General features: G+C 36.8%; 5 protein-coding genes and 1 long non-coding RNA gene across 6 annotated transcripts in view; 3 read left to right on the top strand and 3 right to left on the bottom strand.

The window, feature by feature from the left end:
• LOC141656399 (vesicle-fusing ATPase) overlaps positions 1-1,985 on the top strand; it is a 12,212-nt gene extending 10,227 nt beyond the window's left edge. Inside the window, exons 19-21 of the mRNA XM_074463269.1 lie at positions 611-733; positions 1,382-1,447; positions 1,559-1,985. Of these exons, the coding sequence (XP_074319370.1) occupies positions 611-733; positions 1,382-1,447; positions 1,559-1,702 (333 nt within the window). The 3' untranslated portion in view covers positions 1,703-1,985. The remainder of the gene's footprint in view (positions 1-610; positions 734-1,381; positions 1,448-1,558) is intronic.
• Positions 1,986-21,000: 19,015 nt separating this feature from the next.
• Positions 21,001-24,444, top strand: LOC141656396 (deoxyhypusine synthase-like). The gene is made up of 2 exons (XM_074463267.1): positions 21,001-21,135; positions 23,117-24,444. The coding sequence occupies exon 2, from the start codon at positions 23,137-23,139 to the stop codon at positions 24,223-24,225; it is 1,089 nt and encodes a 362-aa protein (XP_074319368.1). The 5' UTR covers positions 21,001-21,135; positions 23,117-23,136; the 3' UTR covers positions 24,226-24,444.
• On the top strand, positions 21,087-32,268 carry LOC141656395 (deoxyhypusine synthase-like). The gene is made up of 2 exons (XM_074463266.1): positions 21,087-21,135; positions 31,074-32,268. Exon 2 carries the CDS (start codon positions 31,094-31,096, stop codon positions 32,243-32,245), a length of 1,152 nt encoding a protein of 383 aa, XP_074319367.1. The 5' UTR covers positions 21,087-21,135; positions 31,074-31,093; the 3' UTR covers positions 32,246-32,268.
• On the bottom strand, positions 27,309-30,055 carry LOC141656398 (uncharacterized). The gene is made up of 3 exons (XR_012548483.1): positions 29,964-30,055; positions 28,817-28,932; positions 27,309-27,589 (listed from the first exon to the last, which is right to left on the bottom strand). It is a non-coding gene; the product is annotated as an uncharacterized LOC141656398 (long non-coding RNA).
• A 222-nt stretch (positions 32,269-32,490) lies between the features above and the next one.
• On the bottom strand, positions 32,491-34,737 carry LOC141656397 (uncharacterized). Its single transcript, XM_074463268.1, has 2 exons — positions 34,473-34,737; positions 32,491-33,678 (listed from the first exon to the last, which is right to left on the bottom strand). The coding sequence occupies exon 2, from the start codon at positions 33,476-33,478 to the stop codon at positions 33,044-33,046; it is 435 nt and encodes a 144-aa protein (XP_074319369.1). The 5' UTR covers positions 33,479-33,678; positions 34,473-34,737; the 3' UTR covers positions 32,491-33,043.
• A 1,214-nt stretch (positions 34,738-35,951) lies between these two features.
• On the bottom strand, positions 35,952-43,137 carry LOC141656394 (putative hexosyltransferase MUCI70). The gene is made up of 10 exons (XM_074463265.1): positions 42,915-43,137; positions 41,616-42,022; positions 40,625-40,882; positions 39,618-39,831; positions 39,377-39,486; positions 39,065-39,264; positions 37,900-38,003; positions 37,345-37,532; positions 37,015-37,214; positions 35,952-36,549 (listed from the first exon to the last, which is right to left on the bottom strand). Exons 2-10 carry the CDS (start codon positions 41,878-41,880, stop codon positions 36,325-36,327), a joined length of 1,764 nt encoding a protein of 587 aa, XP_074319366.1. The 5' UTR covers positions 41,881-42,022; positions 42,915-43,137; the 3' UTR covers positions 35,952-36,324.
• Between the last annotated feature and the right edge of the window lie 28,952 nt (positions 43,138-72,089).

Genomic DNA, 72,089 nt, shown 5'->3' with positions numbered 1-72,089 from the left:
AGAGAAATCATTGTTTTTTGAAATTGTAGTCGGGAATTATGTTCGGTCAAAGACTTTTGACGAAATAAACTTTGACTGACTAGAACTCCCGGGTACAAGTTCCGAAAACGATGATTTTTTTTTTCAAACCGAAGATCTTGCAAAGACTTACAATATGAATATTTTTTTTTTACCGTTTTCCGAAGTTGTGGCTGAGAGTTATTGCAAGTGAAAGTTTTTTCTCAAAAAAGAGGGTACAAGTGAGAAAATGAAAAAGTTGAGGGCTACATATGAGAATATCCCTATTGTTTTTTAAAAGGTAGTTGCTCAAAACAAGATTTTTATGTGATGGTTGGTTCATAAAAAGGCTCATGTGTATCTCTGCCCAAGAAAATTTATCACTAATAGTTAAGTCTTTCTTCGAAGGAAGTAGATGGCAGTTCTCTCAATATCCGTATTACCCAATATGAAGTAGATTCTCATACATTATGAAATGGAGAATAGATAGTTTGCGCTTTCTTTTACGTTCAAATTGCTGAAGTATTTCCACAAGACATTATTAAAGGTTTAATATATGTAGAGGAAGAGGTACAGAGCACAAATCTCAAGTACCTGTCTATATTTGTTTCAGGGAAAGAAACTTCTTGTGCTTGGGACAACTAGTGAAGTAGGTTTCTTGGATTCAATTGGCATTCGAGACTCCTTCTCAGTCACATATCGTGTCCCTACTCTAAAAACTGAAGATGCGCGAACGGTAAATCTTTTACTTATTTGTAGTCGAGCAAAAGATATAAGTTTGGAGTGTGTAGTTTTCTACTTTTCTTGCTGTTTTCCTTCGTACTTTGTACTCTCACCTGACTTCTCCTCCTAGATGCAACTTTTGTGCATGTCCAACTTCCCGACTTCTGAAAGTATTTGGGACATTTAATAATAATGCCTTCATTTCTGTGCATATTTTAGACCAAAATGCAGAACACAGTCCATGGGGATATCTTGCCCCGTTGGAAACTTAAACTTGGTACTGGTATACACTTACAATTAGTCTCATTGTAGACGGGTATATCCGTCTAAAGATGTAGACGGGTCAAATATATCACCACTTTCATAATAAGACAACCTCCACCATTCCACTTGTTTGTTTTATTATGAAAGTGGTGACATATTTGACCCATCTACAACGATTTTGTGAGACACTTCATAGATAAAAATTTCCAAAGTGCAAGATTGGGAAAAATATCCACAAAAAAGTATTAAAAATAGTTTCTTGTGTCCGGGGACCCCGAATCGTTCAAGTTAGCTCCACAATGGGTGAAGCAGCCTGTACAACGTGGTTTGATGTTCGACTTGGCAAACCTTTTAATTATCTGACCTTTAATATGTATTCTCTTTTCTTTTTCTTCAGGTGTTGAAACAACTCAATGTATTCTCAGACGATGATATAGATTCAGCTGCAGAAGCCCTTGACGATGTAAGTTTCCGCTCCAAATCTTATTTAATATTTTTTTCTCATAAGAAAAGCTTTGGATGGTGATACGGAGCTAGAACGGTCGGATCTCTAATTGGATTTTCTTTGTGGCAGATGCCGATCAAGAAACTGTACATGTTAATTGAAATGTCTGCTCAAGGCGAGCAAGGTGGCAAAGCTGAGGACATTTACTCAGGCAAAGAGAAAATCGACATCTCTCATTTCTATGAATGTCTTCAAGACATTGTCCGATACTAATGTCCGAGCAATGACACTTTGTATTTGAATTTTGATTGTCATGATCATTAAACAGAGGTTTATTGCTATGCTTTTGCTTATTTATATGAGGTTGGTTGGTTTAAGATTCGGCTTGTTAACTTTATTCCTCGAGGATTATTTACCGGGTCCGAGTGTTTTTGAAGGCCGGTAGTCCTATGATGGTTTTATATAGCCTTAGTTGATAATTGATATGTATTCGTGAATATCGTGACCCTGTAAATTTTAAATTCGTGTTTATATATTTTGCGAACTTATTTGTGTATATTGTTATCATTTTAGTATTTAGTTTTACCAAATGGGATTAAAAGCGATTATCCCATCTCAAATATAAAGAACGCATGAACTCTTACCATTGAGGACGAATAAGGAGTTCCATAGGTTATGATGTCGCTCTGAAAAAAGTTGGTATGAAACTCTTACCTTTGCTATTGCGCGTGTATCATTAACATTAAGAGTCTCATTCACTGCGTTCTTGCTCAAGTTCTGAAGTGTTTTCAACTCAAACATTGGATTAGGAATAGTGTTGAAGATATCACTGAATTAGCGGCAAACTTTCACTGCATTTCTTTTGCTTATGTTTCTAGAATTTGTAATAAAGCCGCTCATAGGTTAGCTAAGCGTGCTACTAAATTGTAGAACTTTTTTAACTCGATTGTCAAAAAAAAAAAAAAAAGTCCCATTCGTCTATCCCAATTTTATTTCCCGTATTTTGTTGCACCATCTCTTTATTTGTCGCATAAGCACTAATGATTAAAGATAATTGTGCAAATATAACGAGCGAGATATAAAATGAGACACAAAAATGGGATTGTAGGACTCCTGAACTTGAGTTCCGTGTCGAGTCAACTTTTGCAAGCTCTAAGGTGTAACTTTATATTATGCAACTTTTTTTTTTTAAACGATTAGAAAATTTAGTGTGACAATGTCTTGAAGATCGACACTTCATAGAAATGAGAGATGTCGATTTTCTCTGATAAGGCTGAATGTAACACGAAACGTACAATTAATAATATGAGAAGATTGGGAACATGGAAATTACGAATAAAAGCTGGGAAAACAGTATCAAATTTATTCAAACATCAACACTTGTAGGCAGTGGATTAATACATAAAAAGTAATTAATTAAGCTCATTATAATTAAGCTTAATGATAATACGGCCTAAATGAGGCGTCATCAGCGGCTTAGTGAGAGCAGCAGCTGCAGCTAGCGCATGCGCAGCTAGGGCCGCACTTGCAACTGTCGCACTCTCCTGCATCCATGACCTGGCAGTCGACATCACTGCAAATGAATCATAAAGTTCTGTCAGTAACTTAGTAATATACCGTGGTTATGAAGTTAATTACATGCTTGATTCATTGTACTACTCTTAAGAATTTATACGAAAATAAATTGATACGTAAATTATAAACGCGACATTATTGGCATGAATTTGAGTTAGGGTTTTAGAAATTACTAATTCTCGATCAAGTTGATGCCATACTGGTTTCCCTTCCTGCAAAATCGGAAACAACATTAGTTGATGCCATACGAGGTCAAATATATGCAACCTTACTAGTATATATGTATCTAAATCACTAAATGATTGTGTCGAGAATTATATTAACCAAGTCTTACAAGAATTTCGTCATATTTTAGAGCAAAATATGTAGAAATGAATTCAAAACGTGATCAAAGTTACTTACACACAGTTGGTCTTGTCAGAACAGTCACAGTTTGCGCACATGCCAGACATTCTGATAAAGATTAGTAGTAATCAAATAACTCGGAAAATTATAAGGTATGTGATGTTGTATGTTGCTTAATGTTTATGATATGAAGATATACGTAAAATGGGTTGGTATTTATAGGTGAATGAAGATGAATAAATTAGCTAAGCTAGTTGGTTTTATTAGCTTTTGAAAATAAAAGAATTTGGCCTTATTGTATTGTTTTAATCCGCACATATCCCTTTCATCAAGTTAAACCATCCAAATCGAATAACTTTATTGCACGTCAATCATGATAAAATTGATAACCATTGAAAATGGCATAGAAGAATAACATAACTTGGTTATATTTTTATTTTATTGTATAGAGTTTATTTTTAGTAATGAACATAGAAGCATGGGGCTAATGGACTTGTCAAAAGTCAAACTACGCATAAAAGCAAACCAAAATAAAATTAGGAAAATTTTCATTTCAAATGGGCATTTTCCTTTTGAAATTAAAATGGATAAAATATAAATATTTTCTGATAAAATGCATGCTATTATAAGTTTATTGTAAAAAAAAACCCGACAATTTTAGTTATAACATTTTTATCATAAAATGATCACGTTTATCATAAAACGTTGACATTTTCTCGTTTTAAGTTAAAACCGTTTTAAAAGAGATTTACTGAATTAGGGAGTTATAATTTAGTCCATCTAGTAGAATTGTGATACTATATAAGTTGAGGTATAACTTGTAAGTATAAAATTAAACAAAATTACAAAACTAAAAGGTTCTCGTAATTTTGATCGTCAATAATGAACTCGGAGTAAATAAAGTGGAGAAATGTATTGACTGATTAAGAGACATGATTACACTTGAGGGTGATATATAGACAAATTTGTAACAACCTATATAACTAACTCTTACCAAGGTTGTCTAGTTAGTTAAGGAGGTGTGTTTGGTTTATTTAGGGTTGTAAACGAGCCGATCTGAGCTCGAGCTTTGGTTGACTCGAGTTCAGCTCAAAAAATTTAGCTCGAGTTCAGGCTCGGCTCGAAACTTGTCAAGCCTAAAAAATTGAAGCTCGAGCTCGGCTCGAGTTCGAATCGAGCTCATTTTGTCTTTATATTATTTTCGCACGTAGGCTTTTTGGGGTTAGATAAAGCAGCCAGAGGATATTTGATGGTGTCGGTATGCGATAAATCAGCCTTGTCCGAAAAAAGGAAAATCGTGAAAAATAAATTAATACTTGTTATTTGGGGCTGAAATCGAATATGGTAACTCCTAAAGTGACCTCGGACGCGTGGTATAATATCGGGAGAAAAAGAAACGTTACCCGATAGGACCGCTCGAACGACTCATGCACGATCTGTCGGGTTCCAGGGTTACGGAACAAAAATGTCCAGAAATTGCACGAAGGTTTCCCCGGATTGATAAAGTGGCCACGCAAACTTTGAGGAGCAACAAAGGACATTCGATTTTGCCGGTATGCAATAAATCAGTCTCGGCTGAAAATAGGAAAATCGTGAAAAATGAATTAATGCTTGTTATTTGGAGCTGAAATTAAATCGAATATGATAACTCCTAAAGTGACCCCGGACACATGGTAGAGAAACCGGGAGAAAGATAAACGTAGCCTGGTACGACCCTCTCGAAAGTTCAGGATCGGCTAGAAGATTGTCGAGCCAAAAAATTGAAGCTCGAGTTCGGCACGGTAAAAGCTCGAGTTTGAATCGAGTTAATTATGTCTTAATATTATTTTCGCTTTCTCAGTTTTGAATCTAATTGAATATAATTATTTTTAAATAACAAATAAGATTATAAAATACTAATAAATATTATATTATAATATACTTACAAATGACTAAATAACCTATAAAATAAAATAAAATTAATATTAAAGTATAAAAGCTATACAAAAAAATTATAAACGAGCCTAAACGAGCTTCCAAGCCGAGCCTGGTTGAGCTCGGGCTAGGCTCGCCAACCTCGACTCGAGCTCGAGCTCGTTTTGACGAGCACAAACCGTGTTTTGACCGTGTCGATTCCAAGGACTCGTTGAGGCGGCTCAAATGATTTACAACCCTAGGTTCATTCATGAAATACATGATTTCTAGCAATGTGTATACCTCATTGACTCTAAGGGCATTAAGGCAATAACAATAGAGGTTTGTTAATAAATTTGTAAGATGACATGTCAATTATTTTAGAGGTGATGGGGCATATTCTGCACCCGCTGACCGAGTCAACATATTGAGCAGAGTCAAAGATATCCACAAGCAAGTCAACGACTTAGACAGCCTAACCGACGCAGCCTGTCGGCCTGTCTCTTGGGTCCCGGCTGGGGCAACTAGCCAGCCGGGGCACACATCCGCGAACTCATATCTAAGACCCCTCGGCGGCGAGTCAACAGGGCCCGCCGACCTGCCATGGGTCCCTCGGCCGAAGGTAGATCAGTCTTTCCACCTGCTAGCCACTTGGCCACTACGTGACAAAAGGTGAAAGTCTATAAATACTCCTCAACTCTCATTGAGGAAAAGATCCACAATTTAACCTAAGAATCACTATTCATCTGGTAATATCTTCCTTATCTCTCTACAATACATACTTCGCCAAGCAACACATCACTTATCCTCTTAAGTTTACTGACTTGAGCGTCAGAGTGAGTTCGCTCGGTTCAAAGCCGAGCCCTCAGTTTGTTCATTGTTTCAGGAGACCGAAAGGAGGATTCAACCAAAGACGTCATTCTACAAGCACGGGTGGTAACAAGTAACTGCTCTGGAATTACACCCGGAACAATTGGCGCCGTCTGTGGGGAAAGACACTAGAAGCTAGTCACATTCATTCCCAAACAAAAAAAAACACAAAACAAAAACCCACCCAAAAAGCTAAGAAGATGTCGAAACAACCAGAGAAAGTGCTGGTGGAAAATGAATTCTACCAAGACGACACATTCCACAACTCAGAAATCGGGCAGTCCCCCACCGGCCGTATCACTGATACGACGAACGGGATGCCAAAGGAACAAGATACACCGCTGCCCGCCGACCAGGTCACCATCATGGGACATGTGGTTGATGCAGCAAAACTGAAGCTACTCCTGGACCTAATTGGTAGTACGCCGACTCACACTGTCACACCGACAAAAGCGGCGGAACCCGTCCAGGAGACCAGGCCCAAAATGTGACTCAGAAACTTGAACGGAGCACTAGGGGAAGCGACCTGTCAAGACGCCGGGGAGCCCAGTGCTAGTGGTAGACCTGAGTCCTTCCCGCACTCGCGGGAGGACGGCGTCGCCGCAGCACCGACGAGGCACGCCCTAGAGGAGTGAAAGAAGTCCGACTCACCAGAGTCGGAGAAGAAGCCCGACTCACCAGAGTCGGAGAAGAAGCCCTTCCCGCCACGGGGAGAGGAGCCGGACTAGGGATGCGAGGAGCCGATCGCCGCGTGTCGTTCGACACGTGGTCAGACAGCCCCTCAGTGCCTACGTCCTAGAGACCCCGGTGCCGACTAAGCTAAAGCTGCCACCCATATCATAAAAAGGAGAAGGCGACCCAGCCGACCACGCCGAGGCTTTCGAGTCTTACATGTCGGTTTGGGAGCAACCTGATGAGGTTTGGTGCCGAGTCTTCCCGACGACACTGCATGGGATGGTACAAAGCTGGTACAAGGGGCTGCCCAACGGGTCGATTATAGCGGCGGAGGTGCCCAAGACAACTGTGGGCACCCCGACACATGTTTATATCTAATGAAGAATCGTCCAAGTTTTCCATCAAAGTGTTCATTCCCCCCCCCCCCCCCCATAGTCACTATCAAGAAGTAGACGCCACGACAGTCACCCCAAAAGGTAGACGCCACGTCAGTCACTATCAAGAAATAGACGCCACGGCAGTCACCCCAAGAGGTAGACGCCACGGCAGTCACTATCAAGAAGTGGACGCCACGACAGTCACCCCAAGAGGTAGACGCCACGGCAGTCACTATCAAGAAGAAGACGCCACGGCAGTCACCATCAAGAAGTAGACGCCACAGCAGTCACCCCAAGAGGTAGACGCTACGGCAGTCACTATCAAAAAGCAGACGCCACGGCAGTCACTACCAGCGCAGTTGATACTCGCAAAAGCGATCAACATGCCTTAGGAACGTTAAACACAGTTGAGATACGCATTCTAACTGCCTCGGCCAGGCCGAAGGTAAAAACGAAAAAGCGCTCAATATAACGTAAGAAGACAAGTGAAGAATGGTGATCAAAGCCCCGGCCAAGCCGAGGGCCAATAAACAAGCTTTATTAAAAATGATTGCAAGGAGAATACAGACGATGGCCGTCCCCATAGGGATAAGCCAAAACACAACCTACCAAAGTTGTACAAAATACAAGGAAAAGAAAAGCAAAAGGTTACAGACATATCATTTGAAGCGCCAAAAGATGGCAGGGAGGAAAGGCTTAATAATTGGCCCCGAACAGTGAAGCTATCCGAGACGCCGGGTGAGCTCGGTGACGACCGCCCGTCTCCCTATGCCTGTTGCTTGCTTGCCATCGCGCTGCGTTAGCAACATCGTCTTTGATGGGCGACCCGAGAAGCTGTCTTGGCGGTCTCGGCTTTCTCGGCGACCTCGGCCTCGGCTTTCTTGGCGGCCTCGGCCTCGTTTGCCTTCATCCTCTCGGCTTACTCCTTGGCGCCTTAGTCTTCTCGGCAAGGGGTCCCTTCTCCGCGCCACCTCTTCCTCCTTCTTCACCCTTACCTCCTCCTTGGCCTTCTCCTCCGCGGCTTTCTCCTTAGCTTCGAGCTTGTCATCAAGCAGCTCGTCAAGTTTGTCCCACGGAAAGGAGCCATCAAGAGAGAAGAGCTCCTCAATCACTTCCCTGGCAGCTTCTTCGGCCAGGTCCCGGTATTGGGCGCACATGTTAGGGAGGATAACGGTTTGGAGCGTCTCAATATCCTCCTCCCTTTGGGCGATGATAGCATCCTTGTTCCGAACCACCTTCCCCTGGGCCTGAAACATACCCCTCCATTCGTCCCTCTGCTTAGCATAAAGGTCGGCGTGCTTCTGAACGAGGTCACGCCCCTCCAAAGAGCCTTTTAACAACAGCTTCACCGCCGCGGCCTCGGCCTTGGCTCTCTCGGCGAAGGACCTCCTTTTCAGCGTCCTCCCTGAGTTTTCTCTCAGCACGGAATGCCTCCTCAGCCTCAGCCTTGGCCCTCTCAGCTTCCTTGTTCGCAGCGTCGAGTTCGAGCCTGAGCCGCTCGAGCTGTGGGGCAGCTTCAGCAATGGCCTTTTCTTGCTCCACAATAAGAGCACCGGCCGTATCACCCACTTCGACAAAGAACTCCGGCCAAACTCGGGCCCTCCGACTTAATCAGAAGGGGGTAGGTTGAGGGTAGGAGGTGACAACGGTGACATCTTGACCACTTGCCACAGTTTTCTTCACGCACGCCGTTCAATAGTATGACCGGTAGACGGCAGCGGTTGATCTACAAAAATTCAATTAAAGCATCCGTGTCAACATACATGGACATACCAGAGAGCCTGTCATCAGGAACGCCTAATGAACCGGCTAAGTCTGAGCCACAGGATAAATCTGTACCATGCTTGGCCTTCTTGGGCGGAGGACGCATTTCCTTGCCGGCAACAGTAGAAGCATTAGCGTCAGGGGCAGGCTCTTTCCTCTTACGGACAAGGGGAGATCCCTCCGCATCGGAGTCCCCCCCATTGGTAATGTCAATGATCACCACCGTCTCCTTCTGGACTGAAGGGATGGGAGGTGGAACTGATGTCGACGCCGTCGCCGCCGAAGACTTTGTTTTACGCGTTCGGCGCGGCATGTTACTAGCAACCTTCGCCTGGGCCGCCTCCACATTCAAGCCTTTCAGCTGCTGATCCATGAGATCATTCGGCGACGTTCTGCGATCACGGGCTAGAGCCTTAGGATGCAAATCAGCAACGGTCTTGTCCTTGGCAAGCCCCATTCTCCGGAGGATATCCTCAGACAGGTCCGGTCCAAAGTGGTCTGCAAAGGAAACAAAGCAAGAGTTAAGTAGAAGAAATAAATCGAAGTTCAAGAAACAGAAACATTGAGAGCAGAGATGGGCCTCACAACGACCCCACTCACCCTGTGCTAGGGCCGGTTGAGGCCGACATGGCAGAGCAGCTCATCCTGAAGAATGATCTGTGTCGGGGGAATCCATCTCTTCGGCACCCCATTCTTTCTCGCCTCAAAAGCCTCATCGCCGACTTCTCATCCGCATTAAGAGGGACCTTGTTGGCGTCCATCTTAAGCTTATTCCGGGTGACCCATTTGTCATGCTCCGCCTTAGTCTCGCACCGCAAATTAACTTGGTCTTTGGAAGGACCGGGGCAGCGGATAGTCATCCCAAGCACCTCAACGTACACCCACCGATCTTTCCGGTCTTTGCGGGAAGAAAGCTTATCAACGGAGACGTAACCCACTCAATTTGCACGCCGTACCATCCGACGCGACCAAGAAACGACGGCCGAAGGTGGTGAAGCCGACGGAATAAATTAACCGTTGGGACCTCCCCTTGAAGAGACAGAGCGGACAAAGCCGACTATGGTCCTAATAGCCAACGGGTGCAGTTGGGCCACGACGACGTTCATGGCTCTAATGATGGCCATAACATATTCATTCAGCGGAAACCGGAGCCCGTACTCCAGGTGCCGGATGTATACGCCGGTGCAACCCGGTGGAGGGCAACAGACGACCTGACCCTCCTCAGGGATAACAATTTTGTATCCCCTGCCGAAGTAGAAATGGCCCTCGAAAAGTGTTTCGCCGGAACAACTGGCGAACTTATGGGTCCAGGCACGGTCATGGCAGACCTTACAGGCGTCGCCGTGATCCATGATGTATTGCCTCCCCTCATTAGGACGAGTCCTTCCAACATCATCACCGTCATCATCAACATCATCATCATCCTCCCAATCCTCCAAAGCTTTTGGATCAACTTCGGGAGAAGGAGACCTAGGGCCCCCAGACCTTATCGGGATGGCGTCTAGTATCTCCTCCTCATCAAGACGCGACGGGGAACCCCCCGGCGCACGGTTACTAGGTCCGGCATCAGCAGAAGACATGGTAGCAACAATTACTTAACAAAATAAGAGATTGAGAAAAATTTGTTTGTTTACCTTGAAAAAAAAGCACTAGCCGAAGTAACGACTCTGAAGATTAGAAGAGAAAGAAACCCTTGAAAGTTTAGAGAGGAAAATTTTAGAGAAAATGAAATTGATGGCCAATTTCAGGGACTAACTGCCTTATTTATAGAGGAAAGCCCATGAAGAAGAACCAATCAGGGCACAGCCCATGAAACGTCAGCCAATCAGCGAACAGACACGTGTCAGACATGCAACCACGGAATGTCAATCGTTGCAACAGTTGAACGTCAATCAATGCAACAGTGACCAAGCGTCTTCAACACGCCCCTTCATATCTCTCTGCCTATTCATCTTCCTCAACAAATTCCTGAAGTATCTGTTCTCCGCCGGCCACATGATCAACCAAGCTAGGTAGCAACGGCGGGGGCAATCAAAAACAACCTAAGACTCTCAACCCAGGTCTCGGCCAGCGTCACTTTCTTTTCCACATCGGATGCCCTTTACACATCCATGTGGAGAAGGGATATGGTACGGCCTAAAGCGAACCAAGCCGAGGTAGAAGAAGCGGGCGAAAAAATTTGGTCTTACGCAGAATATACGCTCAACACACATCGGAGCCCATACCACGGCATAGACTACGCCGGGGGCAAATTGATGGGGCATATTCTCGCACCACGCCGACCGAGTCAACATATTGAGCCAGGTCAAAGATATCCACAAGCAAGTCAACGACTTAGACAAACTAACCGACGCAACTGTCGGCACTGTCTCTTGGGTCCCGGTGGGCAACTAGCCACCGGGCACACATCCGCGAACTCATATCCAAGACTCCTCGGCGGCGAGTCAACAGGGCCCGCCGGTCTGCCATGGGTCCCTCGGCCGAGGGGAGATCAGTCTTTCCACCTGCTAGCCACTTGGCCACTACGTGACAAAAGGTGAAAGTCTATAAATACTCCTCAACTCTCATTGAGGAAAGGATCCACAATTTAACCTAAGAATCACTATTCATCTGGTAATATCTTACTTATCTCTCTACAATATATATTTCGCCAAGCAACACATAACTTAATCCTCTTAAGTTTACTGACTTGAGCGTCGGAGTGAGTTCGCTCGGTCCAAAGCCGAGCCCTCAGTTTGTTCATTGTTTCAGGAGACCGAAAGGAGGATTCAACCAAAGACGTCATTCTACAAGCACGGGTGGTAACAAGTAACTGCTCTGGAATTACACCCGGAACAAGAGGTTTGTCTACAAACCTTCTATTGTTGGACATGAGTATTCAGGTTCATGGATAAGAGGGTTATAGTATTCATGTTTGTGGAGAGAGAATGTAAGAGAAGAAATAGTATGGTGGGCCATGTGATGAACCTTGAAGATGTTTATTTATTGTTGGGATGAGATTTGTAGGTAAATGAGTTTGTATACTAGCTTATGTGGCATGAGAACAAACCTATTGGAGATTCATCTATTGCTAATGTCTTTAGCACTAGAGGTTTGTGAAAGAGGTTTGTCTACTATTTGAGAGGTTCATAGACAAACCTTCCTATTGTTGAACAAAGGTTTACGAGTTTATGGATGAAAAGGGTTATAATTTTGTATACAGGTTTGTATTTTTTTTGTGAGTGATAGTGGATCCATGTAGTATATTTTTATAAGGTTTTCTATATTTAAGAAGTTTGTCTATTGTTGTATTGAGATTTGTTGTTAAAGAGGTTTGTATATTATGTGATGTGTCATTAAACAAACCTTATTTAGAGTTTGTCTATTGCTAATGCCTAGTAATTGACATGAAAAGTATTGTTGTCACAAGGAACCATAAACTCACTAAGAAGTCTGGTCAATGATGCTAATTCAGTACTTAATATCCTTAGTGATATGTATTCAACTTGTGCCAATGAGAAAAAAAAAAATTGAATGTTGTTCTCTAGAAGAACAAAATCCATGTGAGCATGGGAACAACTACAAGTAATCCAATCACCATCACAATATCCCATTAGTTTATATTTATATGTGTAAGGATCCTCTTCATTTTCTAAAAAAAATGGAGGTTCATTACTTTAGGGTCGGGATTTAATTCTGAATAGATCGGGTGGTTATAAATACATTTGAATAGGAAAAGGTAAATGAATGAAAATGAAATACCTAGAGAGAAAATGAAGAGAAAGAAATGAAGATGATTTAAATTGAGTTTATACATATTCTTTTATTCAAGCTAATTGACATTTAACAAACCTACACCAATTTAAAGTGAAAAATATTTAATTTATAATTTAAAATGTGGGCAATTATCTTTGATGATAAATATAGTGCCCAACTCCTTATACTAAAATTAAAATGTGTAGAACTATGAACCGGACTTACTATTATTTTTTTTTGCATAGATTATCGAACTCTCTTATTTTGCTTTGCTTCTCCGAGTAGTTTTGACTAGAGGATACAAGTGCGGGGTGGGCTGGCGTGGCTCGGCTCGGCCCGCACCCTTAGGCTGAATTTTGGCCAGCCCACCAGCTTATTCCCTAGACTAACTTCGGCCGCCGTACTACTTGTGTCGGGCCAGGTCTACAATTTCAAGGGCTCGACCCGCTTAGCCCGTGAAAACAAAAAAAAAATGAAAAAGGAAATAGGCCAGGCCACCCCATCACGGGCCAGTCCTGGTTCACCTAGCCCCCATCCCGGCCCACTATAATTCGTATTGTGGGCTTATCCCCAACACACAACCCGGCTCACTCTCGGTCCAGCCTAACCCAATGAGCCCGACCCACGCAAGCTCTCAGCCCTGCGTGGCCCGCCGTAGCCTGGCCTATGCAGTCAATCCGGCTTGGCACATTGTAGCCCGGCTCACAGTCCACCTCTAGTTTTGACTAGCCCACTAGTCTAGCCCTATGTTTCTATGCTCATTACTAAAATTAAACTATATTCAAATAAAAAAATCCCTAACCCATATATGTTAATGTTATTCTTCTATGCCATTTTCAATGGTTATCATGATTGACATAAAAAGTTATTCGATTTGGATGGTTTAACTTGATGAAAGGCATATGTGCGGATACAAATAATACAAGAAGGCCAAATTCTTTTATTTTTTCAAAAGCTAAAACCAACTAGCTTAGCTAATTTATTCATCTTCATTCACCTATAAATACCAACCCATTTTACATATATCTTCATATCATAAACATTAAGCAACATACAAAATCACATACCTTATAATTTTCCGAGTTATTTGATTGCTACTAACCTTTATCAAGAATGTCTGGAATGTGCGCAAACTGTGACTGTTCTGACAAGACCAACTGTGTGTAAGTTACTTTGATCAGGTTTTAAATTCATTTTATATATATTTGGCTCTGAAATATGATGAAATTCTTGTAAGAGTTGGTTAATATAATTCTCGACACAATTATTTAGTCATTTAGACATATACTAGTAAGGCTGCTTACATTTAACCTCGTTACACTATTAATATGGTGTATCTTCTTAAAACTAATGTTGTTTACGATTTTGCAGGAAGGGAAACCAGTATGGCATCAACTTGATCGAGAATTAGTAATTTCTAAAACCCTAGCTCAAATTCATGCCAATAATATCGCGTTTATAGTTTATGTATCAATTTATTTTCGTATAAATTCTTAAGAGTAGTACAATGAATCAAGCATGTAATTAACTTCATAACCACGGTATATTACTAAGTTACTAACAGAGTTTTACGATTCATTTGCAGTGATGTCGACTGCCAGGTTATGGATGCAGGAGAGTGCGACAGTTGCAAGTGCGGCCCTAGCTGCGCATGCGCTAGCTGCAGCTGCTGCTCTCACTAAGCCGCTGATGCCTCCTTAAGGCCGTATTATCATTAAGCTTAATTATAATGGGCTTAATTATGTTTTATGTATTAATCCACTGTCTAAAAGTGTTGATGTCGGAATAAATATGATTCTGTTTTCGCAGTTTTTATTTGTAATGGCCCTTTGTGCTTAATCTTATCATATTATCGCACAATTCGTGTTACATTCAGCCTTAATTAATAGGTAACCAAAACATTTTATTCATAACTCCGCTAACTAAATTAATTATTTTTAAATAAGATCATAATACCCCATACAATTTACCAAAGATCGACCAACTCCGGTCACCAACTCCGGAAGGCGTTAATATCATGAAGCTTAATTAACCATTGTTTACTAATGATCCCACAAAACGAGTGACGGGGTACATTTTCTCTGTTTGACATTATTTGTTCTACAAATGAATGAACAAACAGGGTACTCCTATGTAAAACTAGGTTGGCATTATTGATCAATGTCTACCAAATTAAGAGTTTTGTTCATTATGGGAAGGTGGCATGAACAATACACGCAAGTTGCGAATATCAGGTAGCTTAACTGGTAAACTCATGAAGGAGGGAATTCATGACTTGGGATCGAATTCCGTCAGCAACTAATTTTCCCTTGTGGCTCCTTTTAAACCAAAAAAAAAAAAAAAAAAAAAAAAAAAAAAAAATTTACTAACTTATGTTCGCTTCGATGGCTAACTCTAACCCGTCTCTCCATGGGCCTAAAATTCTTTAAGACAGTTGTAGGTTTAGACTTCTACAAAACTGATTTCTTCAAATACCACTTTTAACCATAATATCTTAATAAGTTGTGATTGTGATCTTAGGTCTGAACTTACAACGGTCTTAAACAAGAACTCGTATTAAGTATTCGATAGCCAAGTAGCCAACCAAACATACATAACAAAGACAGATTCTTCCGTCAAGAATATATTCAAAAGCTGGTTTTGGCCTTTGAACAAGCACAAATTCTTAGTTATCCCAACCCAAGAAGTGTTTTTTGGCCTTTCAAAGAGCATATTTTTCTATCTATTCAGGCGTTTAAAGAGACAAATTCTTGTTAAAGACGATCATATCCGTCTTAAACTTTTAAACGGATCAAATATGATTATAAGAGACAAAAGCAGTATGCCTAAGGACTAAAAAAGATCTGTTTTTCTTCAGAGAGTTATGTCCGTCTTAAGAGAGAAACTGTTTCATACATATAACATGTCAAAAAGACGCAAATTTCATGCATAAATTTACCAGAAACATAAATATCACAAACCGAACATTTATAAATTTGCGAAAGTACTTCCACTGTTTCTAAAATACCTTTCACTTTCATATTTATACCCGTGTTTTTGTTCGTTTTACACCTTTACGACAAATATAATATGTTCTTTCTCGAAACACAAAAAAAATGAAGGGAAAGTAAGTGACATCAATTTCATGTCTCACATCATTCTGGTACTTCATTCCCAGAAGAGTGATCAAGTAATTATGAAAACAAAGAAAAAGTAATACTACCTCAGTTGCAAAAATTTTGAACTTGCGGATTCATAGTTCATATTCGTCACTAAACATTGAAACCTTCTGCGCGAAGGCACTGCTTATGTGCCTCGATCCACTTGGTACATGCATCCTCACCGTGCTGTACTACACACTCGTCTCTTAGTTTCTTTGTGTCAGGACATGCACAACATATCTTCTTCTTAGGTTTCTGATTTGACTCAGCTGTCTTTGTGACGGATCCCTGATTCTGTTCCGCTGGTTTAGATCCCACAGTAGACGTCGATAAGCCTCCCATGAGTAAAATAACTCTGACAAAAATAATACAAGCAACAAGGTTAACTCACAACTATTTAAATAAATGGGCAGAAGCTAAATTCTCGAATATGAGACGTCTTATGATTTACAGTGAGTGGTAAATGTGTGGTTTTTTAAGTTAAATGGGCAGTAGACGGGCTTTCAAGACGGTTACTGCGTTTCAATAGGCAGCAGTTCAACAATGACAATAAATATAGAAGCAGAGCCTTATTCTAGAATGAATATGGGTATGTCGACATGAAACTGTCATAATGAAATCATATGAATGAATGGACAAGAATGAAGAATCGGAGAATCATATGCTTCTATTAGCAGAAATGAAAAAAGAAAAAAGGCGGATTAGAAGTACCACAAAATCTATTAATTTATGCAGCTAGAAGGATCAACAAAAAGATAAAAAATGTTTGATAGAGGTCTTATCAAAGGATTAAAACTCAAGCGACAATGCTCATTTTTCGAACCAGAGGCCTGCGACAACATACAGGAGAACAGAAAAAAAGAGCATTGAACACACAACTTAGAAAAACAACTTGTCCAATAAGTCAATAACTAATTCCTCTGTTTCCCCGAAACTCATTCATTTTCTGACAGCTTTTATACTGATGGTGTTTAAGTTCAAGAATCAAATGGCTATTGAATACAGTGCTTCTATGCAAAACCATCTGTTGCTCAGACACAAATTTTATCATAGGAAGATTAACAACATTACCGTTCCTAGTTAACCTACAACAAAAATAACGTCGACCATCTCAGAATCTCAGATAATGCGCTCAAGATTTTGTAGTTTTCTTTGGAGGACTGGGTGCATGGTTTAAAAACTCGGCCAATTCAGTTTTGTATTGGCCAAGATGTATCAGTTTCGTTGATATCTGATACACAGGCGACTAACCGTGTTGTAACGATTCATTTTCTAAAGTGGGCCAAAATTGACCGAGTAGTTAAGTACCCTAAACCCAATCCTCCAAAGAAAATTATAAATTCTGAAATTGATATTCAAAAGTTCAAACTATGGCTTGTCGTCATCTCTCCCGTCTCTCTCCCCTTCCTGGATATGACAGCAGCAGTTACGAGCTCATTCCTTACAAAGACTAAATAAGGGATTTTGGTTTATTACTATCAATCAATATACTTTGTCAAAACTAAATATAACTAAAGGTAATGGTTTGTTTACTTATAAGCAGAAGGATCAGAGCAAAAGCAAGACATGAAAAGGAAAGCAGGGAAGAAATAAATCCCAAAGTTAGCCTCGGAGATAGAACAGTCAAGGTTCCAAGCCCTAGTTAAACAGAAGCGGGGAAGAAACAAAGAATGCTGCTTTTTTGCTTTGTGTTTTGTCACCAGCCAGCAAAATGAGACACAATAGAGCAAAGTATATTTTCAAGTAAAGTAGTATAGCTAATATCGTATAGGATATATTAGTTCTATTCTACTCCCTATCGTATAGAGGTAGTTTTAGATTTTTGGCTAGGGGCTTTGAGTTATTCAAAGGATTGACGCCCAAGCGACAATGCTCATTTTCGGACTAGCAGCCTGAGACAATGTACAGGCGAACAGAAACAGCTAAATGAGCATTAGCCACTGCTACGGTTTGCAAATTTGCGAAAGCAGGCAATCAACAGCCTAATAACATGAAGGAAAGTATTGATGTAAATCATTTAAAACACATACTCAGAAATTCAGAAAACAACTAGCCGATGACTATTCCTCTCTTCCTCCCCAAATTTTTACATTTCCGACAGCTTTTATACTGATAATGTTTTAACTCGCAAAACCATATTGGTCTGATACAAATCTTATCATCGGAAGCTTAACAACTTTACCGTTCCTGATTACCTTACGACAAAAATAACCTCAATTATCTAAGATAAATCCTTAATCTACGAGCCACATTCTTCAACAACACGCTTAAGATCTTTCCCATACACCCAATCTCCCATACCTTCTCCCACCTCTTCAGAGAAAATTACAAAATCTTGATATTGGAATATTCAATAATAATAATCATTCAAAAGTTCAAACTATAGCTTGTTGTCACCGCCTCTTCCCTCCCCTTACTGGATATGACAGCAGTATTTATGGGCTCATCCCTTAAAAAGACTAAATAAAGGATTTTGGTAAAATATTACCAATCAATTTACTTTGTCCAAATAAATCAACCAATGATCTGTCTAATATCCTAAAATATCCGGTATAGTAAGCAACACGGTTTACTTATAAGCAGAAGGAGCAGAGCAAAAACATAACATGAAAAAGAAAGCAGGGAAGAAATACATGCTAAAGTTAGCCTCAGAAATAGAAACGTCAAGGTTTCAAGCCCTCGTTAAACAGAAGCGGGGAAAAAACAAAGAATGAATGGGACACGATAGAGCAAGGTATAATATTTTCAAGTGTTGTAGTGTAGCTAATATCGTATAGGATATATTAGTTCTATTTAAGATTGAAAGAAGCGCAGCACCACCCTAATAAACGTAACGAAAACCAACAACTTGCTCAACGAATAATACTATTTACAGCACAGCCAACAACTTCCTCAACGACTAATACTTATTATGTCCCTTGCCTTAAACATCATCTCTGTCTGATATTCTTAAGTCAATAGTATTCTGTACCAAATGTAAGCGCATTCAAGTATAAAATGAGGACACCTATAAGTCTATAAACAAAATTATAGGCAGACTTCACATTCACGCCATCAAACAAAACACCGAGCACTGAACACATTTCTTCCATGAAACTGGTATATCAATCCATTCAAAAACTTATATGAGACAGGGTGTATGCATACAATCAAGACATTTAATGAAGTATTCATCATTTTATTATAGGGTTAGTATAGTACTCCGTATTCGCTTGGTTTTATTGCATTCCTAGGTTGCATAAAACTGTCTCACACAAGACTCGATAATCAATCAAAGCCCCACCCTCCCTAAATCGTCACAGACATTGCTAAATCAATCTAGTATCACATTCCTAATTCCCTAAAAAAGACATGTCTGTATTCTATGTCTGTATTCCATGAACTGAATACGAGTACTCCCTCTGTCCCGGTCATTTGTTGTCCTATTTCATTTTTGAGTGTCTCATTCAATTGTTGTCCTTTCTATTTTAAGAATGAACTTGATGAACAATTTGATCATTCACCCTCAATTTATTCCACTTGTCATTTAATAATTGGCCCCCTCCTCTTTCTTTGGTCGTTGTGCCAAAATCAAAGGACAACAATTGACCGGGACGGAGGGAGTAACTTTTAATTGAGCTTCAGTACAGCAAAATCACCAGCAACCCATTACAGCAGATTCATCAAATAGCAATCCACCAAAAACAAAACACATAATGGCAGATCAACAATGAAAAAATTTGGAAATTGCAATTGAAATTGACGATTTTTTAATTGAGCTTCAGTGCAACAAAATTATGAGCAACCCATTACAGCAGATTGATCAAACAGCAACCCAACCAAAACAAAACACAGAATTGATGACAAAATTAATAAATACAAGAATGATAGGTGAACAAATGCATACAGAAAAATAACAGGAAATTAAACAGTAAAGAACAAGCTGAAATAATGCAAATTTGATTCAAGAACAAATATCATAACAATTAAATTAGAATAACAGCATAAAATTACTTACAAAGTTGGAAACTTTTGAGTAATTATGTAAAAGAAGCGCAACTTTTTTTTTTCTTCAGAATGCTGTAATTTTTTCCTTGTTGTCGTGGAGAGTGGAGACTGTTGCTGCGTTTAAACCTTCAATGAGTTTCGGGCCAATCGGGTCGGGGTCGGGGTCGGGTTGGGCCAGTTTGGTTGGATAGGGTCAGTTCGAAACTCAAACTCTCATTAATTTCGGGTTAATTTGGGCCTGGTCGGCTTATCTTGAGCTTCGAGTCTGTTTCGGGTTTGTTGGTCGGGTCTATTTTGGGTCAAGCTGTTTCGGGTCGGGTCATTTTCGAGTCCATAAATAAGAGAAAAAAAGTCATTTCAAGTTTTTCAGTTCAATTAGAGTTATGTTTTGTCGGGTTATTTTCGGGTTTAGTGGTTTCGGATCGGGATCATTTTCGGGTCAGGTCAGTTACGGACTTACGGGTTACGAAAGCTCGGGTGATGTTCAGATCAGTCAGGTCAATTCGAGTTGTGGGTCACACTCGGGTAATGTAGTTGAGGTCAATTTGGGATCTCGAGTCAGCTTTTTTGGGTCGGGTTGCTTTAAATGATGGAGTTAGGGGGCCTAGCCGGGGTGGTCATCCACTCCCCCTCCCCCAACCGGACCCCACCCCGGCGATGTAATTTTCGAATATTTTAGTTAAATTTTTCTAATTTTTTTCGAGTTTACTTTACGTAATTTAATAATTAGTCATTCACCCTTCCGAAAATATTTCGCCCCCTTAGTTTAAATATTGGCTCCGCCACTTGCTTTTGCCAGGTCTAAACTCTAAACAAACCCAATGAGTATCTCGTGAACTTTGTTTTACTCTTTTCGTATCTATAGACAATTTTAGACTTTTAGTTAAGATAAATAAATATAAATAATTAATTGTGTTTTTTTGTATATAACCCCTTTTATGTACGGTTTTTTACAAATAACCCCTTTTACGTCAATTTTTACTAATTACCACCTTAAATATCACTTAATCCTAAAAATTACCACCAAATGTTAATTCCGCTAACGTTTTCTACAAATCTCGATCTATATACGATATTACGACTTAAACTTGTACAATATACCTAAACTACCCTTACCTTATGACTACCCAGTACCCACCCAACTAATTAAACCCATTCATTCAGTAAACTCATACAATTTTCAACAAAAAAAAAAAAAAAAAAAAAAAAATCATTCAATCAACAAATTTCCCAAATTAGAACATAAACCCTAACATCTTCACAGCATAGCATATGTGAAGAACCATAAAACCCCAAATTAATTCTCAAATCAACCCATTAGAGCCTAATTTCGCAGCTTTTACAGGTATGTTTTCTAGATTACTTAGGAGTTTCCAATTAATTAAGTAATTAATCTGAGTTCTTATTTTGTATTCATCAACGAAATGTTGATACTAGATTGTTTTGGGTTAATTTATTGATTTGAATGTTATAATGCTTTTGTAGGATGTCTGATAATTTTACATTTGATGTTCGATACCACCATGGTGGTATATTTGAGACTGATAAAAAGGGGAAAATTTGGATTCCATTCTAGTATTATATTTTGTTTGAATGATATAATGAATACTGGGATTAGGCTTATGGGTGGGAAGCTTTTTTACGCTTTCTTTATGCTTAAAGATTGAAATGTGAAACCCAAATGGTAACCTTGCTGAAATCTAGGGATAAAGATGATAAACTTGACATTTACTTCACTGAAGCTAGACCAGTTCATGTGATGTGACCCCTGGAACCAAGAGTCATTTACTTCTTTGGAGGATGAAGTTGACAAATGATAGTCAGTCCTATGTCACTTAGGAGATCGCCAAGACTTGCAAACTCACCTATTTTGGAACCTGTTAGAAGGTTACAAAAACTACCAACTAGGAGAAAACTCAGTGAAGCATTTGAGATACAAAATGAGGGGAGTAATGGTGGTGATGTGTTAGTGTCTGATAAGCAAAAGGGGAAACAAGTAATGTCTGAGTTTGAGGATGAAGTTGATGAGGATTTTGATGATGAGGATTTTGATGAGGACTGTGATGGTGATAATGGGTTTGATGAGGGTTATTGGCAATAATGAAGTTGATGGTGATTTTGTGGAGGATGAAGAGTTGTTCACTAATGTCATTGATGAATCACTCATTGATACAGTCAATAAGAACCTTAATCAATCATGTGCAAAAACTAGGGAGACAAGAACCAAAACTAGGAGTACCATTCTTAATGTTGATGACTTGAATGTTCAGGTAGGGGAGGATACTAATTTAGCTTCTGATGATGACAATAGTGTGGGTGGTTCAGATCAAGATGCTGACCCGTATGACACATTTAACCCTCATGTAGACTTTGGCAAACCCATAGTGCTTAGGGTTGGGTTAAAATTTCCATCAGTGTATGAGTTTAGGAAGGCAATAAGGCTCCATGCCATTGAGAATGGTTATGAACCTTTCTTTTCTCACAATGAGAGTACACGGGTGACTATATATTGTAAACACAGGTGTGACTGCCCTTGGAATGTTAACAAGTCAAGGTTGCCTAAGTGTACCTGTGGTTCTAAAAGAAAATGTTTATTCAGGTTGCATGCCACTAAAATGGAGGGTGATGTTATGACTTTTCAAATTAAGTCTATGAACTTGGAACATGTATGTGTTTATACAACCCAAAACAAAATGGTCACTGCTGAGTTTTTGGCTGATAAATAATACCTGGAAGTTTGGAGGTCTGACCCACATTGGAGATTGAAGGCTGCTCAAGATAGGGTGAAATTAGACCTGGGTGTTGATGTTGGGTATCATAAGTGTTGGGTAGCAAGAGCTAGGGCAAAAATGATCATATGGGGTAACTCTGATGAGCAGTACAGTAGGGTATGGGATTATGTTTAAACCATTAGGAAATACAACCCAGGCTCAAGCTCATATGTGATGGTTGATAGGATTGACAGACCACCACCAGTGTTTCAGAGGATGTATATTTGTCTTGCTAACATCTTAATATTATTATTTTGGAAAGATTGCAATCTGGGAATATTCAATAACGGAATGACCAAATTTGAAATTATTATGGCAATTTTTCCTATTTTATTTTATTTTTACTTTTGTATTAAGGAAGAAATATACGATAGTCTAAGATTATAATTTTGGAATAAAATCTTTAGTTACCATATTGTGTGACAGTAGATTTACTTAGGTAATCAGGTTAACTTTATTTACGAGTACTATATATATATATGGCATTGTATTGTTATAATAACTTAAACAGCTGAGTCCTACAATTTAATAGCACGCTTCGCTAACCTATTGTAGCACTCGTTAACCCAATTGGTATGGAGGACGAGAGTATGGCATCGGTTCGAGCTGCAGTGTTCAAGGAATCGGAAAGCATGGAAGGAAAATACGAAAAGATTCGAGGCTATGATTTTAATGAAGGTGTAAATTGGCCTAAGTTGCTAGAGTCGTTTAATTCTACGGGTTTTCAAGCCGCGAATTTTGGAAAAGCCATTGAAATCGTTAATGAAATGCTAGAGTGGAGGGTGGCCGATGAGGAGGAGGATGTTGATGAAAGCGACGAGAAATCGAGGAAGTGCAAAATATTCTTAGGGTTTACTTCAAATCTTATTTCCTCGGGTCTTCGTGAGACTATACGGTATCTTGCTCAGCATCGTATGGTTGACGTTATAGTAACGACTGGTGGTGGTATCGAAGAAGACCTGATTAAATGTCTAGCTCCGACTTATAAAGGTGAATTTTCGTTACCTGGAGCTAAATTACGGGAAGAAGGGAAGAACCGCATTGGTAATTTGTTGATTCCGAATGAGAACTACGAGAAATTTCAAGATTGGATCGTTCCGATTTTTGATAAAATGTTGGAAGAGCAAAAAACCGAGAAAATATTATGGACGGCGTCTAAATTGATTGCTCGTCTTGGGAAAGAAATAGACGACGAAGATTCATATCTGTACTGGGCATCTAAAAATAATATTCCGGTTTACTGTCCGGGTGTAACAGACGGGTCTCTCGGAGACATGCTGTATCTTCATACTTATAAAAACCCAGGCTTAATCGTCGATTCTGTGCAGGATATAAGAGCCGTGAATCGCGAGGCTGTATTCGCGGCTCCTAGGAAAACAGGCATGATAATACTCGGGGGAGGGTCGGCTAAGCATCACATATGCAATGCAAATTTGATGAGAAACGGGGCCGATTATGCTGTTTTTATTAACACTGGCCAAGAGTTTGATGGCAGTGATTCCGGTGCTTCGCCTGATGAAGCGGTTTCCTGGGGGAAAATCGGCAAATCTGGTAAGAGTGTTAAGGTGCATTGTGACGCTACTATCGCTTTCCCACTTCTCGTTGCTGCCACCTTCGCTTCTAAGCGAGAAAAGGAGAAGAGAATATTTCATACAGAAGATTAGATTTTTATTATTTATAATTATGTTACCCGTCGTCATAGCAATATTATTTCGGTTTTTCTAACTTGTGATGCTTACTTACAAATCTCATGTTATATTATAAGGGTACACGTTAGAAAAACTGATACTATTTAAATACATTTCGTACTGTTAATCGTATGCCGTGTATTGGAATTCGTGTCTGGATGGTTCCTTAATATAGTTATGTTAATTTGAGTTTTATTTTTCGCCCTTATATAGTTATGTTAATTTGAGTTTTATTTTTCTTAAGCTAATATGTTCGGAGTACTATTAATAATACGTATTATTAATAATACTCCGTAATATAGAATATGAGACGATACTGACGACAAAGAACATAATTTCATGATTCTAGAGTGCACAACCATAAAACTGTATAATGTTGTGGTATAAGATTGAATTTACAATGAAATTACTTACACTGACGGAAATCGCTCAGTGAGAAATCCTACACCAGAAGCTGGAAGCTGTGCAAGTCGTTTATGAAGGCAAAGAACATAATTCTTACACTGACGGAAATCGCTCACTGAAAAATCCTACACCAGAAGCTGTCGTTTATGAAGGCAAGAACATAATTCTAGACAGAAATCAAGAGATAAGGTTAAAATCTTCCTCGCAACAGAAAATAAACATGGAAATGTTCACGGAATATGTTTTCATGACGAGTGAAGCCGTGAAGGATAAACGCTGGCATTTGAGTATACTCCCTTCCGATTTTCTCAGAGATTTGCAATTAAAACTCTAAATTCCAATTCCAAACCACTGTCTTCGTCTTAACTCTTCCAGTTCTTCACTTCTTCCCCTCCCATGGTTGCATTTCCAGTAGCCCAAAACCCACATCAGTTCCAAGATTATACAACTGATATTGTACATCCAGGGGTAATTTAGTCTTTTTCAATTACTTTTGACAAAAAAAAAAAAGAAAAAAAAAAGAGAGAAACAAGAGTAACGTAATCCCAATCCCCCTTCTCTCTCTACCTGCTTCCACATTTTTCTAACTCCTCCCCATCTTTCCTCCATCTCCAGTAAATGAATCATCTTCTCCCTAAAATTGTTATATCAACCATTATATCTCTCTTTCTTCAATCAATGGCGGATGAAGCTTCGATAGCGGATGAAACTTCAATTGTATCGTCATCAATGGAACATGAAACTTCGAAGGAGCATGAAACTTTAATGGAAACTGAAACATTTACCTCTGATTCAATGGTGTTGGTAAGACAAATAGATATTACGTCTCCCTGTCAAGGTAAATTTTTAAGCTCGTATTCTTTTTATAAAAGCTCGTATTTTTAAGCGATTAATTTGTGTTCTTGTATTGTTTTAAAAATAGCTCGTATTCTTATCTAAGTAAGTCGTATTCTTATGTGCTTGTTTTTTTATGCTCGTGTTCTTTTAGTAATATATAGCTCGTATTTTTAAGCGATTAATATGTTATCAAACTTTAGCGTCTTACAAGTTTGGTTTAATACTTTAAGCTCGATAAGTGTCTCAATTAGCTCGTGTTCACGTATTATTTTAACATTAGCTCGTATTCTTATTACGATAGCTCGTATTCTTACGTGCTTGTATTTTAAGCTCGTGTTCTATTTATAAAAGCTCATATTTTTAAGCGCTTAATTTGTGTTCTCGTATTATTTTAACCTTAGCTCGTATTCTTATTACAATAACTCGTATTCTTATGTGCTTGTATTTTAAGCTCGTGTTCTATTTATAAAAGCTCGTATTTTTAAGCGTTTAATTTGTGTTCTCGTATTATTTTAACATTAGCTCGTATTCGTATTAAAATAGCTCGTATTCTTACGTGCTTGTATTTTAAGCTCGTGTCCTATTTATAAAAGCTCGTATTTTTAAGCGCTTAATTTGTGTTCTCGCATTATTTTAACATTAGCTGATTTAGCTAGTATTCTTATTCCAATAGCTAGTATTCTTATGTGCTTGTATTTTAAGCTCGTGTTCTATTTATAAAGGCTCGTATTTTTAAGAACTTAATATATCACCAAATTTTAGCGTCTTACAAATCTGGTTCAATATTTTAAGCTCGAGAAGTGTTTCAATTAGTTCGTGTTCTCGTATTATTTTAACATTAGCTCGTATTCTTGTTACAATAGCTCGTATTCTTAAGTGTTGGTATTTTAAAGCTTCTGTTCTTTTAGTAATAGCTCGTATTTTTAGGCGCTTAAATTGTGTTCTCGTATTATTTTTACATGAACTCTTACAAATCTGGTATAATATTTGTAGCATGGGTTGAATGTGTATTGGATATGCTTCTAGGTACCAAAGATGCATAGGTTGAAGCAAAGATGCATTGTCCAAAAGGGAAGACAAAGAAGGGGGGGAGATTTCCTAGGAAGAGGAGTTTGATCTATATTCAAACTAGTCAAGCTCGTGGGAAATTCAAGGCCGCTAGGACTCGTGCACGTAAACGCGTAGAAAATATTGCAGAGAAGGAGGGAGATAGAGTTGGAGTTGTGACTCCTACTAGCCATGTGGGTCTTCGCAAAGTTCTGATGACGCCGGAAGATTATCACTGATAAATGTTTTAACTGTTGATTAGTTTCATTTTAAACTGGTTTTGTAGTAGTGCTGCTCATTTACGTGGTATTAAAGTATTTTGATTAACACTTAATAATTATTGAGAGCAATTGTGGTCTTTTATTTGTAATCTGAATATATTCTTTGCAATGGTCGAAAACTTTAATTGTTAGCTCGAAATATTCCGTACAATGCTCAAAAAATCATGTCTTTTGTAACTCGTACGTATTAAGATAAGCTAAGATTTTCGATGGTTTATTTGCAATATCAGCATATTCTATGCGATGCTCGAAAACTTTAATTGTTAGCTCGGAATATTTATTAATATGCTCGAAAACTCAAATTAAACTTTTAGCTCGGATTATTTCGTACTAAGCTCGAGAACTTTATTTGTTAGCTCGAAAAATACAATGAGATGCTCGAAAGCTTTAATTGTTAGCTCGGCATATTTCTTACTAAGTTTGAAAACTCAAATTTAATTGTTAGCTCGGAATATTACGTACTCAGGATTTGATACAAAAGAATGTTGAAAAACTTCACTTGTAAGCATAAAATATTTCATACAGAACTCGGCAAACTGATCGTGTACTCAGGATTTATCGTAAAAAGCTCTATAAATCTACTTATAAGCTAATGTTATTATAAAAAGCTCAAAAATTTACAAGAAAGTAACTCAAAAATTTACAAGAAAGTAACTCTAAGCTCAAAAATTTACAAGAAAGCTTAGATCTTCGGTAGTCCAACCAATAAGTATAGGGCTAGTTCTGTCCACATCTCTTCTCGAATCGACGACGGTGTCCACAAAGTGTAGCTGCACATATAAATGAAGTTTAAAAGCTTAAACTTTTACTATAGATGGGGTTTGTACACAATTACCTATATGAGTTACTATGTAGATAAAATGAGCTAATAATAAAAAAAAATGAGCTAATACACAAAGAAAGTGAGCTATTATACACAAAAAAGTTAAACAGAGAAAAAATGAGCTAGTAACCAAAGAAAATGAGCTAATACACAAAGATGATGAGCTAATTTACAAAAAAAAAGTAAACAGAGAAAAATGAGCTAATAACCAAAGAAAATGAGCTAATAAACAAAGAAGGTGAGCTAATACACAAAGATACTGAGCTAATTTTCAAAAAAAAAGTAGATATTTTCGAAATTGGGATGCATGTGCGACGGTCTTTGCTGAGACAATTGAAGGATTAAATGATGAGGGATTTTTGTGTTCTTTATTGTTTTGGAATCGTCGGACTCCGAATTTTGTGAATACAGTCAGAGAAGTGGTCAAGGGTGATCGGATGTGGTACGAAAATGGTCAAGAACAGGCCCTGCTCGTAATACTTTGTTTTCACAAAAGAAGTCGAGCTATATACAAAACTACTCGAGCTAATGATAAAGAAAGCGAGCTAAATTACAAAAAAAGTTGAAATTCTTCAAAAATAAAACAAATATTAATGATGACGGGCATGCATTCTGATGGTTACGTACTGCCCTCATTTCCTAAATAATTCTATTGATACTTTCGAAATTGGGATGCTTATGTGCGACGGTCTTTGCTGAGACAATTGAAGGAGCAAATGATGACGAATTTTTGTGTTCTTTAGTGTTTCGGAATCGTCGGACTCCCAATTTTGTGAATATAGTCAGAGAGGTGGTCAAGGGTGGTCGGGGGTGGTACGAAAATGGTCAAGAACAGGTGCTGCTCGTAATACTTTGTTTTCACAACACATGGGGTGTTTTATGAGAATGTTTCTGTTTCGACTTGAGGGATTGTTTATCGTGTGATGAATTAAGTATGATGGGTGTTATTATGATTTATAATCTAATAACAAAAAACGGGCGAATGATCAAATAGTTTGGGAACTGAAATAATAAAATTAGGTTTCCAAAAAAATCAAATCGTAAAAACGCAAAATATTGGAATTAAATAGGAAATAAATGCTCGGAAACGTCTTTCTTGTCGACAATTATATACTGAATTTCGATAATAGACCTAAATCACAAAATTAGGGTTATGATTGGTGTAGAAGTTTACCTCAAAGTAGTACTGTTCGATGCATTTTTTCTTCTTGATACAGATGTAAGGCTTCTGAGTCACCGAAACATTGTTCGATGCATTTTTTCTCCTCGATGATGTTGCCAATTGCTTCCCTTCAACCATTTTAGAATTGAAATTAGGGGAAAGGGAGGTTTGTTGTGAGTGCAGTTCAAGAGAGAATTAAAGAAAGAAGGGTTTTTTGTGAGCGTCGTTAAAGAGAGAATTACATGTTTAAAGATGTTTATATTATATGAGCCTGATGTACCATGCTTCATGTACAACAGGATGTAGGATCTTATTTGTGAACCCACATTAGCTAAACCAACCATACAACAACTATGATCAAAACCCCCTTAGGTTACACACACAACTACTTCTCCACACCAACATACTAACAATGATCTCCATTAAACCCAAAAAATCAACTCTCCTTCTCCTTTTTCTTCTCATCACCTTCACCTCCGTCAATTCCTGGAAAAAAGATGAGTTTCGCAATTGTAACCAAACCCCATTTTGCAATCGAGCTCGTTCTCGAAAACCCAATTCCTGTTCTTTAATTGCTTCAGAAATCACCATTTCTGATGGTGATTTACTAGCCAAGTTAATCTCTAAAAACCCACCTCAAATTGACCAAAATTCAACAGATTCATCCACTGATGATCAAGATCAATCCTCAAATCCATCAAATCCCCTAATTCTTAGGGTTTCAGCATATAAAGTGGAATCTTGCGCGTTAAAATTGATGAAGATCCAACATTTGATCCACCCAAGAAACGTTTCGAAGTTCCAAGTGTGGTGGAAAGTGATTTTGATGAGAAAAAGTTGTGGTTACAGAGATTTTCTGAGAAAAAGCTCAATTAAAAAATTTGGAAATTGCAATTGAAATTGACGATTTTTTAATTGAGCTTCAGTGCAACAAAATTATGAGCAACCCATTACAGCAGATTGATCAAACAGAAACCCACCCAAAACAAAACACAGAATTGATGACAAAATTAATAAATACCAGAATCATAGGTGAACAAATGCATACAGAAAATTAACAGGAAATTAAACAGTAAAGAACAAGCTGAAATAATGCAAATTTGATTCAAGAACAAATATGGTAGCAATTAAATTAGAATAACAGCATAAAATTACTTACAAAGTTGGAAACTTTTGAGTAATTATGTAAAAGAAGCGCAACTTTTTTTTTTTCTTCAGAATGCTGTAATTTTTTCCTTGTTGTCGTGGAGAGTGGAGACTGTTGCTGCGTTTAAACCTTCAATGAGTTTCGGGTCAATCGGGTCGGGGTCGGGGTCGGGTTGAGCCAGTTTGGAGAGGGTCAATTTGGGTCTCTCATTAATTTCGGGTTAATTCGGGCGGGTCAGTTTCGGCTTATTTTGAGTTTCGGGTTTGTTGGCCGGGTCTATTTCGAGTCAAGCTGTTTCGGGTCGGGTCATTTTTAAATCCATAAATAAGAGAGAAAAAGTCATTTGAAGCTTTTCGGTTCAATTAGAGTTATATTTTGTCGGGTCATTTTCGCGTTTGGTTGTTTTGGATCGGGGTTATTTTCGGGTCGAGTCAGTTACGGCTCACGAAAACTCGGGTCATGTTCGAATCGGTCAGGTCAATTCGCGTTGTGGGTCACGTTCGGGTGATGTAGTTCAGGTCAATATCGGATGTAATTTTCGAAATTTTTAGTTAAATTTTTCGAATTTTTTTAGAGTTTATCATGTGTAATTAGTCATTCACCCTTCCTAAAAATTTTCGATTCCCATAATTCAAATCCTGACTGCATCACTTGCTTTTGCCAGGTCTATACCAAACTCAATGAGTATCTCGTGAACTTTGTTTACTCTTTCCATATCTAAAGACTATTTTAATTAAAAGTAAATAAATATAAATAACTTAATTAATTAATCAGAGTACTTCGCTCTTGTAAAATTGGAATAATGCTAACATCTTAATATTATTTTGGAAAGATTGCAATCTTGGATTATTCATAACGGAATGACCAAATTTGAAATTATTATGGGCAATTTTTCCTATTTTATTTTATTTTACTTTTGTATTAAGGAAGAAATATACGGTAGTATATAAGATTTTAATTGGAATAAAATCTTTAGTTACCATATTGTGACAGTAGATTTACTTGGGTAATTAGGTTAACTTTATTTACGAGTACTATATATATATATGGCATTGTATTGTTATAATAACTTAAACAGCTGAGTCCTACAATTTAATAGCACGCTTCGCTAACCTATTGTAGCACTCGTTAACCCAATTGGTATGGAGGACGAGAGTATGGCATCGGTTCGAGCTGCAGTGTTCAAGGAATCGGAAAGCATGGAAGGAAAATACGAAAAGATTCGAGGCTATGATTTTAATGAAGGTGTAAATTGGCCTAAGTTGCTAGAGTCGTTTAATTCTACGGGTTTTCAAGCCGCGAATTTTGGAAAAGCTATTGAAATCGTTAATGAAATGCTAGAGTGGAGGGTGGCCGACGAGGAAGAGGATGTTGATGAAAGCGACGAGAAATCGAGGAAGTGCAAAATATTCTTAGGGTTTACTTCAAATCTTATTTCCTCGGGTCTTCGTGAGACTATACGGTATCTTGCTCAGCATCGTATGGTTGACGTTATAGTAACGACTGGTGGTGGTATCGAAGAAGACCTGATTAAATGTCTAGCTCCGACTTATAAAGGTGAATTTTCGTTACCTGGAGCTAAATTACGGGAAGAAGGGAAGAACCGCATTGGTAATTTGTTGATTCCGAATGAGAACTACGAGAAATTTCAAGATTGGATCGTTCCGATTTTTGATAAAATGTTGGAAGAGCAAAAAACCGAGAAAATATTATGGACGGCGTCTAAATTGATTGCTCGTCTTGGGAAAGAAATAGACGACGAAGATTCATATCTGTACTGGGCATCAAGGAACGATATTCCGGTTTACTGTCCGGGTGTAACAGACGGGTCTCTCGGAGACATGCTGTATCTTCATACTTATAAAAACCCAGGCTTAATTGTCGATTCTGTGCAGGATATAAGAGCCGTGAATCGCGAGGCTGTATTCGCGGCTCCTAGGAAAACAGGCATGATAATACTCGGGGGAGGGTCGGCTAAGCATCACATATGCAATGCAAATTTGATGAGAAACGGGGCCGATTATGCTGTTTTTATTAACACTGGCCAAGAGTTTGATGGCAGTGATTCCGGTGCTTCGCCTGATGAAGCGGTTTCCTGGGGGAAAATCGGCAAATCTGGTAAGAGTGTTAAGGTGCATTGTGACGCTACTATCGCTTTCCCACTTCTCGTTGCTGCCACCTTCGCTTCTAAGCGAGAAACGGAGAAGAGAGAATATTTCATACAGAAGATTAGATTTTTATTATTTATAATTATGTTACCCGTCTTCATAGCAATATTATTTCGGTTTTTCTAACGTGTGATGCTTACTTACAAATCTCATGTTATATCATAAGGGCACACGTTAGAAAAACTGATAATTATTTAAATATGTTTCGTACTGTTAATCATATGCCGTGTATTGGAATTCGTGTCTGGATGGTTCCTTAATATATTTATGTTAATTTGAGTTTTATTTTTCTTAAGCTAATATGTTCGGAGTACTATTAATAATACGTATTATTAATAATACTCCGTAATATAGAATATGAGACGATACTGACGACAAAGAACATAATTTCATGATTCTAGGGTGTACAGCCATAAAACTGTATAATGTTTATAAGATTGAATTTACAATGAAATTACTTACACTGACGGAAATCGCTCACTGAGAAATCCTACACCAGAAGCTGTGCAAGTCGTTTATGAAAGCAAAGAACATAATTCTTACACTGACGGAAATCGCACACTGAAAAACCCTACACCAGAAGCTGTGCAAGTCGTTTAAGAAGGCAAGAACATAATTCTTACACTGACGGAAATCGCTCACTGAAAAATCCTACACCAGAAGCTGTCGTTTATGAAGGCAAGAACATAATTCTAGACGGAAATCAAGAGGTAAGGTTAAAATCTTCCTCGCAACAGAAAATAAACACGGAATATGTTTTCAGGATGAGTGAAGCTATGAAGGATAAACGCTGGCATTTGAGTATACCTCCTTCCGATTTTCTCAGAGATTTGCAATTAAACTGCAAATACAGCAAGTAACAAGCCCTTTTGATTTGACTCGAACAATGTCGTCTATTTAGCAGAAACCCAAGGTTCAATCCTATTAATCATACTTCTCTCGCCAGGAGTAGACGAGAAATAACACCCAAGAAAGCGCCAACACAATATCCCCGATAACTTGCCTAGGCAAATCCCCGGCAACATCCTCGAGCTTCATCATAAAGTAAACCCTCCAAACAGCCATTAAAAGGTGGAGGAGCACACACCCCTTAGCAAAAAAGCTCTGAAATTTGATGTCCTCGACAAACGCAACCATGAACAAAAGAAACCCGACCACAAATAAAAGCAACCCTGAAAACGAATCTGATGTTTGAATCAATAACTCATCATGTGGGGTTGACCCTTGAAGCTTGCTTGCTATTTCCTGACCATGACCAAATACAGAGATCTCTTTTGTATAAAACATCATCATAGCGCCACAAGTAAGCGCGATTACTGAGTGTAAAAGGCAGATGACAAAAAAACCCGAAGAAGCCATTGTTTATCCAAATATCCACAAATTTTCACCAAATAAAACCTTAATATACACCACAAATCCTCCAAATTATCTCAATATCTTGAATTATATACCGCGAAAAAACTAAGTTGATGAATCCATGATTGTCAAACCCTACAAAGAGTAAGATGAACTCCACAAAAAATCAATAAGATATCCACAAGTGCCCATCTCAAATCAACCTACAAAGAACGGAAAAAACAACTAGCCTCAAATTTCGCATATTATCAAAATAATAAGCAAAAATACTCTATAAATTAGCAAACTTGATCAAAACCCTCAAACAACTAGCCTCAATTTTCGCATACTATCAATATATCAACATTACCCTAGTGACTCAATGGCTCTCGCAAATTGGAAGGTAGAGGGGTCGGATGTACTTTATCAATTAGCAAACTTGATGAAAACCCTCAAACAACTAACCACAATTTCACATTCTTTATTATAATAAGCAAAATACTCCATAAATTAGCCAATTTGATCAAAACCCTCAAAAGAACTAGCCTAAATTATCACAAATTATCAATGTAAAGCACAAATAATTCATAAATTAGCAAATTTGATCAAAAGCCTCAAACAACTAGCTCAAATTTTGCATTTATCAGTATAATAAGAAAAAAAATACTCCATAAACTAGCAAACTTGATCAAAATTCATAACCCTCCAACAATTAGGCACAAATTTTACATATTATCCAATATAATAAGAAAAAATACTCCATAAATTAGCAAATTTGATCAAAACCCATTACATTAATCAACTCAAAAGGAAGATTAATTCAACTTTAAATCACAATCACGAATTAAAGTCAAACATAAGTATAAATCACATAGGACTAAAGTCACAAAACCCATCATCAATTTTGAATTACTCAATCAATTAATCAACAAAAGATAAAATCTTTGGATCAATTGATTAGAACCCTTAAATACCCAGCTCAAATGAACAAAAAATTAGGGTAAAAAAAGAAATCAACCTGTGATTTGGGGCTCAAATGCAAGTATTCTTTAGTTTTAAAGAACATTGAAAGGGAAAAATATTGCAACAAAGCAAAGAAATGGAGGGGGTTTTTATGCAAGTTTTGGAGTTATAATTTAATGTGTTTATTTAGGTCAAAGAGGGATGTTAAAACTTAATTGTTGAATTAAAGGTGATTAGAGAGGGGTTTGGTATAATTAGTTTTTTTTAGACAGGTGTTTGGTATAATTAGTTAAGAATGAATCTAGGGAGGTTAGGAATTTTGGTCAATATTATGGTAGGAGTAGCAATAACAATATCAAATTTGGGACGGATATGAATCATCTTTTAGAACCGTGTATGATGATAATGAATTTATTATTTTATTATTATTTTACAAAATTACAAAGTATAGGTGTATATTTTTTGTTGTTTTTATAGGAATGGGGATGTAAGATTGATTGTGATTAATGAATATGGAAGATATTTTTCTTTTATGTTTTTCTTAAATATATTAACATTACGATGGGATATGGTCATCTGGATTGATCTGTGGCAGACGATCGAATAATCCGGATAGAACAATTCAGATACAGTTAAGCTAAAACGCGATAATCTTTCGAATTCAATGAGTGGTGGTCTTGATTATGAATTTTCGGAATTTATAGGTCAAACACATACATCTGCAGGACAACCTTATGAGCTTGTTGGTACAACATACTTGTTTTACATTTTTCGGGAATAACTAATCCTCTACTTATCTTTCGATCTCTCATAGAGGCTCAAGTTCTTACTATCTTATTTACTCAATTTTTACGCTTTTAATAATTACTCTCTACATTTCAATCATTTCTAAAATAATGCGGGGAAAAAATAGTGATTTTCAAGATTTGATTTAGTAGGTGAAGAAATAGGCTCCCATCCCATGAAAGACAATGCCATACTTTGTGGATCGAGTTTATGCATTGGACAGCTAATAAAGTCACATTTTTTGGAGTATGGGCTCTATTTTTCATTAATTTTCTCATCTCCAGAAGTATACACATGTGACAATTTGCTTGAGAAAAATCACAAGTTCAAATCCCCAATGAGTATCTACTTGTCATGGTCCTTCATGGACTCATAGATGATGTCATGTTTTTCTTTTGTTATACTCGGTTTCATTTAATTGTATACGTTTTTCAACGTTTTCTCCCATTACAAAAAACGTATATAATCAAACGAAACAGATGAAGGACTTTGATTTCTCCGTGTTTTTCCTACTATTTAAAATACGTAGGACGAATTTTAAAATATGAAAGAATATTTTCACCTCGCAAGGCAACTGATTGTCCTCGACTAATTATTTTATTTACTTGGATAAATCACTTTCCTCGATATGGTAATATGGTACACATCATTTCTACCAATTCCTTGATCAAGCCGAGTGTATAACAAATTAACAACAAAAGAAATGAAAGCGTTTCTCCGTCACAAACTAACAATGTTCTTAAAATTCTCGTAAGGATTCAACAAAGAAATTATAAATTTGTTAAAAGTAATGTCCTACAAAAATGTCAGAATTAACATATGTGTGATCAAGAAAAGTAAAACAAATTAAGTGAACTTTTTTTTCTTCCCAAAAGTATTTACAAGGAGAACAGAAAGAATCATGTATTGACAAATCCTCGGAACAAAAAGCTGTATTTGAACATTTTCTGGTTTCTCTAATTGAATTGACCTAAAACAAGTTTATCTTCTGTGGTAATGTATCATTCTGTGGTTATCTAGAAGGTCGGAAAGAACTTGCAATTTAACTCCGGGTTAAATGAAGAACTCGGGAAGAAGTAAGAAAGGTGAAACACAAGGCAAGGAACAAAACAGGGAACCTTTTAGAGAACAATGTTGTCCTGGCTACCTGCAACGACTTTGCGATGACGCCTTGATCTTCTATCTCTTCCCCGTCTCGGAGAACTTTTCCTCACAGTAGCCCTTCGGATAGTCATGGTTCTGTTAACTGTTGGTGGTGGTGGTGATCGTATGAATGGCTGCCGGCGTACCCTGATTCGTGGTGGTGGTGGGGGTGGCATGTGCTCCAACAATTCCCTGTGGTATGCCTGTAATTTGATACTTGTGTAAGATTCAACCAAGATAAAAGCGCAAAAGCAAGCCTGATCGCCTAATTTTTTACATGCAGTTTCTCCAAATGACCATGAGATTGGTCAGAATGTCAGATCACAGACACTTGTATGAGACGAGACGATGTTCCCTAGTGAAGTCATTTAGGAACCTGAACATGAGATTCGTCGAAACACAAAAAGGTTTTGCAGGTAAGACTGGCCCATTAACCTAGTAAGCAAATGGGAAATACAAAAGGATTTGGGTTGGTCTCACACATGAAACCGTTTCATACAAGACTCACTTTGGTCAAATTAAATGAGAAATATATAGGGATTTAGGTTTGTCGCACACGTGAAACTGCTAAACAATTTCTTACAAGACTCACTTTAGTTGATTAGGACAGAAAACCTCAGATATTACATTAAGTGTTAATGTGAATTCTCAAAGTAAGATGGCATTACCTGAATGACAAAGTTCCTTCTTTCACAATCGAGAAACATGTTAACACTCCAGTTAACTTTAGACATTATTTTGTCCCGTGCGGTAGAAAAGCTCAACTGATCTCGAGAAGTGAAACGATCAACCTCATTGAACCATAGGCAGGTAAATAAATTGGTAATAGGTATGTGTTCCCTTATGATCACACAGCCCTCAGGAACATCTGCAGATAATTAAAAGGAAAATTAGTGGGGATTCTACAGCCTATATAAAACCAGAAAGGTGAGTAGATGTCGATGAAAAGTAAGAAATGGAGGTATAACAAATTCCAAAAAGAAGAGCCATATACGCACCACTACTTATAGGTAGCTTTGCCTCAGAATATGGAGTCAAACCCTCTTTCCTGTAGAAATCAACCTGATAATCAATAGAGGCGTTGTCATATTTTCCTCCTGCTTTATTTGCCTCAGCTTCCACAAACACATCATATCTTCTATAATGTCTTGAGATGGCAAAAGTTGCATTCTCACGCCACAAAAACCTGGTCAATACCAAATAAAGTATTAAGGTAAGTGTAAATATAAGTCTTCAGATCAGCCATAATCATTGTAGTAAACCGTACAAAATCCTCATCTGAGAAAGCAATGGCCGAACAAAAAAAATTGTGTGAGCGACCACACAGGAAGATACGCTCTCATTATCCTTTTCAGCAGAGAAATGCAACTCTCACACTTTGGAAGAGTATGGATATGCTTGACTTAACGGACTTACTCACTTACATAGAGAGGTGGTTATATATAGCTTTAGTTCAATTTTGGGGTGGAAGGGACCGGTGTCAAGTCTACTGTTCTTTGGCTCAGTGTCTAGTCTACTTACATGTAGAGCTTTAGTTAAGAGGTGCTATATACCTTTCCAGGACCTGATAAGGATCATGAACAAGCTTAAGCTTTCCATCAATCCAGATAGAATATCTAACATTGGGAAAAAGTCTGTGCAATAGAAGCTTTGGAACCTGCCAACAAATATGCATGTACAAGGTGATAATGGAGAAATACAGATTGATCGGAAATAAAGTGCATGTGATTTGCAGCAGGAATAAGCAACAGCTGTCATACAAGATGAAGATATAGATTGGCCCCTCTTTTCCTAGAATACATGGATCTATTTGGTGAGCTAACTTTATTTTTAATGTGAGCCTTATGCAAACGTTAGGGAAGGATTAACCAGAATCCTGGTACGAAAATACAGGAAGACTAGAAGAGTACCAGAAGCTCTACCAGTGTTATTACCATGTATAGCATCAAAAGTTGAAATAAAATTCAGAAGACGACAACTTAAGCAAACTTCACGTCAAAGTTGATGCTGAAACACACAGAAATTCATAAATAAGCATGCAAAAATTGTTGCATGGCTTATCCACATATAAAACCAAGGAATGTGAAAAAAGTAATTTACAACTAAAGTAAAGGTGAAATTTTGACCAGTGTCACATAAAAGTTAAAACAGAAGGGCCTAACGGTATTATCAACACAAATTGTGGACAATGCACAACAAGAACTCCCAAAACAAGAACCCTTAAATGATAAAACAGGATTATAGTCTAAGAAAAAGGAATTTGAATCATAAAAATGCTGAGTCCAATACTGGACATATACCCATGTCCATTTCTCGTAAACACGACTGAGCAACTAAGGTTTTTCAGATATTGAAGTTAGTTGCATAAGTGATCCCCGCAAGAAGTAGATGAAACAAATGTCATCAATAGTGGAGCGCCACAGGATTATTATAGGAGTGATTAAAGAAAGACATTTCAGAAAAGGAAACAAACTAAAACACCAGGCGTCTGACGGTCTGAGGATGGTAGTATGATTTATTTCTAACATAGTTATAACAGCTCAGTTTTTTGTGGTGCCAGGATCCTAGTTACTGAAATTCCACAGTATTGAAACTTTGCTAGCCCTATTAAAGCTAATAACTGAACGGGCTTAAATACTTGACAAACTCAAACATGCAATAATCAGTCCGAAAATATATATTCGCAGAATAGAACTATAAAAATAAGGCATGTGTTACCTTTCCATTACGTCTCGAATCATTGTATGGAATATTGTGGACAACAATTATTCTCCACAAACCCACCATCATGCTACTAGTCAAAACACTCTTATTTCTCATGTATTCTTCTGTTTCTTCATCAATGAACATAAAAAATGGAACATTTTTCTTCGCAGTGTCACTTATATTTTCTGGTTCCTGTATAACATCGTAGTTCCCTGTGAAACATAACAAAGACTATAAGAACCCAAATGAACAAACGTAAGATTTAAAAAAAAAAAAAAAAAAAAAAAACAGAGAGAGAGAGAGAGGTAGACACTATTTCAGTACCGAATATCGCTGATGCCACTATGACATCATAGTACTTGGCCAAATCAGAAAGATCTTCTTCGTCAATATCAAATCCACTCCCACGACCAGGTTTACTTCCTTTCACAAACCTGTACAAGAAGATATTAAACACTACACACTAAAGCTCAATCATGAATTCAATTACACATCATGGTAACGGAATAGTTGTCTCTAAAAGAGTTTTTTTTTCCTCCTCTGCTACAGGATGGCATGCACTTACCCACAGTACACATTCATTGACTCTTGAATGTCGAAGGAATCATTCCTTTCTTTGAGAGAAGGATAGCCGCCAAAGTCAGAACCACCATGAGATTCAGTTTTAGTGGGGTTGTCTTCATGGACAAAACTCAAATTACGAAGCACGGGAGAGGCTGATGGTAAACTAGGCATGCTTGCAAAAGCCTGGTCCACTGGAAGATAACATACTGGACATGCTGGGACATAGAAGGAGAATAAAGCAATATTAACCAATTTTAGATGAACAAGAAAAACAAAGAGTCAAAGACAAACGACTATGTGTCCATTTTACTTTCTGAAATCCCAATTAGGCATGCTCCTTTCGTTTAAAATTGGTGATGTAGTCCAACAATCACATTTGCAGTATAATAAACCCTTAGAGAACTACAGATGGAAGTGTGATTGTTAAAAGACTTATAGAAAGCAGATGATAACAACTTATAGAAAGCAGATGATAACAATGGTTAGATGTACTCCCTCCACTACTTCTGTTTTCTCCCATTTTTCAAATATCCCCTCACATATTTCAATAAGTGAGACAAACACCGGTGAAATGATAATTAGTACCTAAAACCATATTGAACAAGTTTGGCTTCTGCCATGAAAACATTAGCAAGTGACTTTTCTATGAAATTAGCGATAATCTAGATTAAAAAATTAAATGAAGTGAATTTAAAAAAAAAAAAACTAAAACCATAATTCACTCAGAGCGAGGAGTTGCAACATGAGCATTACGATCTGTACTGTCTGTAAGCATATTATTGCATAGATTTTTACAGACAATAAAGTTTCACAGTGATAGTAGGTGAATATATTAACCAAGAGGTCGGGATCAACACTCCACACAAACACAAACGTTTCCACATTTTAAAATCTACACTGGGATTCTAGATCATAATGAATCAACTGATTCATGGGTAATCTATGAAGATAAACCCTCATGACAACCCAATTACTTAAAAAAAGGTCATATTGTAGTGGTTGACATACGTCTTGGTCCAAGTCGTCTAGTATTTGGTGGGGGAGGAGGAGGGAACTTGAAGTTTTTGCATGGGTGAACAGCATGAGGCATTGCAAGTGCAAGAGGTCTTCCACTGTCTTTCCGAGGAATCTGTAAATTAGAGTCATTCATCTTCTTAGTAGAATGCTTCACAGTGGCAGCTGAAGCATGGATCAAGCCATCTTTTGCATTAGCTTTTGGGAGTTCAAAAGCTTCAGGAAAATTTGTAGTGTTAACACCTGTTGCTTCTTTACAAAGTAAGCCACAAAACACGTTGTTATTAACCATAGAGTAGTAAGTGTCCAATTACAAGACCAGAGCCATAGTGGATATTATGGTGTTTTATACCGAGTATTATACTTGGCTAAGCATTAAGCACTCAAGAAAGACAGGTACCATTTGTTTATAACTCAAGTCTCAAGGTGATTAACTTTTTGGGGCAGGGCGGGGCAGGGGTAGACAAACTAGGGCATGAGATACCAAATCATTTTTACTCAGGCTGGAGTGCTGGACTACAAATGTCGGATGCATTTGCATGTGCAGTGTTGGAAAATTTCTATGTTTTGGCCTCAAAAGAGTGTATGGGTGTCGTGTTGGCATGCATACAATGGGATGGGATGAATCTAATATAGGTATACATTAATCTGAAATTTCTTTCGGTAGGCAGCAAGCTTACTAAAGTGAAGTAGCGGTCCTTCAATGCAGTTCTCGACGCGATTTTCATCTTGGGTCATTCGGAAACAGCCTCTTTGTGTTGCTAACACAAGGGTAAGGTTGCGTACATCCGATCCCCCCCCTACCCCGCAATTTGCGGGAGCCATTGAGGCACTGAGGTAATGTTGTAGTTGTGTAGGCAGCAAGCTTACTTACATTGCTCTCGACATAAACATGAGGATCATACCAACAACTAAGCACAGCAACAGACATTTCACCTATTCACAGTTCATAATCTTGACAAAAAGCAAGGTAGCATACACAAACCTTTGTTGACCGTTAAAAAACCCGATGCAAAAGCAAGCAGCGCCAAGCAAACTAAAATCACCATTCCAACTTTCCGGCGACATAACAGCCTAAATATACAAGGCATACACTTTTCCTTCTCCTTCTCTCTAAGACTTGACAGCAGCACTTTAGATGGCTTCCGAGGAAACGCTGTGGCCGCATGATTATGCAACACGCCATTCGATTGCTGTAGTTGCAGCGATCCATAACTCCCCGTTCGTAATCCCAATGACTTTGGGGTCATTGTTTCTCCAAATTTTCAAATTTCCCTCTCATTTCCTTTACTTCCCAACACATACACACATTCACATCAATCCAAAATTGAAGCTCAATCAAATTTTCCCCGTACTTTCAATCTTCCTTCCATCATCCACTGACTTACGTATCTACATGAAAAATGTCAGCAATGAGGATCAAATGCTCCAGTGAATCACTTCTTAACTTTAAACACACTGTCACCGATCCAAATATTCAGCATTGAGATCAAAGGCTTAATGCTTGCTCCTATTAATACTTCATAACTTTAATCACAGTATCACAATAAATTTAACAACCAGGATCAAATTCTCAAGTGGCATAACCGGGGAGGTTTACCTCCCTAAGCAATCCAAAAATCAAGAACTATAGTTGAAACTTTCGAGGAAAAAATATTACTTAGTCTTATTTCATTAGTAGTTTGCCTCCCTAAACACAAATCCTAGCTACGTCATCGATAATTCTCCTTTACATTTGAATAAAAAAACCTTATCTGAAGCACACTAATTCAACAATGTTATCCAAATTTCAGCAACCCACAACACAAATATTGAAATTTTCGACTTTTCTACTTTATCTTATTCCATTTGTAGTTCGCCGCCTTACAACAAATCCCGGTTCCACCACCGATAATTCTCCTATACATTTGGATGTATAAACAGCATTGAACTTACAAATCATCTGCAACATACTAATTCAGCAATTTTGTCCAAATTTCAGTAATCAGCATCACAATTTCACAATATCTGAACTTATTAAGCACCGCGTATCATCAATTACAACAGAAATTCAAAAAGAAAACCTAATTTAACATTGTTCAGCATTGAACTAACAAATCATTCGAAACAAACTAAATTCAACAATGTCATCCAAATTTCAGCAATCCACATCACAAATTCACAATATCTGAACTTATTAAGCTCCACATATCATCAATTACAACATAAATTCAAAAAATCAAAACCCTAATTTAACATTGTTGACAATTAAATCGATTAAAAGTGGGAAAAAATTAAGATTAACCTCAATTCGATGATTGATGAACGGAATTAGTATCAGCTTAAGTCGAAAAATTATGGCGCGGAATTGCGATGAAGTAGAATTATCAATCTAGGGTTAGAGATTTGGGGATTTATTTTCGGGGGTTAATCTTGCGACAATTATTTATGACATGAGGATTTGGACATGCATCATGAATTCATGTTTAATGAGTAAACAATAATTTAAGCAAGATTATTTTTATGTTATTTTTATTTTTAAAATATTGTGTCCCGTATTTATATATTCATAGTACTATACCCTATAACTGGTAGGGTAAAATTCGAGCATTATAATAAATTTTATGAGTTTTATTTTAAAGATTGTGAGTTTTATTGAACAGTCTATGTATTTATCTACTTAAAACTAAAAAAATTGGACTGTGAAAATCATCAGCGTTATTGCTCTATTGGTAGTAACAATTTTTTTGATGATATGTACTATACAATACAACTGGCACATTATTGCTCTGTTGGTAGTAGCAATCTTTTTTATGGTACGACCTTGTCTCGTTGGATTATCAATATTGCTAGTGCGGATTTGAATATAAGTACGTAATTCCGTATCAGGGTTTTCTCAAAAAAAAAATGGAAAAACTCTGAAAAAATACATATGTAAGGCCATAAGCTCATATAGATGTATGTTGGTTGTACAATATTAGGGGGCATTTGGTTAGAGAAAGGGGAAGGGAAAGGAAATTAGAAAGGGTAAGAAGGGGAAAGGTAAGGATTTACCTAAAACTTAACTAGTTGTTTGGTTACATCAAGAAAATGAAGTGTGGTGGGTTGTGGTTTGTTTTGGTGTACGAGGGGTGGTTTAGGTGGTGGCGGTGGCGTGGTGGTGGTGGTGGCGTCATGGTGGTTATGGAGGTGGTGGTGGTGGCGGTGGTGGTTTGTGTGGGGTGGCTGTGGTGGTACTTTTTTGTGGTGGTTTAGGTAGGGTGGTGGTGGTGGTGGCGGTGGTGGTGATGGTAGTGGGTGGCTATGGTGGTTGTGATGATGGTGGTGGCGTCATGGTGGTTCTGGCGGCGGTGTTGTGGTGGTGGTTTATGTGGGGTGGCTGTGGTGGTAGTTTTGGTGGTGGTGGTGGTGGTGGCGATGGCGTCTTGATGGTGACGCGTGTGGTGGGAGTACATATCATCAAAAAAAACCTTACTTATCACTTTAACCTATTCCATTACCCAACTTCATCTCCATTAATCTATCTTCTTCATCGCCATTTACCTTCATCTCCGTTAGTCTATACATTCCACCTTTCTCCTTACTAACACCAACTCTCCATTAAAAAAACCTTACTTATCACTTCTTCATTCTCCATTAATACCAAACACCACCATTCGCTACACATTAGTACCAACATCATCAAACAACTCATATAAACACCCCTTTTTACAATTTCACCTCCACCACAATTTGCATAGTAAACCTAGATCCTCTTTGAAGTTAGGTTTTCAATCGTTTTGGGTTTGTTGATGAACCCACAAAAAATTTGGGTTCACTCATAAATCACAATCTTGGTTTACCCATTATAAACTCCCAAAAAATCGATTAGGTTTGCTGAATCTAAAACCGATTGGAATCGATTAGAAGATGATGGTGGCTGATTGTTGATGATTAAAATCGATTTGGGTTTGTCTGCTACTTTTTGGTTTTTACTTCTTTTGGAGGGATGTTTTGGGTTCGTTGATGATTATAATAATCGATTATTTGGGTTTGTTGAAACGAAAATCAATTTGGCAATTCATGCTTCACATGCAAATTAAAAGCAACGAGTCCTCGTCCCAACTAAAACTCCCACCTTTATTAGTTATTAACTTATTATCTGGCCTTCTCTTTGCTCTTAGTGGAAGTTGATTAGATATCATGATTATGCGATCCCGTATAATTAATGATGGACCTTTATTATTTGGCTTTTTTTGGGCATTTTAATAACAGTAAAACAAAGAAAGAAATTTGCATGAAAAGAATTGGAGTGAGAAAAAAAAAAAAAAAACTGGAGGAATGCAATGGAGTGAATTTTGAAGGAATAGGAATGAAGTAAGAAGATTGTAACAACAAATGAAAAGGAAGAAGATTATAAAAACAAAGGTAACCTGCTAAAAAATTAGGCTTACCGGTGACAATAGGTAAATGAGAGGAGGATAGCAATTGAAGTTAAATGATGGCATTGTTTGGATTATTTTAGGTTATTGAAAAGTTGAGATTATTTTGAGCAGGACGGGCATAGTTGGGATTATTCCCATCAATTAACTCTAATTCATTTGTTCTTTTTTCCCTTTTCATGTCTTATCAAGGACGCCCTACCCCAATTGTTTTTTTTTTTTTTTGCAAGAAGTTATAATTTTTTCCATTCATCCACAAAGGGGAAAGAAAAGAATAGAGGACTTTACAAAGAATAACCACTTAAGCCTTAACAAAAAGGCCAATTAAGCATTTAGACAATCACAAATTCTCCCATTTAGAGTAGGAAACCTATACAAAATTCACTACAACGAAAACGCGGGATAGTGACGGGCACACTGAAGGAAAAAACAAGTCGTCAGAAAACACGGGAAACTGACGGTTTTCTGACGAAGTTTCTGTCGGTACTTATTCCTGACGGAAATCTCGTCAGATACTATTGGCGTGTTGACAAAGTCAATGGCGCTAAATAGTATGTGACGAAAAATCCGTCAGAAAAACCATAATACTGACGAACTATCCGTCAGATGTTTCTTACACACATAGGTCTCATGCTCAGAGAAAAGTCGGCAATTTCGTTCAGCCCATACTCCATATATAACTCTTATTAGACAACAAACATACCAAACGTGCTTCCAGTGCTTCCTATTTCCTCTACCCTTGCACCATTTCAGCTTTGCTATGTAACTATTGCTACGACCTGAGATCTTCATCCATTTCAACATTCGCTGCCATAGGCCTGAGAATAAGGGCACTTAAAAAATAGATGAATGTGGGACTCATTTGCATTCCTACAAAAAATGCATATGTTTACTATGATCAGACCTCTTGTTTGGAGTGTATCCACGGTGGCTAAACATTTCTGCACAGCTAAAGAGGCTATGAGAGCATATCTAAGCTCAACGGCTTTGTCATAGACTGCTTTTAAAAGAGGCAGCTTGTCAAACTTAGGTTTAAACCAGTGGTAGGCTGACTGAATGTGGTATTTACCGCCTGCACACCAGCTATGTAATAGTGCCTCAGCAGCTTGAGGTGATCCAGTGGCCTGGATCATGTCATTCTTTACTTCAAGTATACCCTTCATGCTCTGAGAGAACTGGTCCTTTGATGGAGCTTCCCAGATGGTACCAGACTTTAGGTTATAAGCCTTGATCCTTACCCCAATTGTTAATAGTGAAGAATTAGAGATATAAATTTGAGGGTCTTAGCGGTGGTAATTGGGTCACTCGGGTCGGTTACCGGTCGGGCCAAGGCGAGTGGGGGCATATCGGTTTCGGGTTATATCGAGTTAGTGACGAGTTTAGGTCGGTTCGGTTTATGTCGGATCATCTTCGGGTCGGGTCATCAACGGGTGACAAGTCGAGTCGAGTCAGTGTCGGGTTAGGTTATTAACATATATTTTATCATATATATTTAGTTTTAGATGGTAATTTTATGTTAAAATAATGAGTAGGTTTATTAATTGTAGTTCTAAGTGAAAATAATTAAGATGAATATCAATTTGTTGTTATTTAAGAATTATTAAGCTAGTTCATTATCGGGTCATCTACCGGGTTGAGAAAATATCGGGTCGGTTCAGGTCGGCTCTGGATTGGAAAAAATAAGGCTGCTATGGTTATCGAGTCGGTTCGTGTCGGGTCAGTTCGGTTTTGGTTCACCCAATTTTCGGGTAGTATCGAGTTGGATTTCGGGCGGGTTAGGTCGGGTTCCTCGAAACGGGTCAGCTTTTGCCAGCTCTAGGTCTTATCTTCATTATTTTTATAGATATTGGCTTTGTGACTCATCTTAAAATAAGAATGGAAAAAAAATTGCATTCGTTTTTCACTTTTGTCTTGGATAACCAAAAGTTAATAATGACTTTTATCTTAAGGTTAGATTATTGGTTGAATTGAGACAAGACTTAACGTTAGATTATTGGTAGAATTGAGACAGGACTTTGATAAGTCTTAAGACAAAACTCACTCAAAACTACCAATAATCTACCAAAATCTTAACAAAGTTTTAAGTATTCAAGACTCAACTTACTTTGGGCGAGTCTTTACCACACTTTCAAAGAAACTATCAAATGAGTGGATCTCATTTGTCATTTCTTTTTGTTCTTTTTTTTTTTAAGTTTGTAAAAAAAAAAAGTGAAATGGAAAAAAATAGAACACAAGGTGAATCTGACTGATAATTGTTGTTGAGAATTAATTTAGTAACGAGGTAGATGGATAAGTGTGACACCCTTAAATCTAGCCTTAAATAATTACGTAAATTCTACAGAAAAACTGGTAGGATATGTTTGTAAATGGTTCAACTAGTCCAAAAACCTGCAATTTCAAAAAAATTTCTTCCTAAACCATTCACAACCAATCCAACTCAAGAAGAGTGTCAACAACCCTGCAATTGCTACAATCTAATTTACTTAACACCGCTAAAGGTAAGAAAATACATAATGATACAACCCAAAATGGAAAAGGGAGACATATGTCCCTTCAAATTATATACAAACCAAAAGTTAAAAGGTTATTTACATAACCAAAAGATAAAAGGTTTCTACAAAAGAAAGCCAATCTAGGTCCAAGGTTCCTTGCTCACTAGCTCGTCTGTGACACCAATAAAGCATCAACGACCTGTCAATCGCATTTTATACAAACACGAAAGCCACAATTCAGTGGGGAGTAACTTCGAGTCCTCCCAGCCACGAATCGTCAAAATTAATGTAACATGTAATGTAACATGTAAACAATTTGATAAACCATTTACTTATCATGTATTCTAACAAATGACCCCTAAACTGACCAAACTAAACTATCATGTGAATCATATAACAAATAGTAATCCAAACTTTATCAACTCAGAACCTTAGAAACTTACATCTCACCTATTACAGTTCATAAAATCACCATACAAGAAAGGGCAATATATCAAAGACAGGCATAAGTTCTTAGTACGGTCAATAGTCACTTTGTAACTCGAGTCTATACCACGAGGTAGGGAAGGTAATCGAACCGGTATCTTGGCTCAGCGGTTAATATTAATAAAACATGGCCAAGAGACAACACAACCCTAGCCTAAAATCTGCACAGACCTAGACATGCGGATACACACCACCGCACCCAAGACCCACAACTTTTTTTTAAAACAAAGTGAAGTGAGTACCCTAAGGACACCACCGAAGGGTTGGCTAGTACTTAAGCTGACCCCATACTATCAAAATAAGTACCTGAGGTCATGCCCCAACTTGGATATAAATCCACTAGTCAGGAACACAAAGGCTATCAAGCAGTGAACATATACTCGTCAAAGACTATAAAGACCTATCTATGATGAAGGCCGAAATACTCACCTAGGACCTAGTCCCAGCTAGTCCCAGCTTGAATACTTTAGCCCACACCACACAAGACTCACCACACAAGTCAATTAAGACACCCACTTAACCATAAGAGGGCAAAAAGTCCTACTTACCAACATAATTTCTAACATTCTATCATGTGAAAGGCTATAATATTGTCTATTCAGCAGATAAACCAACAGTTCCTCAATAAGTATTCAATACTAATTTCCAATCCTAGCAATTATAACAATATTTAAGGCTTTAGGGGAAACTAGGGTCATTACTACAAAATAAGAAGCTATTTAAATTCAACTAACTAAATAGGAAGCTATTTAAATTCAACTAACTACACATGTGAAATAGAGATATAATAAATGGCCTAAAACAAGAAAAAGGCCGATTATCTAATTCATTCAACCGAATTTTTACCCGCAACCCCAGCCCTGCGACAGGTACGGGTCAAATTGCGGCTGACCAATCACTCAATCAACTGACATCGCATCAGTCAAAGGGATTAAGGCTCAGTTTTCGGCACAATCAACAAAGCATTACAATTATCGCTATACAATTCATTCTGAGCCTATTATTTACAATTTCATTTTGTAAACTATCCTAACATATGATAACTATTAATATAAGCATAGTTTCACCCTTAACATAATTTTTTTATCACTAATATGATTCAATTCCTAAAGTGTACTCATACTAACTATGTCATTAATTAACCCAAAATGACGAATTTTACATGAAAATCCGCGAAACAAGCAACGGACCGACCCGGGCCAGCCGTGGGCTAGCCCTGGGCCTGCCACGGCCTGCCGGCCTGCTGCCCGTCACCCTATTCCTCTTAATTTTCCGTTTTTTCTTCATTTTAACTCGTTTTAACATCATCCAATCATTAATTAATCGTTCCATTACTAATATCCTAACTTAAACTAACCAAAAGGCTTAAATTAAGCATGCATGCAACCATATTTTAACATGTGAAAATTATTACTTAAACCAAAAATCACAAAACATCCAAAACAACAAAGATTGTGACGATAATTCGTCGAGTAACTCGAAATATGTTACCTTAAGCTAGAAAAAGAGCAATTAACACCTTGAAAACCCAAACCCTAACGACACTAGCCGCTATCCTCTACAATATACGAGTCCCCGAACTCGTCTTCCAATCCTTCACCTAAATAAACAATTAAAACACAATAATAAGCATATAAAACCGAAAATACCGAAATTTCATCTTAAAACAACTTCAAGAAAACTGAAATTAAATTGTACCAAGTTGTAGATCTCGGCGAGGGGATTCCGGAAAGGTAAATTATGCGAAAAACGGACTAGTAACGAAGAAATTATGGCCAAATTTGCTTGATTTTATGTAAAAAATGGTGTTTGGAGTATGATAAGGTTGAAGATGATGAAGGGTTAAAGAAAAATCAGAAAAAAGAGTAAAAGGGGGGGGGGGGGGGGTGTGTGGTCCGCGTAAGGGAGGAAGGAAAGGAGGAAAAAGGAAGTGCGGGATTTTTAGTCGGGATTTTTACGAGTCGGGTTTGACTTGTTTCAATAATAATTAAATCCGTAAGTCAAATGCAAATTCCGTCAAGACCAAAGTCTTTAAACACGAGATTACAATAAAATTGAGTATTCATACGACCCATTTCCAAATTCGTTTACCCAACGTTCAAACGAATTGTCATTTTCCCCCCGATACGCCCTTATTTCGAAATAAAAGATTTTACACGGTTTAAACTATTTTTAAACATTTCAAAACTATCAAAATAAATACTTTTCTTCAAAATATAATAAAATTATATTTCTTTGAATTATTTTTACTTTAAATACATTATTGTCAAATTTTACTTGTTTAATTAATTATTTTCGAAATATATTAACGGTCCGAAATTTACGGGGCGTTACAATCACCCCTCCTTTTAAAAAGTTTCGCCCTCGAAACTTAGAAGGAGAAATTATAGTTATAAGAAAATATAGGTATCTTTTCAATGAAACGGTGATACTCTTGTTGATCAGACAAGAACATCCATATTCATATCAAGATATAAAAATATTTCTACACCAATAAATGAGAAAACCCATTATTGGGACGTCACCAACAACGAGATTCAACATTCACTAATGTTAAAACCATTGAAAATCATAAAAGTATTTTCAAAATTTCAGTTTAAAATTCTATAGTAAGAATGATATCTTACTAAATTATGATTAACTAAGGCTTAGTAACTCGGAAAAAGAGTAAGAAAGGAATACCTTACGAAAACAATTCAGGATATTTAGCTAACATAGAAGCTTCAGTCTCCCAAGTCTCTTCTTCGACATTTCCACAACGCCAAAGAACTCGGACTAGAGGTACAACTTTGCTCCTAAGTTGCTTGTTGGCTTTGTCAAGAATCCGAATTGGCCTTTCTTCAACCACCAAGTTAGGCTCCAATTCAAGAATCTCTTCTTGGATTATATGACTAGGGTCACTAATGTACTTCCTCAATTGAGAAACATGGAAGACATTGTGAACCTTGCTCAGATTTGGGGGCAATTCTAAACGGTAAGCAACAGGACCAATCTTTTCAATCACCTGAAAAGGTCCAATATATTTAGGGCTCAACTTCCCTTTAACGCCAAACCGTTTCACCCCTTTCATAGGTGACACTTTAAGGAATACTTGATCATCAACCTCAAAGGAAAGTGGTCGACGACGGACATCAGCATATGATTTTTGACGGTCCTGAGCGGCTTTCATCCGCTCCCGAATGATCTTAACTCGTTCAATGGACTCGGTCACCAAATCAGGTCCTAACATTGGAACATTTTGGGTTTGATCCCAACAGACATGAGTACGGCATTTTCTACCATACAGAGCTTCATATGGTGCCATTTTAATGGAAGCTTGATAGCTGTTGTTATAAGAGAATTCAACCAAAAGTAAACATTTCTCCCAAGAAGTTTGGAAATCTAAGGCACAGGCACGAAGAAGATCCTCTAAGGTTTGAATTGTTCTCTCAGTTTGACCATCAGTGGCGGCGTGAAAAGCAGTGCTCATTAAAAGCTTACTACCCAAGGCCTCCTGTAATGCAGTCCAGAAATGAGAACAAAATCGAGGATCTCGATCTGAAACTATATCTTTAGGAACCCCATGATAGCGCACTACTTCATTCACATAGGCACCAGCTAGAACTTCTAATCTCCAAGTCTCTTTGATGGGAATAAACCGAGCACATTTAGTCAATCGGTCCACAATCACCCAAATAGCATTCTTCCCAGTGGAAGTTCTGGGTAAAGCCATCACAAAATCCATGGAAATAGACTCCCATTTCCAAAGAGGAACATCCAAGGGTTGAAGTAAACCCCCGGGCTTTCTAGCTGGATGCAATGAAAAAAGAAGAGACGGCGAAAATGGTGAAACTTGAAAGGGTGATGAGTAAAGTTATCACAAATGATGATGATGGTAACACTTTATCTATGGCTCTTGATAAATCAATCAGGGTGATCGACAACTTAAAATAGCGAAATGGCTTGTGTTGAGGTGGAGTTAAAGGGCTCTCAAAAAATCCTGACGGGGTTAGCTATGTTGTCGATGCTATCGTCCAAAACCCTGAATTTGCGATCGCACTGTACCTTAAAGACAAAATAAACTCGTAACAAAAAAAATTATTAATCAATACATATATTGTCATAATATCTCGTCAAAGTATATTTATTGTTATATATATGACCACAATTTACTAAACTTTTGCCACGGTTTATGAGTATTTTGTCATGGATATTGCTACGTTTGTTAGTGTTTCGCAATGATTATTGTTATTATTGTTTTTTGTTTTTGTTTTTTTATTATACTCCTTCTTTCCCGGTCATTTTTCTAGCTACCTTTTATTATTATTTCATTAAAAACAGTTGATCTATGTAATTAATTTAACTTAAAAGAAAAAATTTCAAAATAGAATCTTCTATAGTTTTATTTGTGAACTATAATTTAAGGTAAATTGAATGGTTAACATTGTTTTGAAAGAATACGGTGAGAACTATAAACGATGAAAAAATAAATGATGATTTTGTTACCTATCAGTTTGAGAGTATTAAAATGCTTCAACCAAGGATTTATCGATGTTATTACGTACCTTTGGGATAATTCTTTATAAACAAAACTCTCGGGCATTACGTGGACCTGAATTTTGGACTATTCTTCTTTGGAAAATATTAATGACACTCTTCCAAAATGTCATTAAACATAACAACTAAAAATAACAAAGATAACCTAACTTTCCCCACACTAAGGGAAAGTAATTAGTGACAACTAATTTAGCTAAACATAATTAATTTTTTTTTTAAAAAACTTCATCTTCTACGTAGAAGATCCGGAATTCTTCAACATTTTCAGATCCGGCATCCTTCTTCATCCTCCTTTGGATCCGGCGTCCCTTCTTCTTCAACTTGTTGGTAAGAGAACTCATACTCCACTTTTTTTAGAGGAGGTTGAATTGGGAGTTGTTGCGCCGCTTTTTTGGGGTTATTGTGCCGCTTGTTTCGGGGGTTATATTGGATCTTAAATCAATATCTAAGTCTAGAGAAGCTGCAGTAGCCTTAATCATATCCATTAAGGCAATAGAGGTTTGTTTCAGTTCCGTAACCTTGTCTTCACAGGTCTGGGTCAATTCGCTCACTCGTCGATTAACGAGTATAACTTTTTGGAGGTTTTCAGAGATAATATTAGACAGCTCTTCGTTAAGATTTGCTTTCACCCTCATTCTGAGATCACATAAAATAGTTTTGCCTTCTACAATGTACAGGTAAGAAGACACTAATTTGCAAAGTTTTATGTTGCTAAGCAATTTTATTTTTCTTTTTTGTGAAAATTTAATTGACAGATTACTTTTTACTAACCAAAAAAAATTTGTATCATTTTATCTTATGGAGTAAACGTGGTGCAAAAAATGAAAGTGTTATTGTTATTGTAGTGGTTTATAATCCTTCACTCTTAAAATGTGAGAACTTGTCTAAATTTGTGCTTATGAATAGTGTAGCATTATGAATAGTCCTTAGTAATAGTATTTTGGTTCAATATCATCCATTCATTAGGGGAAGGCCATTAATCTCAGCCTTTCACTCATCCTCTCATATGCAAATTGTTCTTGATCTTAAGCGTCCAAACCATTGCTGCTTCAAATCTCAACTGCCCAGGTGATTCATTCTCCAAAATTCTATCCATCCTTGGCTCTTTTGAATCGCTCAGATCATTCGTTGCCCCAAATTGCATTCCCTCTACAATTCGATCTTTCACTCTTTAAATAGTTCACTAATCCTTAGTGGTAACAATTCGCGCAGTTACCAATTAATTTTGTTGATTGGTTTCTCGATTTACAGTGATTATTAGGTTTCTTGATCACTTAGCAATTGATTTGTGCAGTTTGTAAATCGCTTTAACGGCATGCGGGTGTGATTTTCAATATCTGGCCATTTGGCGGCCATTGCGTATACGATGATAAACCAGTGAACCTCATAAATGCTGATGGTGTTTAGTTGATAGGGTAATAGACAATGCCTGCTACTTTACTGTTAAATGGGCAGTGGTGAATGATTCTGATTGGGGTTTGGCATCTTAGAAATGTAAATGGTTTGACCTTAACTGATTCTTTAGGGGAGTTGTAGTTGGTGTAGAAGATGGACTGTAAAAATAAACTTGTGAGACTTGCTGAAGATGCCGGCCATTGCAAATGGTAACCTACATAGCATCTTCAAAATGGTTCCTGGTCTCCACTACCTAAACCATTGCAACCATTTCTTCTCTACAATGACCACTTCACTCAGCACCATTTTTTTTTTTTTTTTTTTTTTTTTTGCATTCATTACTATTCCTCCATCTCAATCATTTGTTTATTGTTGATTAAAATATCCGTCATGAGGAATATAAAAGGTAAACAAATGAACGGGACAAAGGGAGTATATGTGATTTGTAACTTTAGTTTGACAATGTTATTTTTATATGGGTAGGTTTTGTTGCAATTTTTTGGTTAGCGGGTAAAACGTTGAGGGAAGTGGAATCAAAGTTAAGGGGGTTAGAGACATCTCTCAAAGGCTCTATCAACAAATGCGCATTTGATTCTAAATCAGAAAGTGGAAGACATAGGTCTAAAAGTTTCCTTTAGATTTAAAACAGTGCAGAATAGAAAGGAATAAACGATGTAATATGCTTCAGCTCAGCTATTTAACAGTAATTATCAGTGAGCAGATAGTCACTTTTTCGGGAACTAGAAATCAAGATACAATAGCTAAGCCATTAAACCAGCTAAAGAAGGCCACCATCCCTGTGTAGATAAGCTCTACTCATGTTAGAAATTCAATCAATCTCATTTTGACCGCAAATACTTGCTCATATGAGATGGTCTTACACGTGAAATCAATCCTTTAGCCATATAATTACAGCGGAACACCAATATTTGGGGTGGTCTCACGTTTAAGACCGTTTCATATCAGACAAAGCACAATGCAATACTCAGCTAAACCTATTTGTACTACGTATCATCAACACTTCCTAATCCGGGGAAGTGGCAAATAAGCCCCAAACGTTTGTCACTACGTGCAAATTAGCCCCATAACGATTTACTAGTGCGAATTAGCCTCATTAGTTATACCCGGCGTGCAAATCAACCCAAGTAGAGATATTCGAGTAAAATTCTCGTTGGAAAATTGTGACATGGCACCGGAAAAATAAATAGGATGGATTAAATTAAATAATAATTAAAAAAAAACATATTGATGAATTGTCACTATCTAATTATGCTGCTACTCAAACACCTGTTACGTCCTCCCTTATCTCTTTCACTCTTATATGGTTTTTGAGCTCCTTCTTCAATTCTCACACCTCTAACCAATTCTCTATTTTTTTCCACCTCAATTTTGTTTTATGTAGTCGACATTTATCCCTGTAAATCACCATTTTTGTGATTAAAAATTTACTAAGATTCACAAAAACTGGAAAAAAAATGAAATTGGGGGAAAACTGAATTTATACACACTACAATTATATACCGTCATTTTTACACGATTTGAGCTCGAAAATTAAACGAAGTTCTGCAACAATGGTGATGGTTGAGGTTGATATTGCTGTGATACATTAAACGGAGTTGTTGTGATTAAATTAAACCTAAATTCTGGCAATATATTTTTTTTAATTATTATTTAATTTAATCCATCCTATTCATTTTTCTGGTGCCATGTCACAATTTTCCGGGAGAATTTTACTCGGATATCTCTACTTGGGTTGATTTGCACGTCGTGTATAACTAATGGGGCTAATTCGCATTAGTAAAATGTTATGGGGCTAATTTGCACGTAGTGGCAAACGTTTAGGGCTTATTTGCCACTTCCCCGCTTCCTAATCAGTAATTATATACGAATCATAGGTATACTACTGGCTGCAATATCGCTTCGAACTTCTAATTTGTACTGGTAACCCGCCTGCACAGTTCTTGATCATGGCAGCTCTTTTCATTCAGTTTCAGATAAAGAATACAGTTTTACAAAAGTCAGGTCAAAAGCCCGAAACATGGAACGTACCTAAGAATCATCTATAACAGGATGGTTTTTAGTACCCAAACTCTAGATACTTGAGATAAATCCAAAATCATGTTAAATACAAAATCATGTTGAATACCCAAACTCTAGATACTTGAGATCAATCGATTTCCATCAATAAAAGTCGTAAATTTGATTCCGAAAACCTTCAACACAATACGAAAAATTAACAAAAATAATGGGGAGGCAGGTTTCGGTAGACACTCGTGCCATCATTAAATTTTTTAGACAATAAGATCCATATAAAGAATTAACCAAAACAATAATGAACTACAAACTAAATTTTGGTTTGAACCTTCAAATTAAGAATCAACAAAAATTATAATGAATTTACCAAAATAATCTTAAATTACAAACAAATTAAAACTAAAACTCATAAAATTAAAGAGGAATTTCAACCTTGTCTTTAGATTATTTCATCTTTGTAAACCTTTCGACTTGAAATTGATGAACAACGGTTGCATTCTGTATGTGAAAATAGTAAGTAATTGTTGGAATAAAATCGTAACAACGGATGAACGACAGAGAAAAACTGAAACAAAAACAGGGAGAGAACTTATCGAGACAGAATAGCAGTGTCGTGGTAATGAAGCCACTGACTTGAAAACAATATCGGCACGACTCCGGTGGTTATCGCCTACACGCCGTATGTTTCCCAAGGTTAACACTGCAGCTTTCGTACTTGACCACTAAAGCAATAAAGCTTTGGAACAAACAGATACTGTACCCAGATAAACTCAGAAGCAACAGAAGGAGAGCATATTTGAGAAGAGAGAAAGAGAAGAGATTATGTTGTGTGTATTCTGTGAAGTGAACAGCTCTATTTATAGGGAAAAAATAGAGCTGTTACACAAACAAAATCACAGTAATTAAGGGACGGTCAAACGTAATTAAGGGATTTAATTACGCTCCCTTAATCTCTGCAATTAATAGTCATAAAATATTTTGACTATCACAGATACACTGAACCTGGACAAAGACCAAAAACACACAGCCCAAAAAGAGAATAAAAGAGGGCCTTTGGCTCGCCCCGCAGGGGCTCTACCCAAACCCGAGCCCGAGCCCGAGCCAGGCCGGCGCGCGTGCGTGTGTGTGTGTTTGGATCAGACTCACAGGCCCAACACTCTCAACAAAAGCCTCCTTGGTCCAACTCTTATCCACTTGGGGAGAGAGTAGATATATAAATATCACAAATCTACTTCTCCCCACCGATGTGGGATGAAGGCAAAACTCCTTTTGAGTTTTTGGCTTTACTTGAAGCCATTACAACCAACAATCCCCCACTAATGGCGAAGAGAAAGCTAAAGATATATTCCGGGTAAGGAAGGAGTGGATACTTAAACGTTCAATGTCTTTCGACTTGAATTGATGTATTAGTGAAATGAGGCAACAACTTACTTTCAACAAGTGAATATCTTTCGATTTGAATTCCTCGTCGGACTTTGGTCGTTGAATTCCCCACAACACATATCATACCTTCAAAATCTGTTTTATTCCGCGATTTCTAAGTGCAACGCTTTTAAAGCCATGCGTTTTACCTTGGTTTAGATGAGTGCTCTAGCGAGAATTTACATATTCACACATAGATGGTGGCTGGGCCATCACACCCCCAAAGGTAGCTCAAGTGCTTCTCAGTAGCACTTCTTACTAGAGCTATTAAGGACAAAAGTCCAACCTCAAATAAAAACACAATCCATCAAATGCGTCTCAAAAGCACCACCAGAATTGGCTATGGATATCAAATGCCATAGGAATGAGCTATAGAGTCCATCAAGTATCACACTCAAACTTGATTCAAGGACTTAAGCCCCATTCCCCTCGACATATCAAGGACTACTCTCCTTGTTAACCCCTTAGTAAGGGGATCAGCAAGATTGCGTTCGGACTTCACATAGTCTAAAGCAATCACCCCATTTTTCTGGAGTTGTTTTACCACACCGTGCCTGATCCGAATATGTCGTTTCTTACCATTGTAGACATTATTCTTAGCAACACTGATAGCTGCTTTACAATCACAGAGAAGGGAGACTGGTGCAACCTGTCCCCCCCCCCCCCCTTCCCCCCCACACAAAGGCACGTCTGCTAGTAAGTTCCTCAACCAATCTGCTTCTTGACCTGCCAACTCAAGAGCAATGAACTCAGATTCCATGGTGGAGCTAGCTATACAAGTCTGTTTTGCAGACTTCCACGATATGGCTCCTCCACCCAAGGTGAACACATAACCACTAGTGGAATGAATTTCATCATTACCTACAACCCAATTTGCATCACAGTATCCTTCTAACACAACAGGAAATTTACCATAATGCAAACACAAATCAATTGTTCCTTTTAGGTATTTAAGTAAACGACGAAGTGCATTCCAATGCTCGGCACTAGGGTTATGTGTATATCGACTCAGCCTACTAACAGCATAAGCAATGTCTGGTCGAGTACAGTTCATGAGGAACATCACACTTCCTATAATCTTAGCATATTCTTCTTGTGAGACACTATCACCCAAGTTCTTACACAAAGATATACTAGCATCATAAGGAGTTCTAGCAGGTGTAACATCAAAACTATTAAATTTCTTCAACACTTTTTCAACATAATGTGATTGACTAAGGGATATACCACTTGGGGTTTTCATAACTCTAACTCCAAGGATAACATCAGCTTCTCCTAAGTCTTTCATCTCAAAGCGTGATGACAAAAATTGTTTGGTTTTATTTACAACAAATAAATTACTACCAAGAATTAACATGTCATCAACATATAAGCATATAATCACACAATCTGATCCAAACATTTTAGAATAAACACACGAATCAGAATTGTTAGTTATATAGCCATCATCAATCAAAGTGTTGTGAAATTTCTCATACCACTATTTAGGTGCTTGTTTAAGACCATATAGTGATTTTCTCAGTTTACACACTTTACTCTCTTGATCCTTTACCACAAACCCCTCGGGTTGCAACATATAGATCTCTTCATTTAGGTCACCATTCAAAAAAGCAGTTTTTACATCCATCTGATGTACTACAAGATCATGAATAGCAGCCAAAGCAACAAGAGTTCTAATGGTGGAAATTTTAGTCACGGGTGAGTAAGTATCAAAATAGTCAATATCTTTCTTTTGTGTAAACCCCCTCACCACAAGTCTGGCCTTGAACCTTTTTATTGTTCCATCAAGTCTCATTTTCTTTTTAAAGATCCATTTGCTACTAATGGGTTTACTACCTTTAGGCAAATCAGTTAACTCCCAAGTCTGATTAAAAACAATAGAATCTAGTTCATTTTTAATAGCTTCTTTCCAAAAAACAACATCTATAGATCTCATAGCCTCATCATATGTTTTTGGATCATCTTCTATTAAAAAAGCAGAAACAAGCTCATCAAAAGCACAAATATCACATGCGTTTTCAGATAAGTGAAGTCTGATAGCATCAGTTCTGATGAAATCACTCCCGTAGCTCTTTTCAATTCTGGGCCTTTTGCTCCTTCTTGGTTCAACCGCATGATCCACATAAGTACTAGTACTCGCATGCATAGAACTGTCAGTAGGGTTAACAGACACGGTAGAAACAACAGGGGCATCAGGTAGTGATACCGTTTCCTTCTTAAAAGGAAATACCTGCTCAAAAAACTCAGCATCTCTAGCCTCAGATATAGACCTGTCACTTAAAGACATGAACCTATAAGCAGAACTGTTTTGAGCATAACCAATGAAAACGCAGTCATAAGTCTTAGGTCCAATGGTTGGCCTCCTAAAGCTAGGTAAGCCTACTTTAGCCAAACACCCCCACACTTTAAGGTAACTTAAGTTAGGAGCATAACCTTTCCACATCTCATAGGGTGTCTTGTCTAGTTTCTTATGAGGTACCCCGTTAAGAATATGACAAGCTGAAAGCACCGCTTCCCCCCCACATATCATCAGAAAGGCCAGAACTTAAAAGCATAGCATTCATCATTTCTTTCAAAGTTCTATTTTTACGTTCAGCTACACTATTCGATTGAGGTAAGTATGGTGGGCTCTTTTCATGTATTAAACCATTTTTTTCACAAAAATCTACTAAATAACCAGAGCCATACTCTCTTCCTCGATCGGACCTGACTCTTTTAATCTTCCTATCAAGCTGATTTTCTACCTCAGTTTTGAACTTTATAAACATGTCCTCAGCTTCACTTTTATTTCTAAGCAAATATACTTTGGTATATCTAGAAAAATCATCAATAAAAGTGACATAATAATGTTTACCACCTCTGCTCATGGTGTTTTTGAAGTCAGCTAGGTCGGTGTGAATTAACTCAAGAAGACTCGTTTGTCTAGTTGTAACAGGTCTACTAGGTTTCTTAGCAAATTTGGCCTCGACACAACTATGACACTTCTCAAGAGTTTCTGAAGATAACGAAGAAATAAGCGACATAGATTTGAGCCTTTTAATCGAATCAACATTCACATGACCTAATCTACCATGCCAAACATCAATAGACTCAGCAATATAAGCAGAAGTAGAAGCATTATTATTAATGATATGAGAATCAACATTCAAAACAAATAAACCCCCACAGAGATAACCCTTGCCCACAAAATCCCCATTGCGCGACATTACAACCTTGTCAGCCTCAAAAACAAGTTTCACACCAGCTTTGTTTAGCAAGGCACCAGACACGAGGTTTCGACGCAAAGTAGGAACATACAAAACATTATTTAAAGCAAGAGTTTTCCCTGAGGTTAGTTTGAGAAAGATCTTGCCTTTGCTTGGTGATAACAAAGAGAAGAAGAGTTACCCATGTAGACACATTCACCATTAGCAACATCTTCAAATTCAGCAAAGAGATCCTTGTTAGCACAAAGATGCCTTGAAGCCCCTGTATCCAGAATCCAATCACTAGCATTTGCAACCAGATTAGCCTCAACCACTACAACAACAATAATATCATCCTTTTCAGCAACATTAGCTTCAGCAGCAACTTTCTTTTGAGGACATTGATAAGCTTTGTGACCCGTTTTCCCACAAACATAGCAAACCAGATTTGGTTTCTGGATCTTTGAGGCAGGTTTGGTGAATTTCCCTTGACCAGCTTTCTTGGCATTCTGACCCTTGGATTGACCCTGACCAGCTTTAGCCTTTCCCTTACCCTTGAACCTATCTTCCTTTGAAGACCCACCAGTTTCAACAAGATTGGCTTTGACAGTAGTAAGAGACAATTAGACTGACTTATCTTTCAGACGATTAGCTTCTTCAGTCCTCATGTGGCCTACTAGCTCTTGAAGGGACAAATCTTTCTTCTTATGTTTCAAATGGTTCCTATACTCATTCCAGAAAGGGGGAAACTTTTCTAGCAAAACATTAGCCAAGAAAATTTCATCTAGTTTCATTCCCTCATTAGTGACATCAGCACACAAGTTCTCATAAACATGAACTTGCTCCATAATTGGTTTGTCATCTACCATTTGAAACCCAAGCCACTGCCCGACAACATATTTTTTCTTACCCGCATCGTCAGCCCCATATTTTTTCTCTAACAGCTCCCATATGGTCTTAGCAGATTTATGGACCGAAAATAAATCAAAGAGGGTATTCGACATATGAGTAAGGAGATGGAACTTAGCAGTTTTGTTATCCTTATCATGTTTCTTAATAGTCTCCTCATTCGACTTAACACTACGATTTAAGGTGGGGTAGTTTCTACACTAGCAATGTAACAAAGAGCGGGAGGGTCAGAAAATAAAACATAGTCGATTTCTAATTGTTCAAAATACATAAGCAATTTCTGAGACCATCTTTTGTAGTTCATACCGTCTAAGGGTTCCAATTTCGACAATTCAGACAGAATTTTGTTTGAGACGGCAGCCATTGTTACGACAAAAATTATATTGTTTTCAAATTGTTGGAATAAAATCGTAACAACGGATGAACGACAGAGAAAAACTGAAACAAAAACAGGGAGAGAACTTATCGAAACAGAATAGCAGTGCCATGGTAATGAAGCCACTGACTTGAAAACAATATCGGCACGACTCCGGTGGTTATCGCCTACACGCCGTATGTTTCCCAAGGTTAACACTGCAGCTTTCGTACTTGACCACTAAAGCAAGAAAGCTTTGGAACAAACAGATACTGTACCCGGATAAACTCAAAAGCAACAGAAGGAGAGCATATTTGAGAAGAGAGAAAGAGAAGAGATTATGTTGTGTGTATTATGTGAAGTGAACAACTCTATTTATAGGGAAAAATAGAGCTGTTACACAAATAAAATCACAGTAATTAAGGGACGGTCAAACGTAATTAAGGGATTTAATTACGCTCCCTTAATCTCTGCAATTAATAGTCATAAAATATTTTGACTATCACAGATACACTGAACCTGGACAAAGACCAAAAACACACAGCCCAAAAATAGAATAAAAGAGGGCCTTTGGCCCGCCCCGCATGGGCTCTACCCGAGCCCGAGCCGGGTTGGGCCGGCGCGCGCGCGCGCGTGTGTGTGTTTGGATCAGACACACAGGCCCAACACTCTCAACAAAAGCCTCCTTGGTCCAACTCTTATCCACTTGGGGAGAGAGTAGATATATAAACATCACAAATCTACTTCTCCCCACCGATGTGGGATGAAGGCAAAACTCCTTTTGAGTTTTTGGCTTTACTTGAAGCCATTACAACCAACAGTAATAGCTAAATCTTCAACTCGGTGGGTAATTTGATTGAATGAGAAATTTAGAGGTGAGAAGTGATTGTAAATCTGAGTCATAATTGTGTAAAGAATCAAAGATATATGATATAATCACATATTTATTATTATTTGGAAATTCAGAGATTGGAAATATCAAACACATATTGGGAAGGAGAAAATTTAGGAAAAAAATTAAGGAGTGATTATTGCTGTATCTAATACTCCGTATCAATGCTCTTCAGTTATTTTTACATAGGGAAGAATAGCAGATTTGGGCTCAAAATTTGGAGGCCCAGTTCGAGCGCCCTGGGCTGCCCTGGGCCTTAGACGCCACTGGCATATGTATGTAGTATGCGTTCAAATTTTCAATTTTCAATGTACTCAATTGAACAAGAAAAGGAAATATTCAATGTAGTTGCGATGCATATAAGAATGTAAATACTCAATCTAGTCCACAGTAGTGCATATGTATCTACTATACAGTATACATTATAGTACAATATAATGTAATAGATGCAAAACAATGTAAATTATTAACCAACTAGTACAACACCGTCGGGTCCCCACCGCCGGCGACCTTGTTAGCCGGCGAATCCCCTCACCCAACGTCTACAACAATCGTCAGAGTAGTGGGTTTGTGAAATTAGAGGGTAATAGAAATTTGAAATTAGAAAGAATATAATTAGAGAGAAGTTAGAGAGGGAAAATGGTTGGAGAAATGAAAGGGGTATAATCGTCAACATTGTACTACGTGAGTAAAATGTGTACTGCGAAAATCAGCACCTTATGTGATTTGTAACTTTAGTTTGACAATGTTATTTTTATATGGTTAGGTTTTGTTGCAATTTTTGGGTTAGTGGGTAAAAAGTTGAGGGAAATGAAATCAAAGTTTTTTAAAAAAAAACTTCTCTAACAAAACAAGACGGAAAAATAAGTTTTTAAAAATTTAAAAATTAAAATAAATAATTTTACAACGAGTTCGGCACAGACGAGGTTTATTATTAATAATTTATTAGTTTATAACGATAACAAAACAAGACGGAAAAATAAGTTTAAAAAAAAAAAAAAGAAACGAGAAATTCAAAAACAAAAAGAAAAAAAAAAAAACAGAAATTGGGCTTGGACGAAGAACATTTTCGTCCAGGCCCAAACGAAAATGTTTTTCGTCCAAGACGCATAATGGACGAAGAACATTTTCGTCTGGGCCTGGACCTGGACGAAATTGTTCTTCGTCCCAGCCCAGATTTCCTTTTTTTTGTTTTTTGAATTTTTCGAATAATTTTCTACAAAACACGACTTAATCCGATTCAAATCAAAGCATCTATCCTAATTCCGTCTACAATAAAGGCATCTATCCTAATTCCGTCACAAATTTACAACTAAGAAAATACTAAAAAAAATATTAATAACAATCACATACCTTGTTGAATGTTTGAATTCGTGACGGAAATGATGCGGTCGATACGTTTTTTTGTTGTTATTTGAGTCGGATTTTTTTTTCAAAATTTGGAGTGTGAAAGGTAGTTTTTGAATAAAAAGGAAAATATTAGGGGGAGTGTGAGGGAGGGGCAATTTTGGAAGTTCATTAAAATTGTCGACGATATTTAGTAAATTGTCGACGACCTTTAGCAGGCAGGAATAATATATGGGCTGGTCTCAGGTATCTTTGATAAATGGGCTGACTTTTATAAGACCTCCTTATATAACCATTTGTGATAACCACTAACCTAATTTCTCTCTTTTCTACTCACCAGTCTTCCTCCGCCGCCAACCCCCTGTTTTCTCCAAAAAAAAAAAATGTCCGCCGGCGATGGATCCAAGGTTCTCGAACTGCTCAGAGCGCAAAGAGAAAAGTATCGTGAGTTGGAAGATGCGCGGGATGCTATCTCGAAAATCAACAAGCAGGATAGAACAGTTGAACAACAAAGAATTATGGATATGAATCCTTACATCACTGAAAGAGCGGACTTCGCTGACAACATGATCGCCGAGATTGAGAAACTCTTTCGTTCGAATGTCTCCAAAAAGGAACTTCTCACTGCAGCTTATGGAATGGCCAAAAAAATGGACATAAGCTGTGACCAGATTCTGGTTGATCTGAAATCTAAAAACGAACTAATTTCATCCCTTCTAGTTGACTTCCCAGAATCAAGGTTCGTTTTTTCCCATCCATTTAGCTTCTACAAGGCTAAAAAGTTAATTTGATCCAACAATGGTTCCTGGTCGCCACTACCTAAACCATTGCAACCATTTCTTCTGAAGGAAAAAGTGGCGGGAAACATTAGGGAAAAAAATTAACTATCAGATATACGCGCGGGTAAACATTTACATAAGATGGGTCGTATACTAAATTCAACATTAGGCAATATGGTTTTTAACTCGACGACTAATAAAAATTATACCATTGCATTAATAGTATCGAATATAAATGATAAAGTAACGTAGTCGGACGCCGCGGCCGTTAGGCCGCGGACCACCAACTAGTCAAAAACAAAAGCCTAAAATCAAGCAACCAATCATAGCACATAAAAAAACTGAACTTTTATAATATGTAGATATTTCAGGTCCTTAAATTGTAGTTTACTCGTTTTCTAGCTGCTAATCCTGCGAATACGGCCGCTTCTTCTTCTACAGACTTTTCTAGCAACACTGATGAGGAAGTGGACTATCCATTCTCCTGTTGGTTCTAGCAAGGATGGTGTTGCTGCTGTAGGAATGGAGGAATATGCATGCTGTAGTTTTTATAAGGAGATCAGTGTTTGGTTATCTGTGTAGGATAAACTACAATATTATTTCTATCATTTCTATCGTTTCTTGTCACACGGATTATTAGTATTTTGTCACGAGTATTGTTACATTTGTTGGTGTTTTCCTATGATTATTGTTATTATTGTTGTTGTTGATGTTGTTGTTGCTATCTTTGATTTGTTTACCTCTTATTTTTTTATTCCATCCGTTCCGGTAATTTGTTTACCTCTTATTGTTCTTTCATTAAAAACAGTTAGTTACGTAATTAATTCAATCTAAAAGAAATTTTTCAAAATAAAAATTTCTATAATTCAGTGTAAATTGAATGATTAAAATTGTTTTGAAAGAACATGGTTGATTTAATTTATAATGCTAGCCACCTATTGTAGATGGATAATGAAAGAACGTAGTGAGAATAATAAATGCGGAAGACATAAATGAAAATTTTGTCAGTAAAATTTATACTAACAATAAACATCTAAAATTTATGTAGTATTTGTTTTTATGTATTTACTTTACAATGAAAAGCCAAATTTTAATGATTGTGTTTAATGATACAAATTCTTTCAATATTTTCTCTTTTTTAAAAAAAAAATAAAATAAAAATAAATACATAATGATGTGGTTTGCTAAAATTTTCTCAAAAAGGGAATTGTATAATTTTATGGCTTGTCATGCCTTTTTATTATACAAATTCTTTCAATATTTTTTTCTTTTTAAAAAAATTAAATAATTGATTATGTGGCTTGCAAAAATTCTCTAAAATGGGAAATTGTGTAATTTTATGATTTGTCATGTCTTTCTATTATATACTAGTTTTCTTTCTCGCGAAATTCGCGGATTTATTTATATTATGCTATATATGAGTTTTTTTTTAAAACATTATAGTTTGGTTACTTAAAATATAAATACAAAGTATGGATTAATTAAAATGTGAAATTGTTTTATATCGTTATTATACAATTAGACATGAATATCCTAGTTATATAGTTTGTATTTCCCATATTAAAGAATACACCATATAAGTTTGGTAATTGTGGAGATCCAAATCATTATCAATAAATTTGTTTCTATGACATGATTTTACCAAATATAAATTGTAAAAAAAAGTCACATTAACGACAACGAAATAACATTCAATTGCGGAGTGTTTTTTTTTTTTTTTTTTTTTTTTTTTTTTTTTTTTTACAAAAGTTAACAAATCATAATAGTAAAATTAGTAAAAGATATCGTCCTAGTTAAATATATATCTTCAATCACTCATACGAGAGAATATGCTTTATACAATTGGTAAATGTAGTGGCCACTTAATAATTTTTTTTACCTCATACCGATATTTATCTACAAGATTGCAATAAATAGTTATGTTGATCAATATATATATTGAAGAGAAAACATTGTATTTTATTTTCATAATACAAGAGAATTAAACTTGCTTATCTCGATTCTTACACAAATGAATAATGTATTAGTAATAGGAAGAATACTTGAGTCACTAAACTACTATAATTATGCAAGTCAATAAGTAACACTATAAGAGCATCTCTAGTGGACGGCTATAATACATTAGCCTGATTTGCAAGCCGTTTTTTTAAGCTGTTTTGCTTTTCAACTACACACCGCCCCAATGGAAAACTACAACACTTTGTAGCTTATACGGGTCCCACCTTATTAATTTCATTCAATAAAAAAATTTATCTTTTTATTTTTTCCATGTCAAGCTATGTAGTTTGACAAAGCTACAATGCTTTCAAGCTACATTTGTTCACTTCATTTCCAATGGTATGCTTGAAATTTTATAAAAATTGCAAGTAAATCCCAAAAAGCAATCATTGTAGTTGCTCTAATGGATACAAGTAGTTTGTTTGTTTTTTCTACAAGAACCAATTTTTTTTTTTGTGTAGGTAGGTAAAACGAGTCAAAATGGTGATTATGTTGCATATTTCATCCCCATTTACTATCCTTATTCGTTTTTTACCCACCTCCTAAAATAATTGTCCAACTCATATCAAATAAAAGGGAAAACAAATATTTTCCCGTATCTTAAGTATGTAATACTCATAATCCATAATATTGTCCAACTCATATCAAATAAAAGGGAAAACCCTGTATTTTTTCAAATTCTACATGATAACCCTATTTTACAGAGAACACACATGGTAACCCTGAACTCTTTAAATACGTATCGCCGTGACCCTTAACTTTTTTTCCGTTAATTTTGTCCGTTAAATATGTGACGTGACCAATTAAATTTTGAGATTTTCTACATAGTAATCCTATATTTTTAAAATTTTTACAAGATAACCCTACTTTTTCTACAAATCACATGTGCTTAAAAACATAATCTCTTAATTAATCTTCTTTTTGCAATTTTACTCAATTAGACCCAACAAATATTCTACCCTATAATAGGAGAAGAATGAAGCGATCAGAATTGTCAAATCTACCCTCATTACACTTTAATTAACCATGTTTTGTAAGTGAAATCTAGGAAGAACTTTGTTCAATATAAAAAAAATTCCAGACAAGATATTATAAATATCAAAGTAATAAAAGTATTCCATACCAAGCATTATAATAATCAATTCCAATTTTGATTCATAGGTTTAATCTAATTAGTTTTTTTTTTTTTGAAACCTTATCAAATGCCCTAAAATTGAAATTGTTGTAAACACAACAGTAACTCACTTCAATTATTTGACAAATTGGCACAATAAAGTTGGGTGCAATTCAAGAATGGAGACTCATGTGTAAACATTGGGCTGAAAAGTGGATTTCTTTGTTAATTATTGAATCCCCCTATTTTTGGAGATTTATGGTAATGATATTATTAATAACTTAAAGAGATGATGATTATAAGAGTTGGCATTTTTTTGGAGTAATCGAGTAAAAAACGTGCTAAGAATGATAGATTGAAGAACTAAGGAAATATTTTTAAGAGTGTTTTCTTTGTAAAAAAAATACAAAAAACAAATAGGGGTTATCTTATAGGATTTTAAAAAACATAGGGTTACCTTGTAGTAAATCTTAAATCCAATAGGCCATGTCACATACTTAACGGCCAAAATTGACGGAAAAAAAATTTAGGGTCACGACAAGATTTATTAATTGAGTTGGGGGTTACCATGTGTGTTCTCTGAAAAGTAGGGTTACCATGTAGAATTTGAAAAAACACAGGGTTACTATATAGAATAACCCAAAAAAATTATTGTCATTTTTCTAAATTGATAAAGATGACATTTATTCTTTGTAAACTAAATATTTTCGTACTAATACAATGGAGATCAAAAGTACAATTAAACTAAGCGGAAATTAGAAAATTCAAGCTAAGAGTAAATGTTTAGCTTAATATGGAAAATGACGAAAACGACTATAAAAAAATGTAAATAAAAATACAAAATTATGATCAAATTAATACTATTAAAGCTTGTATTTAGCATTGCTCTATGGATGCCAGGCCAATTGATCAAAACCTAAAAGATGAAGAAGTAAATAGAGAAATATAATTTAAGAAGAAGATAGTTATAAATAAAAAAAGAAGCTAATTGAAAGAGTAAATTAACCAAATAAAAATTAAAGTGAGGAAAAATATGGAAAAAAAATTAAAATTAAAAAACAAAGGATGATGAACAAAGAACAAAATGGATTATTCTCTCCAATCTTTATATGTAAGCGTGGACAAACTGAAAAAAAAAAATGTTGTGAAATAAAGAGATGAGAATTGTACAGAGAAAGTTAGAGAGAATTTATATATATATATAGAGAGAGAGACAAAACTGTATATTATTCTAATGAGGGGTGTATATAACTATATATACACATACAATGAGAGTAGAGTTTCCATAAGATAATACACTCTAGAATATTCTAAGATATGAACATCTATATAATATTATACAATAATATTTCATAACACTCCCCCTCCGATGTCCATTACTGAAAAAGATGTTAAAAACCTTCCTACAAAACCCCGTGGGAAAAATAACGCTAGTGAAGGAAAAAGTACACTAATCTTCAAACACGCATAATAATAGCTGCCTCTTAAAACTTTTTCTTGGAAAACCCAGTGGGACAAAATCATGGCTAAGGAAAAAGAGTACAGTGCGCTACTCTCCCTGATGATTACATAACTTCATAAATCTTGAAATGATCCATGATTTGACATAACTTCCCGATCGTTGAAGGAGTACTACCCATTGTGGTTAATAAACTTGAATTTTCGGTCAAAAGAAATTCATGACAACTTCGATATCATATTTCTTTGAGAACTCACAGTCTGGATATAATCATTTCATAATAACTCTTGGATCTTCATTTCAAATAATACCTCTATAATTATGATAAAGTTTCCGCAATAGATGATATATAACATTATATAATCCTGAACAATTGCCATCTAAACAACCATGATGACATGACTATAGCATAATGATGCGCTTATAGTGCTATCTCATTAAAAACCTTGTTAGGAAAATCTCATTGGAAAAAAAACCTAGTCGAAGGGAAAAAGGGCGTAGCTATCATTCCTAAATTCATTGTCTAAAGGAGATTCAATCCGATAATTATTGAATAATCGTCCAATACCTTTGAGCGATTTTCTTTGCTAAACCACATATGTATGGATTGACATTCTCATTGTAGACTTTGACTACTTATTTTTTAATCGTTATGCTACTTCTGGACCATAAAATATTTTCACATGTTTAGCATGAAGCTCATTTAAATCATTACTCACATGCTCAAACTTCGGGTTGAGACAATAATAATTTTCAGTAAACTATATAGGAGTTTGAATTCTCCATTTTGGAAATAATCACGATAACCTTTTAATCGTGTCGTAGAGGTTCATATTATAATCATGAGTTCCCAAAACTCAATTAATAAAACATTATCATTTGATGATCGTTTATAAGAGGCTCCTATAGGGAGTTATCCTCGTTGGAATATCTCATAAGATAACATTTCTCCTTTTTAAACATTGATGAAAATATAACAATATAATTAATCATGTGCATGCATATGATATGTAACTAATTCTAAACAACATTCTAAAACAATGCAATAATGTTTATATATTAAAACTAATTAATATGCTAAAATGATGAACTTAATATCTAAATGCACATGATGATGACTCGATAATGCAAATTGTACAGTTTCTTTTCCAATATTCATAATTTAGATTGACTTCAGGTCAATAATGTTCATTGACTTCAGGTCAATGATGATGACTCGATAATGCATTTGTGAGTGTTTTTTCCATGGGTCTTTTACTAAAATGACCATTTTCATTAAAATATTTCCTAAACTAACCATTTTCAAATTATAATTCCCATTTTAATCATTGTTAAGGTTTTAACAATATATTTGATTTTGACAATGGTTAGTTTGGGAAATAATTTGGGTAAAATAGATAATTCGGTAAGAGATCTATACAATATCAAAAATTAGTTTCTCGTAATGACAGTATGTACCTCGTTTATATATATCGCATGGATATTAATAGACTTATACTTTTCTTTTCAATATTTATTTTCTCTAATCTCATTTTTGCAAATGTCACACTTATGTTAAATCACTTATATAGTTATATATGAGTATAATGTATGATTATATAAAAAACGTGTGACGTGAATTGACTTCTTCCTTTATTTAATAAATCAGCGTTAGTCATTTTGCGATTCTTACGAAAAGGGAAGTCAACATTTAAATTATTAGCGAAGTGATAAAGTTACAACTAAATATTAAAAACCTCAAATATAACAATAATTGAAACTAAAAATTATGACCATTTTACTTCTTCCTCTATTTTATAAATCACCCCATTTTACTTCTTCCTCTATTTTATAAATCACCCCATTTTACTTCTTCCTCTATTTTATAAATCATCCCATATATTTTTTTTTCAATAAACATATTTGTTACGAAGTATTTTTTTTTACATTTAGAGTAACTTTTATATGAAAGACCAATATGCCCAATGAAAAATTCTAAAAAATAGAATAATAAGTAATATAAAGATTTTAAAAAAGCACACATATTTAAATATCCATGGATTGATGAAAAATATATACATACTAACCGCCATCATGAAAAATAATTAATTTTGATATTATTGTATTTTTACCAAAGTAGCCATTTTGTCAAATATATTTCCCAAAGTAGCCATTATCAAGATTGATTTTGTTTCTAAAGTTTCAAAAACGGTTAGAATGGTAATTAAAATTCGAGAATGGTTAATTTGGTAAATACTTTAGGAGAATAATGACCATTTTAGCAAAAGACCCTTTTTCGATTGACACTTGTCATATAAAGGATGATTAAGCTAGCCTTTTTTATAGTATTTCATAGATTATTGAAAGTACAAAAAATCTTGTTTCACACCGACACTTTATTTTTTAGACGGACATATATGACCATTTTATGGTTAAATGTAACCACAATGGTATATGAGTGTTACAGCTTATGGTAACTGGTTTTTCAATAGTGGTTACATTTAACTGTAAAATGGTTAGAAAATCCGTCTTATTATTTCAGACAAAAAAGGCCCGTCTGAATGAAGCAAGACTCACTTTTGAAAGTGATAAAGTTTTGTTTTTGATGTACTTGTTTCAATAAAATCCGAATTAGAGGTGAATGGGGATAACAATACTTGTGAGTTATAACACTTGT

The sequence above is a fragment of the Silene latifolia genome, chromosome 5, assembly GCF_048544455.1.
Source record: "Silene latifolia isolate original U9 population chromosome 5, ASM4854445v1, whole genome shotgun sequence".
Lineage (NCBI taxonomy): Eukaryota > Viridiplantae > Streptophyta > Magnoliopsida > Caryophyllales > Caryophyllaceae > Silene > Silene latifolia.
This window is presented reverse-complemented; position numbering and strand designations above follow the sequence as displayed.

Excerpts from the sequence above, each read along its gene's own strand:
- LOC141656396 (XM_074463267.1), top strand. The coding sequence starts at position 23,137 with ATGGAGGACGAGAGTATGGCATCGGTTCGAGCTGCAGTGTTCAAGGAA.
- LOC141656395 (XM_074463266.1), top strand. The coding sequence starts at position 31,094 with ATGGAGGACGAGAGTATGGCATCGGTTCGAGCTGCAGTGTTCAAGGAA.
- LOC141656397 (XM_074463268.1), bottom strand. The coding sequence starts at position 33,478 with ATGGCTTCTTCGGGTTTTTTTGTCATCTGCCTTTTACACTCAGTAATC.
- LOC141656394 (XM_074463265.1), bottom strand. The coding sequence starts at position 41,880 with ATGACCCCAAAGTCATTGGGATTACGAACGGGGAGTTATGGATCGCTG. Across the intron at positions 40,883-41,615 it reads TTTTTTAACGGTCAACAAAG|AAGCAACAGGTGTTAACACT; the intron begins GTTTGTGTATGC and ends TACTTTGTAAAG. Across the intron at positions 36,550-37,014 it reads GAAGGAACTTTGTCATTCAG|GCATACCACAGGGAATTGTT; the intron begins GTAATGCCATCT and ends ATCAAATTACAG.